Raw genomic sequence first — 60,948 nt, 5'->3', positions numbered from 1 at the left:
ATTCATTGGATGTTAACAAATAGTAATAATCACATCCTGTGTTTGTTAAGAAAGATTGCTAGAAAAGATGCCACACAGTATCAATGGTCCAAGGATCTCAAGCATGCTGATCTTGCAATAGTATATATATTGAAAGATAAAGAGTAAATTAATGTGTGGGACTCATAACCAGCTAGTAAAAAGTTAACTTTATAAGAGAAACCACAAGGTTTTGAATCTTGGATAAAAAGGTTACATTTATTTTATTATTATTCTATTTATACAATGTTTTGATTTGTTTAAGCTAGGGTTAAATACGTAGTATTTTTTACTCAGTAATTGATAAATTTTAATTTTAGTTCTTCTAATAGTTAATTATGTATTTAATATTTAATTAATTGAAACATGCATTTTTTATTCTTTTGCTTGTGAATATTCACATATATACTATAATTATGTTATGTTAAGCTTATATTGTTACTCCATAATTGTCGGTTATATAGTTCTAAAAATAATCTAAATATAATGTACTTCTTACATAAAGGGACCAGAAACACACACTTCAACTAAATCATGAAAGGCGAACGTGCTTAGTTAGAGACTCAGATATCGCAAGGATACCAGCAAAGAATGTGGTGCAGCGGATGAAACTGCTCTTTCCTTAACAAGAGGTCTCGGTTCAGACTCTGGATATAGAAAATTTTTTGGTAGGGAGCGCTTTCCGGAATGGACCTTGCACGGTGCGAATTCGAATTTAGTCAGACTTCTATGGGAATACTAGACACCGGATGAAAAAAAAAATATATCACAAGGATCAAAATCAAAATTTTTATAATTGAGGGCTAGAAATGTTAAAATCCCTTTGTTTAACTATTCATTTATTTTAATCACCATGTAAGAAAAGTAAGGGAAAAAGGGGACAAAAAATGAGAACATCATAGCCACCTATGCCATTAACCATAGGAGCTCATTGATGCTGTTCCTTTGTGGGTCCTCATCCTTTTTTAAAAATAAAAACTATTTTTATTCTTTTTAATTAAAAACAGCTTTTTAACGATTGGTTATATCAAGCCTTTGCACTATGTTAATGATTCCATCTCTGGATATAAGAAATTGGGAGGGCCTACTTAGACACTGTATCTTCAGTAAAGCAGAGTAAAATTAAATTTGAATATATCCCAATTTGGATCATGATTAGATTCTATTATTTTGAGTAATTATTCGATTTTCTCTATATATTTTAAAGATAATAAATATCCAAGAACTGAGCTGTTGTGTCATTAGCAACTTTAACAAGTGGTAAACTTTTGCATGTATACTTTTATTGTTCATTACTTTAGTTGTGAGTCTTGTGACATACAAATTATATGTAACTTTTACCCTTCCACGAAAAATACCCATATTTTATTCATTCTTCTTATGCAAAAAGAACCAAAAAAAAAAAAAAGGGGGGCCAAAGTGCCTTCGATTAGTGAAAAAAGAGAAAGTAGAATAAGATTAAAACCTTTCGCCTAAATGATATAGAATATAATTGTAGAAATCACTGTAATATTCTTTTCCATTTTATTCATATTTAGCTATGAAATCTCTGATTTCTTATACAAATACAAGGAAATTGATTTTTACTCCCTTCCCTTTATTCTTAAATTTAGTATCTAATTAAACATCTTCACATAAATTTGGATAAAGTGCATTTTACCCGGGTTGATGGAGGATAAACAATATCCAAAATTAATTGTGGTACGTACAAATTGATCAAACACTAATATTATAAGGGCCCGTTCAACCATGAAAATTTTCTACTTTTTTCCGGAAAACGTTTTCACTTTATTTGAAAATCAACGTTAGAATTTGAAAAACACCAAAAAATTTATTTTCATTTTTTTCACTTTCAATACATTTAAACAACAAAACATTCTTCGCAAAAACTATAGCCAACCATAACTCCAACTCTAAAATACCAAATAAACTGAAAATATTTGGTTTTCATGGCCAAATGCCTACTACAAAAATATAAACACACTAAGAGAATACTCAAAATGTTGTGCTTAGTATAGTTGTAGCATGTGAGGGAATTCAGATCCTGTAGGAAATGTGATTGAGGGAACATTCTCACGCCCACTGACAACATATGACTTATTCTTGTTGGATCATATGCACTTTCATTTATTTATATTTTTCCTTTTCATTTTAGGGTTTGTTTGGTATGGAGGAAAACATTTTCAGAAAATGTATTTCAACTTTTTCATATTGGTAGATAGAATATTTGGGTAAACATTTTCTCTGCGAAAATAAATTCTTTGAAAATGAAGAAAATGATTTTTTTTAACTGAAGTAGGAAAGTAAGTTTTATAAGTGACATTTGAAGTTCATTATTTCCTCCCCAGCTCCCACCCCCAGAGGTGGATCCAGAATTAAATTCTATGAGTTCAATCTTAAGATTTTTAGGATTGAACTCATTACATTTTAAAAGTTATGGATTCATATATACTATATATTATAATTTTAATAATTTTCTACAGATAAATTTATAGTCCTCATCGAAAGTTAACGTTTCATTTGAACCCTCACCTATAAGGCTAGATAAGCCATTGCTAAGTGCTAACCCCCACCCCTTGACCATTCCACCACCCCCGAGCCCCCATAATATTTTGATATATTACATATAAATACACTTAAGATAATATTTTTTTGCTTACTTACGAGATAACTAAACTCACTTTTTTTCAAGAGGACGTTTTCCTTTCGCAGCAAACACACCTCTAATCTTCCTGTTTCTTATTCCTCTCTTAAAGCAGCACCGATCTTGGATAGACTCTTTGTCTGTGGTCCCTACGTACGCCCTTTTGACTAATAGTCAAATCTTCCCGTCTTTTATGTCTTTATTTTCCCTACTAGTCACATTTGGCCCATGCTTACATCAAACATATTTAATGCGATAAATATTATTGAAATATGATGAAATCAATGAAGTAATTGATAAACAAATATAGAATTTTAAGTTAGATAATTATAAATTCTGGTACTGTAAAATATTTTTTAGCATTTCTTCAAATTAAACAACAAAATTAGTTTTTGGAAAGTTCGCGCAAATAATTTTTTTCTTACTTTATAAACTTTCTTTTTTCCTTCCAAAAGAAAGTTAAACCATTTCCCCCTAAATTATGTAAAACATTGATTGTCCCATTTTGCAAAATATTTCAATATTAAAAAATGTGAAATTTTAACGCTTTTTTTTTTTTTTTTTTTTCAGTTTTTAGTGTTATTTCCATTTGAAGAGTTAAATTGTATTATTTTTATAACTATAATTTTTCAAACATTTTCAAAATATATATGAAAACAATACATTATAGTTGGGTTTCAATGTAGTCAATTATTAGGTAAATTTATGCTAAAAGAGTGTGCAACATAAAATTAGATTAGTTAACTTTCGTACTTTGAAACCCTTCGTTTGATTGAGACGGAAGAACTAAGATTTACATTTTTGATACTTTTTAAAAGTATTTAACAATGTTATAAGTTTTTTTTTTTTGGGTAAATTTTGGAATTTCCAAAGTGAAATCTTTGATTATTACATGTGTTTGTGATCTGCAAATTGTGACATTATTAGTAAACACAAAATTCAATCAATTCTAAAGTATGCCATTAAATTATAATTAAAAAATAAAGTTATCTAATTGAACTTTCTCTGGCATAAAATACGTATCATGTTTCGTTTCTCGAGTCAATTTAAGTTTAACTAATCTTCGAAGCCAAACTGAATTAGATTAGATTAAAATTTTAAAATTAAAACTTACATATTTAAAAACTATACGAAAAATACTACATATTGCAATTCTTCTAATTTAAAAGTGGGTTTCTTTCTTACTAATAGTAGAGTTATCTCATAACTTTTTTACAACTTTACATAAAATCCATTAGAATATTGAGGTAATGGAGAACCAATTCTCTGTTAAAAAAATGAACCAATTCACGGGCACAAGAAAGTTTGAAAAGTGTTACCCAATGAATTACTTTGTACACAGTTAAATAAGAAAATTGTTTACCAAATAAGACAAAGCTAAGAGCAGTGTTTTAAAAGGCGTTTTCGGGGCGAGCCCCGGGGCGAGCCTCGATGCGAGGCGTACCTAAATTGCCCCGAGGCTATGGTGGGGGGCGAAAGTATCGAAAGGCGTACGCCCAGCAATTCGGGGCGTACGCCTGGGCGTTTGGGGCGTACGCCCGGGCGTTTGGGGCGTAAGCCCGGAATTTTTTTTCAAATTAAAACGAAATTTGTTAAATAAGTCCTTAGTATAATGCCCAAATTCTCAAAAGTCAACATGTAATTACTCAAATGTTTTAAAGAGGAACTGAAACATTAAATTTAAAAGTCAAGACTTTTTTTTATTGCTAGAATGCCTAATATATGTTCTTTTCCAACTATTTATCTTGTCTTCTACTATCTCAAAAAAATAACGAGCAGTCACTTGTACTTGTAAGTAGCGTATAATAGATTGTTCTAATTAGTTTTTTTGTGTGGGTAGAGCATATATATATATATATATATATATAGACGTATAATATATTGTTCTAATTAAATTTTTTTTTGTGGTGGAGCATATATATATATATCTCTTGAACTTATATATATATATATATATCTCTTGAACTTATATATATATATATATATATATATATATTTATATATATATATCACTTATTTATAGTTTTCTTCATTTTTTACGCTATTTCACCTATTTAAAAGTATTGATTATAATTATATCATTTTATAAAATATTAAAAATTAAAACCCCATGGGGCTTACGCCTCGTGCCTCAGGGCTTACGCCTCACTGAGGCAGACGTAAAACGCCCCGCCTTACGCCTTCGCCTTTTAAAACACTGGCTAAGAGTACAAAAATGTAAAATACCTAAAATGCCCCCGTGACAAGGCCCAAGTGGAAATGATGCAGGGGAAAGACCAGCCACGTGGAGCAGACTTATAGCTGTTTGGTCAAGCTTCTAAAAACAGTTTATTTTAAAAAGTATTTTTTTTTAAAAGTAATTTTCAAAAAAATACTTTTGGCTAAAAGCAGTGTGTGTTTGGCTAATTAATTTAAAAAGTACTTTTGAGAAGCAATTAGTGTTTGGCCAAACTTTTAAAAAGTGCTTCTATGTGTATTTTTCTCAAAAGTACTTTTCAAAAAAGTGTTTTTGGGTAAAAACTATTTTTTTTAGCTTCTGCAAAACTGTTTCTGCTACTCCCCAAAAGCACTTATTTTTCCCAAAAACTTGGCCAAACACCTCACTTTTTTAAAAATAAGTACTTATTGAAAAAATAAGTATTTTTGGGGAAAAAATAAGCTTGGCCAAACAGGGTATTATAGGATGAAAGAGTGTTGTGAGGACTGAGGACGACAAATTTTTGGATTCTCCCTTATTACATACAGTAATATATATTCTTTCATATATAATCTCATTATTTGTCAAAACACATTTTGCACATAAAATATCTTTTTATTGCCCAATTTGTTTTTTTTGTGTTTAGGTAAGGGGTTAAGATATTTAAATTTTGTTATTAATTAGAATATTTGATTTTACAATCTTTTTAAAATAAAATTTGCTATCTATCAAAAAATTTGGATTGATTTTTGATAATTGTGTTGACCCCTCTCGACATTTTTGCCATTTTGAATTCAAAAAAGATACTACTACTTATAAGATAATGAATTCGTCTATCTATACATTAGAACGAGTCTCTTTCTCAAACGGCCTTAGTTTTTCAGTCTTATATTTCACGAATAATCGTCCTTGCAGCTTGCCAAAGCCATTTCATACTAGGAAATCTTGCAAAGAAGTTAGAAAATAAATCTTATGATGGAAATAGCAATACAAAGTAATCATATTCGAAAAATATTTAATTCTAGATCTTTAAACTATCTAACTATATGGACCTGCAAAAGGAAAAAAAAAAAAAGCATGAAAACGGGAAAAAGAAGAATATTAGTTGTGTATACGGTAAAAACCGGATGTGAGCCAAACCGGTGGAACGGGAACCGGAGGAAGGAACAATGATGCGCCCGAGGCTACTCGCCCTTGACCGAAACAGTGCCTGGGCCGAAGCTGAGCAAGGGCACCGACTGATCTGCCCTCTGCATCGTTGAAACGGCCAAGCCCGAGGACTCGGGCTTTCATGGCCGTTGGTCTGCATGACCGTTAGCCCGAGTGACCATTTGTCCGTGTGGCCGTTGCAGACGGGTCACGCGCCAGTAACGTCCAGTCATGGTCAACTACCTACCATGCGTGTGTCAGACGGCGCCGTCAGTCTAATCCCACCAAATCCGTGCAGAGCAGTCCTTTTTATTATTATTTTATTAACTCATATTGTATGAGAACCATGGGAGTGCCACTATAAATAGGGCATGTCCCCTTCCTTTAAGGGGGTTGGCTTCTTCATTTTTCCAAGAACACTTGTAATAGAAAAACATATATGCAATCTCTCTCTCAATATCTAATCCGGCCAAGGATACTCGTTTCCATTTATATTGTGTTTCTTCCATCAAGTATTCAACATTGTTCATAAACGTTTATATTCATAGTAAATTGTCATCATTAGTCGTTTTATTGAAGAACCCTCACATACATATTTTCTCTATCTAATACACATCAAGATCCAAGCACATATCCTATACCCATCCACAAATTTAATTGATTATTCGAATCCGGGGTAAACAGTTTGGCGCCCACCGTGGGGCTAGGATAATAGTGGTCTTTGATCTTGATCTCTATCTTACCCATCAAAATCAGAAACATCTACTGTCCGTCTCTGAAAAAACGGACCAAATGGCTAACAGTGGGCAATCTGGTCGTGTCAACAACAACGAGATCGTGGCCGAAAATGAAAGCAGCGGGCCACGAGGATCGCCAAACCCCACTGACCCTTCAAATACTAACAATTCAATTACTTTGTCCGGGACACAAGTCCGGAAAGAACCGGATACCCCGAATGATAATATTGACTTGCGTTTAATTTTTGAAATGTTGCAGGAACAGAGAGCGGCGATTGCCGAACAGGGAATCGCAATATCCCAGCTGCAAAACGGAAGAGGTAAAACGACCCCGGAAAAAGCGAAGAGTGTTGCTAAACCCAGAGGAGATGAGGCACGAATGGTTGAAAGCAATGGCTCCGGAGCTGGTCCATCCACCGAGATTCTGAGAATGCTCGAAATGTTGGCGAAACGGGTGGACTCGACCGAAAAAAGGGTGGAGACATACAACTCTCGGGTGGATCAAATCCCGGGGGCTCCGCCTATTTTGAAGGGGCCGGATTCAAAGAGGTACATCCAAAGGCCTTTTCCTCCAACTGCAGCTCCGAGATTGATCCCGAAGAGGTTCAAAATGCCGGATATCCAAAAATATGACGACACAACGGACCCTCACGAACACGTGACCTCATACGTCTGTGCTATAAAAGGCAATGATATGGAAGATGATGAAATCGAATCCGTGTTGCTGAAAAAGTTTGGGGAAACTCTGTCAAAAGGAGCATTGACTTGGTACGATCATCTGCCCGAGCATTCAATCACTTCTTTCGAAATGCTAGCCGATGCCTTTATAAAAGCACACGCCGGAGCCAAAAAGGTGCAGGCTCGAAAGGCGGATGTTTTCCGTATAGCCCAAAGAGACAAGGAGCTATTGCGTGAATTTGTCAACCGGTTCCAAAGGGAACGAATGGAGCTCCCCCCGGTTCCGGAGGAATGGGCCGCACAAGCTTTCACAAAGGGGCTCAATGTTCAGAGCTCGACGGCTTCATTCAAATTAAAGGAAAGCTTGCTGGAATACGAGGCTGTGACCTGGGCGGATGTCCATAACCGATACGAGTCAAAAATTCGGATAGAGGATGACCAACTCGAGCTTCCCCCGGGGCCCGTAAAAATGAAAAAAGCTCGGAGAGATCACGAAAGAATTACGAACCGGAGGCCGGACCATCGAGGGAAATATATCGGCCATACTCTCGAAAACCAAGCTTCAGGTCGGAAAAATCAAGGGATGGCCCGAGTCATTTCTCTGGGCGGGGGTGATAAACGGGCCGAGTCTCCGGTTCAGGTATACCACCGAGGAGTCAAACGAGGAGGCCACGGCTGTGAAACTCGATCTCACGGATGAACTTCGCGAAAACGCGTTGGTCCGCATTGCAACCCAGAAGCAGAGAATGGAAAGGTACTACAATCAGAGAGCCAATTTTTGACATTTCTAAGTTGGGGACTTGGTGCTTCGAAAAGATACCTTGAGCACCAAGAATCCCAACGGAGGAAAACTGGGTCCGAACTGGGAAAGACCGTACAAGATAACCGAGGTAACGGGCAAAGGATCGTGTCAGCTGGAATCCGTGGACGGGCAGCGATTGTGCAACAACCGGAACGTGGCTCATTTGAAGGGATATTACTGCTAAGGTATGGACACCTCATGTTTAACCTTTTTCTTTTTGCAGGAAGTCAAGTACCGGATAAAGTTAGGATCTAGGTCTGAAAACGCGTGTTGCACTCTTTTCCTTAGTACGGTTTTGTCCCAAAATGATTTTTTCGACAAGGTTTTTAATGAGGCAACAAGTACAACGTGTTACTTAACAAAAATAAGGACAAATGGCCGGGAACTCGGGGTCACGGCCTACGAGTGGGGGCTTGATAGCACTCGCCTGATCTTGCAGCTCGGATAAGCACTAGGGGACTTATACCAACATCGAGGTGTACCCCGGTTAATGGAAAACGGAGGAGCTCAACAAATCAAGACCGGACCTTCTGCATTAGGTTTCGGTGTAAGGGCCAAACGATAAAAATGAATCGTGTCCCCCCAATATTTGCTACGCCAAAAGCAAAACCGGACCTTCTGCATTCGGTGTCGATGAAAGGACCAAACGATCAAAATGAATCGTGTCCCCCCAATATTAGCTACGGCAAAACCAAAACCGGACCTTCTGCATTCGGTGTCGATGAAAGGACCAAACGATCATAATGAATCGTGTCCCATTCAACATTTTCTACGGCAAAACTAAGGCCCGACCACCGGCCATAGCCTCCGATGTAAGGACCAAACGATCATAATGAATCGTGTCCCATTCAACATTTTCTACGGCAAAACTAAGGCCCGGCCACCGGCCATAGCCTCCGATGTAAGGACCAAACGATCATAATGAATCGTGTCCCATTTTTCATTTACTACGGCTAAGGAAGGAAGAATTAAAATTCTCATATGTACAAGCATTTTGCAAACGCAAAGTTACCAAAAGCTGGTTTAACAAAATCTTGGGTGTCTTTCTGTTAAAAGGACTTCGCCCCGATGGTAACCGCCGTATTCCGGCACTGCCCCACTCACATACTCTATATCGAGGATTGTGCCCGAGATTCGATAAAGGCGACAAGGTCACAATGACCCAAGCCAAAGCTCAGCAAATTCCCCCAAAACGGGGACTGCTACATCAAAAACTTTTCCAAGGTTGAAAAAATACCGACCCTAAAGAAAATGCCTATCGTAATTCGGAGACATCTGAACTTATGAAGCATCGGATAAGTCCCACGGGCACGGTGAATTAACGACTATGAGTCGACCTGTCCTAAAACGGACCAACGATCATGACAAAAATAATGGCAAACATTCAAAACGAAGAAATAAGAAGGTAACGACGAGCTGCCGGAACCACCGGTTTTCGGGAATTATCCACTTCCCGTTACTCCGATAGATCGCAGATCTGGGAAGTGTGGGGATATCTGTATACGGTAAAAACCGGATGTGAGCCAAACCGGTGGAACGGGAACCAGAGGAAGGAACAATGATGCGCCAGAGGCTACTCGCCCTTGACCGAAACAGTGCCTGGGCCGAAGCTGAGCAAGGGCACCGACTGATCTGCCCTCTGCATCGTTGAAACGGCCAAGCCCGAGGAGTCGGGCTTTCATGGCCGTTGGTCCGCATGACCGTTAGCCTGAGTGACCGTTTGTCCGTGTGGCCGTTGCAAACGTGTCACGCGCCAGTAACGTCCAGTCATGGTCAACTACCTACCATGCGTGTGTCAGACGGCGCCGTCAGTCTAATCCCACCAAATCCGTGCTGAGCAATCCTTTTTATTATTATTTTATTAACTCATATTGTATGAGAACCATGGGAGTCCCACTATAAATAAGGCATGTCCCCTTCCTTTAAGGAGGTTGGCTTCTTCATTTTTCCAAGAACACTTGTAATAGAAAAACATATATGCAATCTCTCTCTCAATATCTAATCCGGCCAAGGATACTCGTTTCCATTTATATTGTGTTTCTTCCATCAAGTATTCAACATTGTTCATAAACGTTTATATTCATAGTAAATTGTCATCATTAGCCGTTTTATTGAAGAACCCTCACATACATATTTTCTCTATCTAATACACATCAAGATCCAAGCACATATCCTATACCCATCCACAAATTTAATTGATTATCCGAATCCGGGGTAAACAAGTTGAAAATACAAAATTGGATTCACTATTAAATTACATCACCTACCAAGATTTCAGTTCAATACTCCAATCCAGAATTTTCACCGGTTATCTTTTTTCGGATAGCTGTTTAGTAAATGACCACACTCCTTTTATTTCTCAAGCAACTTATGAACCTTTTAGATCATACTCTAAAAATTCCTTTTGAACGAAACTCTATGAGAAAACGTTATACCACGGTCTAAAATTTAATAAGTTATTCTGAACTTTAGACGACATCTAATGTGTTTTCTCTAGGGTTAAACCAATATATGAGCAAACATAAGGTCCAAGTAGGGGGTGTTCATGGGTCGGTTTTGAGTTAAAACCAAAATCAAACCAATCTAGTCGATTTTTAAAATTATTAAAACCAAACCAAATATAATACATATCCATCGGTTTGTTGTAGTCGGTTTGGTTTGGTTTGGATCGATTTTTTGGTTTTTAAGAAAATTAAGAGTATTTCTCTTTTTTCTACAATTGAGAGAGAATTTTCTATCCTTTTCCAACTTATAATCCGTTATTACCCTTTTATTGTGGCAGCTATAGTTTCTTGCATTATGGAGAAAATGTCTTAGGGTTTATGATTTTAATTAAGTGAATAAAGTTTGTAAGAAATACAAAAAATAAATCTAGGTAAATCTCATATAGTTGTTTCTTTGAATACATGAGTTTGAATTCATGGATTTCTTTTTTAAAATCGACTAAAGGTATAAAGTTCATTAGCCTATTAGAGATAAATAAAACTTTGCATAAAAAGTATATAAATTATTTAAAAGTAGTTTTTAAAATAATATATATATATATATATAATTATGTATAAAATTTGTTGGTTCGGTTCGGTCTTTTCTTCGGTTTGCTTTTGGTAAAACCAAACCAAATATTATTAGTTTTTAAAAATTCAAATCAAACCAAACCTAACCCAAGTAAATATCGGTTTATTTAGTTGGTTTGATTTTAGTTTTCGATTTGGATCGATTGTTAACCAAACCGTGAACACCCCTAGGCCAAGTCTAACTTATTCAGAAGAATCATTTCCAAGGGTATATATTTGCATAACTTTTAAAAAATGGGACAAAACTTAAAATAGGGCCTACAAAGGAATATTTGTGTTAAATCAGCTTACTCTATTCATTACTTTTCCCTCCTTTTTCAATTTACAAATATCTTCATTAGAAAATTAACGAAAACACACACAAAATAAAAAAACAACTACTTTTTGAAAAGTTAGCTCTTCTGCTTTACACACCATGAGAATTTCTCATCATAGTAAGCACTCTCTTTTCTCCTCCTTTTGACATTCATTTTCCCCTCAAATTAAAACACAATCATCTATCAACACTCACTAAAGCTTACTCTCTAAGCTCTCTCTTCTTTCTTCATTCTATCATGGATACCAATTCAAACCATATTGATCAATTCCTTCACAAAACATTGATTTTCTTGGCTTTTATCTTGATTCTTGCATCCGAAAAAGCCAGTGCTTCCTCCATTAAAACTGATGCTGAGGCACTTTTGCTCTTCAAGAACATGATACAAAAAGACCCTTCTGGTGTTTTATCATCATGGCAGCATAAAAATAATCCATGTTCATGGAATGGTGTAACTTGCAACAGTCTTGGAAGAGTTACAAATCTTGATCTTCAACAATCTGAACTTGTTGGAGTGGTTTCTTTTTCTCCTTTCAATTCTCTAGATATGTTAACTGTCCTCAATTTGTCTTCGAATTCGTTCTATGTAAATGCCTCGGCGTCTTTGAGTCAACTACCTTATAGTTTGAAGCAACTTGAACTTTCCTTCACTGGTCTAGCAGGATTTGTACCTGAGAATTTCCTTGCAAAATGTCCAAATCTTGAATATGTTAGTCTTTCTTTCAATAACATCACAGGTACTTTGCCTCAGAATTTCTTGTTGCATACTGATAAGTTGCAGTATCTTGCAATGGACTATAATAATCTCACAGGTTCAATTTCTGATCTCAAGATTGAGACTTGTAATTCCTTGTTACATCTCGATTTGTCAGGGAATCAGATAACAGATTCAATTCCTTCTGCTTTGTCTAATTGTACAACTCTTCAAGAACTTGTTATGGCTGGAAATTATTTTTCAGGTCCAATTCCAAGCTCTTTTGGTGAGCTTAAAAGCTTACAAAGGTTGGATCTTTCCAAGAATCATCTAACTGGTTGGATCCCATCTGAATTTGGAAACTCATGTAGTTCACTTGTGGAACTCAAGCTTTCTAATAACAACATCACTGGTTCAATTCCGAATTCGTTCTCATCATGTTCTTCTTTGCTGACTCTTGATCTATCGAACAATAATCTAACCGGTCCATTTCCTGATTCGATACTCCAAAATTTAGGCTCTTTAGAGATTTTGCAAATGAGTAGCAACAAAATTTCTGGTCCATTTCCTGCTTCCCTTTCATTTTGCAAAAAACTCCGGGTCGTAGATTTCAGTTCCAACATGATTAATGGGATAATTCCACCAGATTTATGTCCTGGAGCTTCTTCATTGGAAGAACTAAGAGCACCTGATAATTCACTTTATGGTCCAATTCCATCTCAACTTTCCCAATGTTCACAGTTAAAGACAATTGATTTTAGTTTGAACTATTTGAATGGTTCAATTCCATCAGAATTAGGGAAGTTAGAGAATCTTCAGCAACTTATTGCTTGGTACAATAGTTTGGAAGGGAATATACCAGCAGAGTTGGGAAAGTGTAGTAATTTGAAGAATCTTATTCTTAATAACAACTACTTGAGAGGGAAAATTCCAACTGAATTGTTCAATTGTGGTAATCTTGAGTGGATTTCTCTTACAAGCAATGGACTAAGTGGTGAGATTCCTAAAGAATTTGGTTACTTATCAAGGCTGGCTGTTTTGCAACTTGCAAATAACAGTTTAAGTGGTCAGATCCCAAGTGAATTGGTTAACTGCAGTAGCTTGGTTTGGTTAGATTTGAGCAGCAACAGGTTAACCGGCGAGATCCCACCTCGACTTGGTAGGCAACAAGGAGCTAAAGCACTGAGTGGAATTCTCTCAGGTAACACTTTGGTGTTTGTCCGAAATGTGGGAAATTCGTGCAGAGGCGTTGGAGGATTGCTCGAGTTTTATGGTATTCATCCTGAAAGGCTTCAACAGGTTCCATCACTAAAGAGTTGTGATTTCACTCGGTTGTATTCTGGCCCCGTTCTTAGTGCTTTTACTCGGTATCAGACTATCGAGTACCTTGATCTTTCTTACAACGAGCTACGTGGGAAAATCCCTGATGAGTTTGGTGACATGATAGCTTTACAAGTTCTTGTTATATCACACAATCAATTATCTGGTGAAATTCCTTCATCACTTGGAGGGTTAAAGAATTTGGGAGTGTTTGATGCATCACATAACAGATTGCAGGGACAAATTCCTGATTCATTTTCACAACTTTCATTCTTGGTGCAAATTGACCTGTCTAATAATGAATTAACAGGGCAAATTCCATCAAGGGGTCAGTTAAGTACACTTCCTGCAAGCCAATATGCAAACAATCCAGGACTCTGTGGGGTTCCGTTGGACGAATGCAAATATACGGGCCCCGCAAATACGAATGGAGATGGAGAAAGGACAGAAAAAAGAAGTTCAGCTGCATCTTGGGCTAATAGCATTGTCCTTGGAATCCTCATTTCCATTGCCTCAGTTTGCATTTTGATTGTTTGGGCTATTGCTATGCGCGCAAGGCGAAGAGAGGCAGAAGGAGTGAAAATGCTTAGTAGTTTGGGTGGTAATTATGCAGCCTCAACATGGAAGATTGACAAAGAAAAGGAGCCATTGAGCATCAATGTAGCAACTTTCCAAAGACAACTTAGGAAGTTGAAGTTCTCACAACTTATTGAGGCCACAAATGGATTCTCAGCAGCGAGCCTCATTGGCTCAGGAGGTTTTGGAGAAGTTTTCAAAGCCACATTGAAGGATGGCTCAAGTGTTGCAATCAAGAAACTCATCAGGTCAGAGGCAGATTCAGAATTAAGTTTTAAGAGTTCAACCTTTAAGGTTCTTAATATTGAAATCGTTATATTTTTAAAGTTATGGGTTTATATATACTATTCGTTACAATTTTAAAAGATTTTTACACGTAAATTTGTACTTGATAGAAAATACTGAAACATAATGTTACATCCGTCCCTGCATCAGGTTGAGTTGCCAAGGTGACCGAGAGTTTATGGCTGAAATGGAGACATTAGGAAAGATCAAGCACAAGAATCTTGTACCTCTTTTAGGATACTGCAAAGTTGGTGAGGAAAGACTTTTAGTTTATGAGTTCATGGAATATGGAAGCCTTGAAGAAATGCTACACGGGAAGACAAGAACGCACGATAGAAGGATCCTAACATGGGAGGAAAGGAAAAAAATAGCAAGAGGAGCAGCCAAAGGACTCTGTTTCCTTCATCACAATTGCATCCCACACATCATACACCGCGACATGAAGTCAAGTAACGTGCTTTTAGACAACGAAATGGATGCCAGGGTGTCCGATTTTGGCATGGCAAGGCTCATAAGCGCGCTAGACACACACCTTAGTGTGAGTACACTAGCAGGGACACCAGGATATGTGCCACCTGAGTACTATCAGAGTTTTAGGTGCACGGCTAAGGGGGACGTTTACTCGTTTGGGGTCGTGCTACTTGAACTCTTGACGGGTAAAAGGCCAACGGATAAGGAGGATTTCGGTGACACTAACTTGGTAGGATGGGTGAAAATGAAAGTAAGAGAAGGGAAATCAATGGAAGTAATTGATCAAGAATTGTTATCAACTAAAGGGAATGATGAAGCAGAAGTAGTAGAAGTGAAAGAGATGGTAAGGTACTTAGAGATAACAATGCAATGTGTAGAGGATTTTGCATCAAAAAGGCCTAATATGTTGCAAGTTGTGGCTATGTTAAGAGAGCTTATGCCTGGAAGTAGTTCAAGCAACAGTGGTTAAAGAGAAAACCAACAGGAAAAAAAAAAAAAAAAAAAGAGAGATGGTTTTTCTAAGAATTAGTAGTGAAAAAAAAAAAAAAACTAAAGAATGTAAGATTCTTTTCTTCTTTTCTTTATGCAAGTATTCATCTGCATTTGTACTTAGCAACTTGTCTTACTTTTTGCAATATTACCCATATTTCAGAGTCTTGTGTGGATATTGATAACATATAATAATGTACTAATTGATGATAAACTAACTATATATCAACCATCAATTAAGTAAATCCAACTATATAAAAAATGTAGAAAATGAATATAACACTAACTCATGTCGGATCATCATGGTTCTTTCATCGTGCTCATTTTGTGAACAATTGAACAAGATAGGTAGAATACACGACCCTCAAACTGAAGAGACCATTCTTGTTATTTTGTCGTAATAGTTAGTCTGGCAGATTTTGAGAAAGTAATCTCCAACTTTGGTAAGAAAATAATTGACATTCCTCAAACAAAAACTCGTACCTTTTTTAAAGTTCTAAATTTAATTAATAATTCAAGTCAACACATTTCACAATAATTTAAATTCTATGCATTGATAACATAAAGATAATGCAACATGAAGATTTGTTTTATCTTATCAGTTAACTAGTGAATATGTCCGCGCTTCGCGCGGTTATGTTATGAAAAACATAAATGAATTCACAAATTATTGAAGTTAAAGCTTAAAACGTGAGTTCACATACACGATCAAGTGTAACATCAACTTAGAAACCAAAAGACAACCAAGTAGAATTACACAAAATGAGAAAAATGACTTGCTAACCTGTTACAACTTTAAATGATTCTGGAAACTAAGACGATGTACTTTTATGAGTTGTGCCCCATTGGCCAATGTTTTTACAATAAGTTTATGATTCAACTAAGATCGTGTATTCTCATGAGTTGTGCAGCTATGTGTATTGTAATTTGTTACTGTGCACACATAGTTATATTAACATGGCTCCATATAAAGTGGAGTAAGCTTTGCAGCCTTGTTGGCACCTTGATAGGTAACCACTTTGCCGTGATTCAAGTTGCTGGGTTGCATATAATGGCCTTTTTGGTATCTAAATAGGCTCTAGAGTCTACCAAAGATGAGTTTTTGTCCAGCTGAGGTGCGGTCAATATGGACTTTCCTTGCCTTGTGCCTACACCATATGGATGTCTCGTTTATGCAAAATAGCAAACATAAAATTTCTCCAATAAATTTGAAACAACAGAAAACAGTCTACTGTAATAAGAAGTTTAATGGTTGATGAAATAATTATGATAACGGCCATAAAAGATTTGAAGCAAGATTTTTTGAAAGTAACAATTTCATTCAGTTCCTTGCTGGTCACGGATTAGTTGTTATGCAGTTATCTACCCTGGCTTTGAGTACCTTGACAGCGGTCGAGGGACAATCATTTGAGCTTTTTGGCCTAAATTGAAATCAAAATAGTAAAAGGTCTATATAAATTGTGGCATTACTACTAACAGAAACGTAGCGCAACACTCGTACGTACCAAAATGAATTTTCAAGAACATCCAAAAGGTTCACCATGTACTAAGTAATATGTGTAAATTAAATACAACCAAAACAGAGTTAACTTTCCAAAGGTGAGAGTCTTTGCCCTGTAGATGCTATAAGGAAAGAGGAAAATTGCCTGGAAAGAAAAAAGGAGGAGGAGGGCGGGCCTTAATTATTAGAGGACTAAAAGAAGTGACATTTTTTGTTATAGAACTAAAGGTCTTTATTTTGGGAGGAAAGAAGCCTCAATCGCATCTGTTCTAATGGAACACCGTTTTCATCAATTTATAATGGGAAAACGGGCAAAAAATGACAAAACAAATAGTAAATCATAATGTTACCCGGATCTGACTTGAAAAAAAAAAAAAGGCTTTAGGCATTCCAAACAAATATTTTTTTTTTGTTTGCGCGGATTGCCCTTCATTTGGGGTGGTCTTTAATTTTTACCCTTCAAATTGGTGGTGTTTAATTTTGCCCTTCGCCTAATATCCCGAGGTTCTAGGTTCGAACCCCAGCTGCGTGAAAAAAAAAATATTTCACAAGGCAGATGTTTGGATTCGCCTGCCCATGCAAAACTCTGCGTCAAGGCAGAATTTTGGCCTGAAAGTTCTGCCTTGAGGCAGAGTTTTGCCTTCAAAATTCTGCTTGAAAACTCTGCTTTGCGAATCCAAACTCGACCTTACGAATTTTTTTAAATTTTTTGACTGAGCAGGGATTCAAAATCGAACCCAAGGAACGTTTGGCGAAGGGTAAAAATTAAAGATCACCAATTTGAGGGACAAAAATTAAAGACCACTCCAGCGAAGGACAATCCTGCAAATTGTCCGTTAATTTTATATCATTAAAGATGGGAGAGTAAAGATAGCCTTATATTGCTGCTGCTACGTGGGTTGAGTACTGAAACGGCTAGTTTGGGCTGAAAAGAGAAACGGTTAGTTGGGCTTAAATTCAAATGCTACGTGGGCTGAGGCATTTGTTATTAGTTTAATTTGTTAAGTAGTATATTATTGTGGTACATAGGAAAATGGAGGAAAAAATGAGAAAAAAGAAAAATCCAATTGTTGGCCATAGAGAGGTGCCACATTACCTTGTCTATGCCTAGCTTTATATTATATATAGATATAGATATAGATTTTGAATTTATAACAATAAATTTGTTACTATTTTTATCAGATTGTCAACTAATGTTTATCAAGAGATTTACGTTTAATTACTTACTTAATTAGTGATTTCATTCTGCTATAGATATTTATACATCATTAATGCATAGAACTTTAATTTGATATCTCCACCTATAAATAACTAAATAAGTACTCTTTCTCAGTACATTGTAACTAAAGTTGAGCATTTCTAGTTTTATTATAGGATCAAAAGATTTCTCACAAAGGCCGGCCAACAAAAAAAATGCAACAAGTGACATTGAACAATTGTGACAAGGCCATGCCGGTGATTGGCATGGGAACTGCTTCTTCATCTCGGCCGGGGCCCGCGCCGGACTCATCGGAGACGACGGTGAAATCCGCTATATTGGAGGCCATTAAAGCCGGCTACCGCCACTTCGACACGGCCTTTATTTATCCATCGGAAAAGCCTCTAGGAGAAGCCATTGTTGAGGCTCTTCATCTTGGCCTTATCAAGTCTAGGGATGAAATTTTTATTACTACTAAGTTATGGTGCACTTTTGCTCAACGTGACCAAGTTGTCCATGCTTGTAAACTCAGTCTTCAGTAAGTTATATGACACTTTTACCATCTTCCCTCCTAGAAGCGGATCCAAGATTTATACATTATGAGTTTGAGTTTGAAATTTTACCATACACCATTCAGTTTATTAGGTTCAAAATTTAATGATGATTATTTAAACACGTATGTTGTATGGGGCGGAGTGTTGGCCAGTTAAGGTTTCTCACGTTCAAAAGATGAAAGTTGCTGAGATGAGAATGTTGAGATGGATGTGTGGCCACACCAGGAGTGACAGGATTAGGAATGAGGATATTCGGGACAAGGTGGGAGTGGCCTCGGTGGAAGACAAGATGCGAGAAGCGAGATTGAGATGGTTTGGGCATGTGAAGAGGAGAGACACGGATGCCCCAGTGCGGAGGTGTGAGAGGTTGGCCATGGATGGTTTCAGACGAGGTAGGGGTAGGCCAAAGAAGTATTGGGGAGAGGTAATTAGACACGACATGGCGCAGTTATAGCTTACCGAGGACATGACCTTAGATAGGAGGGTTTGGAGGACCCATATTAGGGTAGAAGGCTAGTAGATAGTCTCATTACCCTGCCTTATTAATAGTCGCATTATCGTAGTATAATTTCTTGTGCTCTAATTTATGCTATTATGCTATTATCTGTTATTTCCTGTGCTTTGATTATTCTATGTTATCTGTGTCGCTTGCGTTACTTCATTTCCATATCGCTTTGAATCTCTTAGCCGTATCTGACCTCTTTTTATGTTTTTATTGAGTCGAGGGTCTCTCGGAAACAGCCATCCTACCTTGGTAGGAGTAAGGTCTGCGTACACTCTACCCTCCCCAGACCCCACGTTGTGGGATTTCACTGGGTTGTTGTTGTTGTTGATTATTTAAACACGTAACTGAATTTGAATCAAAGTTATTGAGTTTGAATATACCGTAATTTATACTCTATATCTATCTTTATTGCCTCTCCAGGCCCACCCCCTCTGACCAAAGGCAAATTCAACATTTAAACATTAAGGGGTCGTTTGGTGCATGGTATAAGCGCTAATTTTTTGTACCATGTTTAGTAGGGATAATGTACCAAACAAGGTATAAAATGCATCCCATCCCAAGAGATGGATATCCCTTCTTATACCACTTATACTGGGATTATTTTATACCATCTTTTAGATGGTATAAAATAATCCATACCTACCAAACGACCCCTAAGTATATGCATTCACTAGCATTTTGGACTCAAACTCTATATACGGACATCGAATTTGAAGAGAGTGAAAAAGTATGTTTTAAGTGTGTGCATTCACTAGTTATGTGTTACCTTCTTGAAGTGTCTTGAAAAAACGTAAGACGAAGCAACCATGCAGCTAGGTAGCACTCAATACACTAAGCTAGTCTTTGAGGAAACAAATATTTACCCCAAAAAAGAGAATTGAACCAAAGTTTGCTTGTATTAAAAAGAACGACGATCTCAATAGATTGCTTCATGGTAACTAAGGTTGTCAATTCATCTGTCCAAAATCTTATCGAAATAATTAACATCTTTGTATTTTTTTTGGTGCAGAAAATTGCAATTGGAATATGTGGATATGTATTTAATTCACCAACCTTTGAGAATAAGTGAAAAGATACAACAACTCCCAGTTCCAAAAGAAATAATTCACCCATTGGATATCAAGGGTGTGTGGGAAGGCATGGAAGAATGCAAAAGTCTTGGATTCACAAAGGGAATTGGGGTTAGTAATTTCTCTTGCAAAAAACTTGAGGAATTACTTTCCGTTGCTAAAATTCCTCCTGCTGTCAATCAAGTAAGTCAATTTTTCTAAAGTTTTTAGCTTCTCAAGAGAAAAAAGAAGAAGATAAATTGATTTACTAGAGTCTATTTGGATTTGCTGATTGAAAGTAGTTGATAAACATTAAGTGCTGAAATTGATTTTGTAAATACATAATTATTATATGTTTGGATAAAAATGCTGAAAGTAAAAATAAGTAGTTGATGTTTTGATTAAAGGAATGCTGACGAATAGTTTGTATGTTGAAATGACTACCATCTCCTTAAAGTTATTTAAGAAAATATATATAAAAGGAGAAAAAAGGACGAAGAAAATGGAATGGAGAAGGAGTTAGGAGTTCTACTTTTGGAAAAGTATTTTGAGAATTAGAAAAGATATAAGGGATAAAGTCGTGAATATTTGGTCAAACAAAAATAATTATAAGCTGAAAAATTAATAAGTTAGGAGTGATCAACTTATGGGTTTTGACTGATCTTGAATGATAAGCATTTTCACCCTCCGGGGCAGATGCACATCTTTGGCTACAAATTCGGCCTTACCCATAACCTTCAACTAAAAAATATATACAAACAAAAACTTTTAAATTTGAATGTATTTCTTCTACATCTGCAATAATGAGTATATTGTCACTCTATAGCGACTGACTTAAAATTTTGGATTTGCCTATACTCTCTCTATGATTTTCTTTGCATTTTTAAAAAAAAAAATCACTAATTTTGTTTTTTTGGCAATTGTTAGAAATATGATGCCTTTGTTTTCTTGTGTTTGGAAAGGTGGAGATGAACCCAATTTGGCAACAAAAGGAACTGAGGGAATTTTGCAAGGCAAAGGGAATTCACATCACTGCTTATTCTCCCTTGGGTGCAAATAATACATTTTGGGGTGATAACAGAGTTGTTGAATGTGATGTTCTAACTCAAATAGCCAAATCCAAAGGGAAAACAACTGCTCAGGTTTAATCCTATATCTTGTTTTCTTGTGTTTTTCATTTTCTTGTTGGTTCCTTTCTCTTGTCTAGTTTTCTTTTATTTTAAACGCTTTAATTTTGACATTCCTCCTTTTGTCTGGAATTCTATTCTAATTATATTCCCCTGCTACAACCTATTTGGCAAAGTTTGAAAAGCCATAAAGTTTAAGAAAGAAATGAATATTTTTGAAATTTGTAACCAAAACATGCTGTAACATTTGTGCTTATAAAATTTTGAAACTTGTGGTTTTAAATATTCCATAACATTTGTGTGGCTATACAGAACATTAAGGATAAAATGAAAAATTTAAGTTAAATTATTTCCCAATTTAGAAAGTTATCATCCTTATTGAAACAAATTAAAAGAAAATGTCGTCACATAAACTGAAATAAGGGGTGTAATTTTCTTCCTTTGTAGACAATTGCGTATCATTATCTTTTCTGTAGTCTGATAGTGTAATTTTAATTTTTTTGGTCTTTATATTAAACTATTTTGTGAATTAAAAACACACACCTTTGTGATTAATTTGTTCTTTCCTAAAATTGGCAAACATTGTGCAAGCAAGAGCAGAGGTAGCTAATAAGTACGGGTTCAACAAAATCCAACAACTTTAATATGGAACCATAATTTCAATAAATACTAAATTTTGTATAATTTTAAATGTACAATGAATTAAGCGGTAAAATTATAAAGATTAAATTCATTTATTTTAAATTCTGAATCTGTCTGTGTGTGTGCAGGTAGCATTAAGGTGGGTTTATGAGCAAGAGGTGAGTCTTGTTACAAAGAGTTTCAACAAGGAGAGAATGAAAGAGAACCTTCAAATATTTGATTGGTCACTTTCTGAACAAGACTTGCAAAAAATAAGTGAACTTCCACAGCACAGAGGTTTTAGCATGGCCTCTCTTTATGGACCTCATGATCTTTTGCTGCAATTAGATGCAGAAATCTAATTGCTTATTGCTACATTTACATTTCAAGATTCATAAAGTTACAATGAACACATTACTTGAGCTTAATGAAATGTTGTTTTCAATTATTTTTTAAAGTTAAGTGATCAGTTGCTGCTCATGAGTTTTGATAATTAAGTTTGATTTATTCTCCATTTGAACCCCTAGACTCGAGTATACATAACTTGCACTAAATAAATTTTGGTTAGCAATAAAATGAAAATCAACAATCAACAAATTTTCATAAACCTTCCTTAGGTTTTGCCAAATCAATATATGACAAGTAAAAATGAACGGAGGGAGTACTTGTCATGTATTGACTTGACACGCCTATTAAGGAACCAAAAATTAGAATGACAATTTTACTATATCACCTTTTGAAGATAATAAATGTGATGTTTTGGGAAATGGATTGATAAGTGATTATAGTAAATAGTAAGGGTTAATTAGAAACTAAGTGTGAAATTCTGTCTTGGTTTTATAAACTGGACAAGTAAAAGTGAACATCTATTTTTAGTATAAAGAACAAGTAAAAATGGACGAGGGAGTATTACGCAGACCTCCCCTTTTTCGCAATTAGTGTAACAAAACTAAATTGTAACTTCAAATGAACATTGATGCGCTAGAATTTAACGATCAAAACAAATTAGTGAAACAATATGTGCTCTTCTACTACATATATTTACAGAGTGAATAGCATAGAGCATATACATCTCAGGTGAAAAGAGATAAGTCCATAAGTTCTCTGAGAAATAACCAAGATATTTATTAAGTAGGTATAAGAAATTTATCTTTATCTTGGAGTCCACCCATACATTTTCAACGGCTTGGATTGCATTTCTCTTTCATTTTAGCAAAGTATAATATTTGTTTCCTGTTTCTATAGAGTATTAGACAAACGTCCATCGAGTTTCCCAACAACAACAACCAACAACATACCCAATGTAATCCCACATGTGAGGTCTGGGAAAGGTAGTATGTACGCAGACCTTAGACCTTACCCCTACATAGATTTTTTCAATTGCTTTCTAATCTCGTATATCAACTACAACATGCCTCATTCACACATGAGATTTCCTAATCCCACTAAAATCTACATCTTCTTAACTTTTTAAAAATGAATAAGTTATATGTATTAAAACTTGGTTAGATCAATATTGATCTTACCTGTTATTGTTGTGATCAATCTTGGAACTTTTTCAGTGCCTTGTAGTTAAACCAGTAAGAACAAATTCAGATTCTTAAGCCTCATAGAGCATTCCAACCTCGATACGTTGAGGTAATGGTACACCCAAAGCAGGCAGTGCAGATCTGCAATTGCTGTGCAAAAATTCATAGAAAGCGAGCATAGTTCTATCAAACCAGCCAGAATGCTTACCGATATGAAACCTCGTCTTTCCACGAATATGGACCACTCCAGCAAGCTTTGCCTCTTCCAACTCGGAAGTTTCATCTTCTACTTCCACTGAGTTATGGTTGGAGCAGTGAAGCACATGAGACCGTAGACTCTCGATAACTTGATTAACCAAATCATCCCCTTCAAGACTAAGTTTATCTGAATAACCATACCGAATCACACATCTATAAACTCCTTTGAGACCTAGTTTACTAACGACAATCCTTTCATCCGGTGCTACTTTAGGAACCAGCAAATATCGAAGAGTTGTAAATACAGTAACTTTGTGCAGAGATCTCATGTTCTTTATGTAATGACCTAAAATTGGGGTTAAACCATCTTGGATATTTGTATAGAAGAAGCAGATTCCAGGAACTCTTTGAACACCTGGATCCGTTAGCAGTGTCCTAAATCTCTCTAAGTCTATCTTGTGTGTCAACTCATATTCGAGCTTTCTCTGTCTACCGTAGAACCAGCCAAACATAATGAAAGCAAGGATGAGAGAGATGGCAAAGGGAATCCAACCACCTTCCGGAATTTTCGTGCAGATTGCACTCACGTAGACACTTTCCATCACAAAAAATACGACGAAGTAAAGTGCAACCAGAGCTAGTGGAGTTCTCCAAATAATGATCATAACCAATGTCAGCAATATAGTTGTTATAAGCATAACCATGCTCACAACAACACCTGTTAGAGAGTCAATTTTAAGTAGTTAATAGAAAAGAGTTGAACAGTTCTATTTCAAAAAAAAAAAAAATGAACAGTTGCACGAATAATAAATCATCTGATCTCCTTTGCCACAATGGTTCCATTTTGAAGTTTATTTGTTATTCAGAAGAATGCTCATTCTACTAATAACTGTTGTTACATGCACAACATTGGCCAACGTAGACGCATATCAAAGGTAAGCATATGACATGTAGATAATATCCCTCAAACTAGAGAAACATGCATTTATTCCTTTGTGTAAACATAAAAATCATACATATATGTGCTTTCTATTTGGGCAACGCTAAACACGACAAGACAATTTAGTTGAACTTGACTTGCACCACATATATGTGCTTTATCAGTTATATTCATTCATGTCATTTCTATTTGGACAATGCTAAAAAAGGCGAGACAATTTCTGAAATACTGAACCAAATTTCAAGTTCACAATTTGAAATTTTGTTGGCTTCAGAGACTCTTACCGAAGGCATTTCCGATGTCTTGCCCATCTCCAAAGATGAGTATTACAGCAACGCAGAGAATCATAAGGATGTAGTTAACTTCTGGTGAGTAAACCTCACCTTCATTGCTAGAGGATGTGTGAACTACCTTCACCCGAGGAAAATAATCCAAAACAACTGATTGCTTAATAACAGAAAAGGTGGCTGAAATCAGTGACTGACTTGCAACTATTGCAGCTAATGTGGCTATCACAAACATCGGCCAGTACACAGCAGATGGTATAAACTTGTAAAATCCATCAGCTTGGTCACTGGGATTTCTGATCAGATACGCAGTCTGCCCAGCATATGTCAGCACTAATGATGGATATATAGTACAAAAAAATGCTATCTGACAGAAAACGAGAGTTCGTAAATCATATAGAAAGAAGAAGAAGAGACTATGAGAAATTCTGAGACGTAGTAAGTATTTTACCCGAATTGAACTCCTGTTGAAATGACCAAGATCAGCAAACATTGCCTCAGAACCTGAAAAATATGATATTTTTTATTAGAAGAGGAACATATTCCACTAATCTACTTGCTTATATTCAAACACCTCTATAGCCTTCCCAATGTGCGAAGCAAGAAGACCAGCACCTGTTGAAGATAAATAAAGGGAAAAGTCAATACCAACTCCCCCCGCCCCACCCCACCCCCCCTTCCAAAACCAAAACCCCCCAAACTTGTTCCAAGAAGTCAGTTACACACGTTTTTGGGCAACCGAGTGCCCTGTACTTTTCCTAAGTTTATTCAATACCACCCTGAGAGGACACGGGGCATAGAAGTGCTCTCAATTTCTTGAGGCTCTTGAAAGCTAAAAATAATCAGAGGTAAATAACATGTCGTCACCACTCCCTTTTCCTCATCTGCTTCTACCTATCATGTCGTCACCACTCAAGTAGGCATTAGATACACTTTGGACAAGTAAAGGGGAATGTTATGTCGCTTGCAAAGTCTAAGTGAGTAACTGACATTTCAGAACTAGTTCAGGGAAAATTTATGATTTTTCCAAATATAAACCTAACGAAATGCAATAAAGCAAGACACGTAGTTTAAGAAACACAGATACTTGAAGACCCAAAAAATGACCTCTGGGTCAAAATGGAGTTACCGCATGATAGAATCAAGCTCATCTCTGCTAATGTCACACGTCACAATTAGCACATATCCTGGTTATCAATAAAGCAAATAAGTTTCCCTAGTTTCACTTTACCACTTATCATAAGAAGCTAGTATTTCAAGGTCCATACTAGATGAAGCATGTGAAATTCCAAACAAGCAGAACAGACACGAGGAAATGGATTTATGTATTAATATAAAATCTAAATGAAGAACTATAGCAGACCACACCAATGACGAGGCTTACCTGTAATGCACATGATGGTACCACCAAGACATATCCATCCTTGTTTTCCATTTCTTAAGAAGAAGTGGACTATGTAATGAGGTGATATTGCCTTGAATATGCTAGGATAATACTTTATGATACTGTATATCCCAACGAGAGGAGTTGTAAGAGTCCATGCACCCATGATAGGAGAGAACACGAAACTCACTCGTGAAGTACCAAATTTCTGCAGGAGGAATATAACAATGATAATGATTGCTGAGAGAGCTTCTACCAATGCTGCAAGTAGCAAAGAAAGAAACTATGAATGGAGAGAGAGAGAGAGAGAACTGTTTAAATAAAAGGAGGCCAATTATCAGTCTTTACAAAAAAACTCCCAACTTTAAGCAATTGCTCTGACACTCCTTATTGTTAGTCGTATTTATTGAAGTTAAAGTGTTCTATCATCACTTGATTAACTAATTTCCAGAATGAGGATTCAAGTTATTGCAAAAAGTTTCCAGAATCAGTATTCAAGTAACATATGTAAATCTGTGAAAGGTCGTCGTTTAACAAGAAGCATGATAACTTAAAACACAAGACAATTATAATAATCAAAATTGTTCCTCTACCACTTCTCAATAACCCCCAAAATCTTTAAAGCCCTCCACGTACAATGATTAATGAGTATCATAGTACACATTCTGTCATACTTACATTTACTGACCGAGGGAAAACGTGCTCTTATGCCATCCATTGCAGACAACACTAACAGAAAGAAGGGACAATTAATGAAACTGAACTGGAAAAGGAAAACTAACTGGTTAGCAATCAAAAGGGTGCTGAAAGCACACTAGAAAGCCCAACAGAAGCTAACATACCTGAGATGGCAGGTGTAAGTATGCCATCACCAATTAGCATGCACATACCCAACATTGCAATGAAAAGCAGTACCCTTCGGGAAATCAGACTCCTCTCAAAAAATTTACCCAGCCTACTTGGCTTTCTTGATTGGTTAACATAAGAATTGCTTGGATTTAAATTGGCACTCTTAGAAGAAAGTATCCCGATATTTATATTCCTGCAGAGTAATGAATAAAGAGCAAATGTTCCACCTGCAAAGGACTATGTTTCAGAACAAAACTTGATCATGTCAAAAGCGATATGACGAAACACTGTAGTGTCTTTCAAAAAGAGTTTCAGCCAAAAAATTAAAGAGAATTAGAAAGTGACTCAACATGATAAGCTGTTCTATCTTTAAATTATAGAGCCCAAAGTCAAAAACATTCTGAAAAAGAGAACCAAAAAGCAAAACGAAAAGGAAAAATTTAGGGAGGATCTCATTTATCTTTAGCATATTTCAGATAGCACTATTGTAATAAAACATGTATATACATCCTTCATTAACACCTGTGACATTCTCGAAAAGATTAACTTTTTGTATGAGAATTCATAGGAACAGTTTCTTAATCCTAGAGTTACCCAAGATTTAAGCAGCAAAAGTACAAAGAAAGATAGAGATCAGTAATACCTTCGCCCTGATCATCAGCTTTGAGAGCTATGCTAGCATATTTGACACCACCGATTAGAGTGAGCGTCCAAAACATTATGCTGTAGATCCCCAAATAGTCATCCTTAGTTGGAGACTTTAACGGCATTGATGGATATACATAAAGTGGAGATGTAACAAGACCCCCAAAAACAACTCCTAAGGTCTTGTATGCAAGGACCAAGGTACCCCACCGTCCAGTGTCCTAAACGAATATAGTTGCCGCGAAAGAAAGTGAGTGCAAACAAATATAAAGTAGATCCTAATACAGACAACTTAATTTTGAGTGTAAAATTGTTGATAGAGAAATGACAAATTCCCTAAACTAGTAAGAAATAGAAATCAAATATGAGGAATACTTCGTCACAGAAATATTTGAATAGCCACATTTACTTATTCGTGTAAAAGGTAGCAAATGTCATGAATAATATCCTGGTGGAGAGAACTTGAAACAATTTTCTTCCTTGGACATTAAGATTGATGCAAAATACCCTTAGTGTATAGATGCACACGAATTTGAAATCAATGCATCCAAAAGTAGTGGAGTAAAATTTGCGAGAGATAACTAATGATAGGCATTTGTTAAGGAGAAATAACTCTCAGCAACTCTCACCAGTAAAAATAAAATAAAAAAATCTCCACTCTCTAATATCATATTACCATAGGGTGAGGATCGGTAGGTTAGCTCCGTCATCAGAGATATACAACATTTATTCATTTCTCGATTGACTGGGGTGTCAAAGTTGTTGCTTTGAATGTTTGCAAGTGAACTGAAATATGGAGTTTCTAGCAATATTTTATCACTAAAAAAGCAGTTTACACTTGACCTTAGACAAAAGGCTGACAATTGGACAAAGGTAATTAAGATATTATGAAAGTTATACTGTATCCAATCTCTTGCATAATAATTTTAAGATAATAAAGGAATTGAATTAAGGAAATACCATCATCAACTACTTCACCTCATTCCCATTTTAGTTATGCTTGGTTCATTAACAGTGGTTGCAAAGCAGTTTGGAGTGCAACTATTTCACTGAGTACTTGCATCGTCTCACTAATACTATATACACCAAGTAACTCTATCCACCTAAACTAGATGGGAAAAAACCACTCAATCTCTTTGCCCTTGCTGCTTTTGAAACGTTGGTGTTTTCATTCAAGCTTCATCAAACTACTGGACCACACCATTAAGTTTCTTAATAATTAGATTGTCTTTTAAGGAAAATTATGAGTTATCTAAACCTCACACTATCCTTACACCAACATTACCCCAATACTCCAAATCCCAGCGGAGGCAAAAACACTAGATTATTTCTTTACATCTCTTCAGGTCTTACTGGATAGAGTTATCTGGTAGGTACTTCGTAATTAGTCGAGGTGAGCGCAAGCTGATTCAGGCACCACGATTGTTGGGATGTTGATTTTTGCACCCAAGGGTGTGGCTTAGTGGTCAATGAAGTGGGTTGAGCATCATGAGGTCTCAGGTTTAATTCCCAGCGGACACAAAACTACTAGGTGATTTCCACCTGTTCTAGCTTTCGTGAACAGAGTTACCTGGTACCTGTTGTTGGTGGTAGATGGCAGGTACTCAGTAATTAATCGAGTGCATGCAAGCTGGTCATGACACCACGATTATAAAATAAACCGAATAGAAATGTAGTCATACATTCTCACTTTCAAATATTAATAATTTTCTTCTTCACGTACCGAAGCTTAAAATGTAATTAAACATACAATGGAAGTTAGACATCGAGTACATACACACATAAAAAACAAAAGATCACATGAAATCAAATAAACAAAGACACGAGACTTTCGTGATAGACAAACCAAAAAAAGGCATGCAACGAAACAGAAACATATTGCCCAAACTAATTATTAATGTGGTGAACCTTTTGGCGGTTGTTAATAATGGTGTGATCAGCGTCATGCACCGCCATTACAACGTTTGCATCCGGCGTGTCATGCTTTGCCGGTTGTGGATCCATCTGTCTTTTCTATTCAACAAAATTTTGAGATGAACAAAAAGGAAGGGGCACGTAGAGTTTGTTTGCAGACTGATAGGAGTGTAATTTATAGGAGTAATTTCCCATTTATAAATCAAGATTTGGAAAGAGAGGGGCTTTACGTAAATGAGACCATTGATAAAGGTATAAAGGTTACCTTTTTTGCATGTATAGTAGTATAACATATGACTCCTTTGGGGAAAAGAACAAAAAAATAAAACATAGATGAGAATAGATAATCATTTTTGCATTATGTTAAAATTTTAGGAAAAAACGTATACAAGAAAGATATATATATATATATATATATATATACGCGCGCGATGATATAGATAGAATATATTCTTCATCTTTAATCAGAAGTTTTTAATTTGAATTTTGAGATTGAAAATTTTCTAGCACAGAGCATTTTTCTCCTAAATAGGCCCAAGACGAGTCCGGAGCCTAAAGGGTATAAAAATACACGGTATATACTAAAAGGGGATGACCAAAAATTTATATACCAAAAGGGGTATATCGTGGGCTGATCCACGTTATACCTCAAACGTTTTTTTCACCTGTCAGAACTGATAACCGAAAAATTAAAAAAAAAAAAAAATTAAACGTATAACGTGGACTGATCCACGTTATACAAAATTATTTGTATAACGTGGATCAGTCCACGTTATACCTCTAAAGGTTTTTTTTTTTTTTTTGCATAGCGCAGTATTTTTACTGCGCTATAGCGAGCACTAAAAAAAATTTGGTAAACTTTTTTTTTTTGCAACACTTAGTGTGTTTTTTCATACTTTGACCAATGATTAGTCGTGTGTGAAGACTCCGAAACGTGAATATTTTATATAAAACCTGATATTTTTTCTGCGTACAATAATGTAGGCTCAATACATCAAGGATACGTAGACGTTCGGATCGTCATTTTAGGGGTTGAAAAGGTGCCCGAAGTAAGTTTTGTTTGAAAAAACTTAATGTTTGACTGTAAGGTTATTTTAGTCAACTTTATATGTCGAGAAAATTAGTCAGCTTTATTTTCAAAAATTGAAACCGCAGAAGTGAAATTGACATTCACAGCTACATTACCCCGGGATTTTTATGTTGAAATCTATTGCGTATCATCATCTTATAAGTAAATAAAACTGAAAATTTCAGGTCAATTTGGGGGAAAATTGAAATTGAATGGGATAAAATGTGTTTTTTTTAAAATCGGCTGGGCCAAACCGCCTTGCGGTAGTTTGTCCGCATAGATCTCGGAAAAATACGCAAGTTAAAAAAAAACGCGTAAAACGGACGTCCGAGCGCAAAGTTATGACCATCTAAAGTTTGACGACTTTACAACTAGTTTTTCTCCCTATATTTTTTATAGTTATATTTATATTCAAAACAAAGTTATGTCTTGATAAAAAATAACACGCTTAAATCAAAATCTTAAAAAATAAAACAGCCTAAAGTTTCAAACAAAACTTACTTCGGGTACCTTTTCAACCCCTAAAATGACTATCTGAACGTCTACGTATCCTTGATGTATTGAGCCTACATTATTGTACGCAGAAAAAATATCAAGTTCTATATAAAATATTGACGTTTCAGAGTCTTCACACACGACTAATCATTGGTCAAAGTATGAAAAAACACTATGTTTTTTCAAACAAAACTTACTTCGGGCACCTTTTCAACCCCTAAAATGACGATCCGAACGTCTACGTATCCTTGATGTATTGAGCCTACATTATTGTACGCAGAAAAAAATAGCAGGTTCTATATAAAATAGTGACGTTTCGAAGTCTTCACACACAACTAATCATTGGTTAAAGTATGAAAAAACACACTAAGTGTTGCAAAAAAAAAAAAAGTTTACCAATTTTTTTTTAAGCTCGCTATAGCGCAGTATTTTACTGCGCTATGCAAAAAAAAAAAAAAAAAAAAAAAAAACTTTAGAGGTATAACGTGGACTGATCCATGTTATACAAATTGAAAAAAAAAGTTTGGGGTATAACGTGGATCAGCCCACGATATACCCCTTTTGGTATATAAATTTTTGATCATCCCCTTTTAGTTTATACCGTATATTTTTATACCCTTTAGGCTCCGGACTCGGCCCAAGACTATGCGATATTCGAAGTTTTAATTTGTAGGAGTAATTTGTAAACGAAGATTTGGAAAGAGAGGCCATTTATTTCAATGTGACAATTGGTTAAGGCACAAAGGTTACCGTTTTGCATGCATAGAGGTACGAACCTATGACTCTTTTTGGAAAAGAACAAATGACTCGTAAAAATGGTACATAAGATTGTTTAAATTGTTATTTAAGCAAAGCCAAATTTGAATATGTTAACATTTTGACTCTTTTCTTACAAAAAAACATACTATAAGATATACATGTGTTGGTAACATATGATATTTATCCTTAGAAGTTTTTAATTCGAGTTTTGAGAATAGAAAATTTCTAGCAGAGAGCGTTTTCCTTTTTATGGGATGTACGACCTACACAAAGGATTTCACGTGATTGAATAATGGTTATAGATTAAAAAAACAAAAATGAAGGAAAACTTAAGTATATATATATATATTGTGTATATTTAGTATAAACTATGCACTACCTATACATTATGTCCATATTTTTTAAACTAGATAGCCGCATTAAATTGTAATTTCCCAACCCCCAACCCCCACCCCCCACCCCCCACCCCCAAAAAAATCCATATTATAGATAACTTTTTTTTTTTTGTTACATAGGTAACCTTCTTAATAAGTTACTGTGTGAAAAAAAGATTGAAAAGGAAGAGATAAAGATATACATTTATGGCTAAGTTACTACGGTTTTCACGTGATTGAATAATGGTACCTGTTCAAATGTTACTCAAAAGACAAAAAGTCAAAAATGCAGGAAAATGTGGACACCTCCTAGCTGGGTGGAAAGAATATACTCCTGAGAAGAACAACGTTTTTTTATTTTTCTTTTCCCATAGTTTTTAAAACATTTTATTTATAAAAATTTGTAATTTAAAGCACTTTTTATTTAATTTCTAATTAAGAACTTTTTTTCTAAGAACATTAAGAATATATTCAAATTAAGAAGGAAAGCCCGAGAGCGAATTCACCGTCATATAACTGATTAGCTTCAAAATCCATCTCGTATAGCCCGATAAAAGTAAATAGTCATACAGTCGGGAGCATATTTTGTTGAGTGTACGAACAAAGTAGCACATTGGTAGTTGAAAAGAAAAAGAAGCTACTTGTAAGGTGTTGGATACTCTTAATGGTACGAGGCCTTTTGTAGAAAACTGTGCGGCTTGGCCCAAAGCGGTCAAAATCACACCATGTGAACAGTATCTTTGGAACGTTTAGCCCAACAACTGGTATCAAAGCCAATGATTTGGCGGGACGAGTATGAAGATGGCGAAGTGTGGCGTGGGGCCCGGCTTGGCACCTTTGGCCGTCTATGGAGCGGTTTATTATGACCTTTACTCGTAGCTTTGAAGACGCATACACATCCTTTGGGCTTCGGTGACCGTAAATACTCTGACGATGTGAGTGGCACACATACATGTTAAATCTCTGACCCGTGAATGACAGTAATGAGTCGTGTATGGAACTTAGTAGTCAAGGGGAGATTGTTGGGTGTGCAAACAAAATACCACATTGATAGCTAAAAAGGATAAGGAGTTACTTATAAGGTGTTGAATACTCTTAATGGTATAAGGCCTTTTGGGGAAAACTGTGCGGGCTTAGCCCAAATCGGACAATATCACACCATGTTAAGAGTATCTTTGGACGGTTTAGCCCTACATATATACCTTGCCCCAAGCGAGACACCGCTTCGTCGATTTATTTTATTAGATGTGTATATCTAACTAATAAGCAAAATCAAAATATGGAGTGTAAATATAATGTCTTGTCATTGTAATGGATTATTTATTTATGCATTTCTTCAGATATTAACATTTTTAACGAAAAATCCTGTGTGCTTCATTGCATATGATCGTTCACAACGATTAGGGCTTGAAACGAAATATATGGTGAAAATCTGCTAACACTTTGCGAAGACCAATGCAAAAAGCCCATGCTTCTTGAAGGTAAGAAGTTCACATGATTTTTTTTTTTTTTTTTAAGTTTATATGAATAGATGCAATTATATGGACTAATATTGACAGACATATTTAACATTCAAAAGATTGAATCTGAGCTGTTGGTTCCTTAACTAGCAAATGGACAACAATTTAAAGTGAATGATAACTCACTGCTAAAACAACTAACATAAACAATGGGGCGAGTAAACCCTAGTAGACCGCTCTCTCCTTTCTCCTCTCCCAGACGATGGAGAAACCTTAGAGCAGCCATGGCTGCAACGCCCTCTCCCCAGCCTTTGGCTGTGGGAGAGACAAATCCAACCCCTAATACATCCACTTCTTATGCAACTCTCCTAAATCCTAAACAATTTGCTCAAGTTACCACAAAAACCATACTAAAACCCATCGAAATAGTTCATGGAGAAACTACTATCACGTTTTCAATGGAGGAAAGACAAGACTTTGTGATCGAAGAAGGATTGCATCAAGCAGTGGCGGTTAAATTATCCCATGGAGCGCCAGATTTAAAGTACTTAAGGTCACTTCTGCCAAAACATCTTGGTATCAAGGCCAATTGCTTAATTGGTTTACTTGATCCAAGGCAAATCTTGTTGAGGTTTGACCAATATGAAGATTTTGTACTAGCTTTATCTCGCTCAGTTAACTAACTTCTCTACAATGGACAAGAGCATAAATATAGGGTATTTCCATGGTCCATTGGATTTAATCCTAAGGAGGAAACAACTAAGGCTGTGGTATGTATTTCTTTACCTGATTTATCTCCTGATTTGTTTGCAAAGAAGTCTCTATTGTCTATAGCATCCGCAGTTGGGAAACCAATAGCTATAGATAAATCAACTCAAATCAAGTCAAGACCTAGCACGGCTAGGGTAAAGGTCATACTCGATCTAATGGATAAGCTTCCAAATCGTGTAAGGCTGCAGTTCGTGGATGGAAAATCCGGTAAAGTTGTCGAGATTTTCCAGGAGATTGTCTATGATAATTTGCCTCTGTATTGCACCTATTGTAAGCACCAAGGTCATGATGAAGGTAGTTGTCGTCTGATATTGAAAAGATATAAAAATAACAATCAAACTGATGGGGAAGATGATGGAAGTGTTGAAAAATTTCAAGGTGATTTGCGTACAATTTTAGATGGGAATTTTTTTTAAAAAGGGACTAATCAGGCAGTAAAAGGAGTAGATCTGTCCAGTCCCACTGTTAGTAATGCATTATTTGAAATTCAAAATAATGCTGCGAATTTGAATGGTGTGTCGATTAGCAAATCAGTGCAGTAACAACTTGGAAACGGAGGAACTATTGCACTAGTTGCTCCCACTTATGAGCAAAATTGTGCATAAGTGAAAATTATGGAAATAGAGGTGTTTTCACAAAATTCTGGGCAGCAGTTGACGACAGTTAGAGAAGCTGCGAAAGCGCAATCTGAAGTCGCAAACGTTGATCGAACTGGGTAGTGGGTGCTGCCAATTCTGAGCAAAATCGTGCAGCCACAATGGAGGTTGATACAAGTAATATTGTTCATGAAATAGCTTCTGGAAAAGGAGGTGTATCAGAGATTCCATTGCAAAATCGTGCAGCCACAATGGAGGCGGACTTGGATACTGGTTTAGTGTCAAACCAGTTGGTGCTACAGTAGATAAATCGCCATTAATGGCTCTTAATATTGGTGCTACTGATATGGAAGAATCTGGGCAGCAATTAAATAGCAATGCAATCGAAAAAGCAGGAGCAACACCAAGAGTTGGGGTCGATGCGTCACGAGTTGATTCGGGGCAAAAACTAATTGATACAGTTGATGTTAAAACTGCTGAAAATTATGGGCAGCATGTTTTGCAAGTTGAAAACGAGAATGGAACTAGAAATTGGACATTGGTTGCACACAAAAATTCAGGCGGAAGTCGTATTGGTTCCTCGGCTAGTCAAAGTAATTCTCCAAGTCGGGGAAAGGGTGCGACGGGGAATGTTCAGTTATGCGTCGATCCTAATTTACTTCTACCAACTCAAAATGTTTTTGAACCATTGTCCAGTACTGAAAAATTTCAGCTGGAGCAGTGTGTGGAGAAAAATAATACTTTTGTGCAAGCTACAAACAATTTGATTGTTTCGGAGAAAAACCAGGGGAAACGGGGGCAGATTCAGTTGAGGAAGAGGAGCATATTACTTCTCCTCCTAGGAGTAAGTTAAGTCCTCAAGCACCCGTATTTGTGCCTTCAAGTAAGGCAAATCCATCTATGACAATGAGAGATACATTGAATGCAATTGATAACTTTAAAAAGAGCTTGTCCATTACCACCAAGGATATGTGAATATTGGCAAAGAGCCCTGAGCTAAGAGCTGTAGTTTCAGGAGTTAATTCAACTACAACTTATGATATTGACTTGGGCTATGACATGTTCGATGGGGATGATGAGGATAATATGCTGAATATATGCTTTGATAAGGTGGCTAAGGATGGGGATCTCTCACCTAGGCAACAAAGAAATGAAAGCAACAAAAGCAAAAAAAAAAAAAAAAACCACATGGAAGACAGCATAGTTGGGATGGTAAGGTGAACGAGGGATTTGTTCCAAGGCACCTACCGATGCGACTGGCAAAGCAGAATCATATGACAGTGTCAACAACTTTAACAAGATCGAATAAATCTCAAAAGAAGTGATGAACTATCAAGTGTTGTTGGATAGATTTGAAGAAGAAGACAAAAAGAAAATACTTCAAGTTACTTTAGACGGGCGAGCTATCTTTTTTAGGTCATACATATATAAAATAAAGTTTGAGGTTGGTAACTCAACTTTAGTCTTAGTTTTTTTATTTTTGCATTTCTTAAGCATCCTCATTCGCAATATCATCATAGAGTGCATTATAAACTCTGTGATGATCAAAGAATATCTAGTTTTCTCTAGCTCTTATTTTCTTCATGTTTGTTAATTAGTAGAGGTTCATTACCTCATTAGGATTAGTAAGGTAAGACCTAGCCCTCCTTGCTTGTATTCTTCTCTTTGAGGTTTGCTTTTATTGATTAATAAAAATTAGCCCTAAAAAAAAAAAAAAAAAACATAAACAATGGGGTCATCATTTTGGTAGTACTGTTAGTACTTCGGAGTAACAATAGTTTTTGAAATCACCGAATTGTAAAATATTATTTTAACATATTTAGTGAAATTAACAAAAATAACCCCAACAAACCATAAGAGTAACACAGGGTACATATTAGGAGTTAGTGACACATGGCATTACGAAAGTTGAATTCACAGCAACATATGCTAATTAAGTGAAAACAGTCTAAACATGTTTTTTCATCGTCAGGGCTACATTTTTTGTATTATAACTCTCAATTAGGCAAAGTTATTCCGGTGCAAAGATTATGACTATGACTTTCTTCTCATATATACAGTGGTGATATTTGGAGAATTGGGAGAAATTGATAAATAGTTACTTTTTAGATCACTAATCAAGCTTTAGTCACCATTGTAAATTTATTTAATGTTTAGACAAAAAAAAAAAAAAAAAAGACAAAAATTGCCCCTGCCTAAAACACGGAAAAACTTCGGTATGGTGTATTGGACTTTGAAGCTTTTACAAGTGAACTTCACCACATTATGCTGAAGTTCGGAACTTTTAAAGCTGAAACTCCAGCATACTATACCTGAGTTCCGACTCAATTCTTAAAATAAAATTCCTTGGCACAATTTTTACGGTAAGGCTTGTTTGAAGTCCACGACACAATCATGGAGTATCAACTTCTACATATTGAAACTCCAAAATATTTTATTGAGTTCAAAAGAGGTACCATGAGTGACATAATATTTTGCACATTTTTGCACGTACTTATTTCATTCATGACACTTATTTTAATGAAAAAATTTATGAATCGTTCCTGGACAAGAACTTTTTGAACTCCAGCTAGCAGGCTGTCAAAGTTTCGCATTATTTAAGCTTGGGTTAGTTTTTTAAGATATTTGTTTTCATTAGGTAAAAAGTAATTAATTTCTAGTTATCTTTGAAATGATGATTAAACATTGATTGCTGGCTCAAAAATTTATCATCCCACCTAATTATTTACCTTTGGTATTAGCCAATGTTGCCTTTGACTAGTTTTTTGGTTTTTGAGCGTTTGTTTTATTTTTCTATTTCGGTGCAAAGATGTATCATGTACACAATAATTGTTTAATTTTTTGGTTTCCACATGTATGATATTCTTTAGATATGAGTCCTATTATGACTATGACTCTTTCCAAATATATACGTTGGTGATAACTGGAGGATTTTGGTATTAGGCAATGATGTCTATTTATATGCGTTGATAGTGTAAACATTCGATAAATCTCTACGATACTAAAGAAACTATCAACATTAACCTATGAAACCTCTATGATACTAAAGAGTAAGTAAGAATAAAGTGAAGGGCTTAACCCGACTAAACAAAAAAAAAAAAAATTGGAATCCCAATAAATGTCTGAGTGATATACTCAATATACACCATATCCAAGCGACTCATGGTTGAGCAAGAGGTATATTCACAATAAATATCAAGTGTAGGAACAAGAAAGAATTCAAGTAAACATTTCAATTCATCAAAGCATTTAATATAAACACAAAATCTTTCAGCTGCATTGGTATAATCTTTAAAGTGACAAGCATCATTTTAGTTCATAATAATGATGTAATGCATCGGGAAACAAATAAACTGCAAAAGCAACTAAGCTGTGGATCTACTGGCCCGGAAGCTTAAATCTATTCCACCGCAAACAACCGAATATGCTACTACAGGATCTTCCGCTGCTTTTATTATTATTGCTCTCACCTCTCACTTCACCACCGCCACCTCATCTATCTATCTTTAGAAGTAGGGCGAGTGAGTCCGTTCCTTTCCCGTGAAGGTTTTGGGATATGTGACCAGATGCTTCCTCCAGATCTAACGTCTCTATCAACGAAATTCTCTTTTCTTCACCGGATCGATACTAACTTACCTACTCCTGCTCCTACCGGATCCAAGAGGGCCGATGCCCGATTCCCCGACACATTACTCATTCCTTCCTGACTTAAGATGACCGACATACTTTCAATTAGGCTATATAATGCATTAAGGATTCAAGAAGACCGATCTACTGAAATGAAAAGAGGAAGAGATACAACAATAAAGGCTTTGGACCAAGTAAGAAGACCGTCTTCAATATGTTTTAAATGAGAAGCCCAACTCCAAAGCCCAAATTTTCAAGAATTCTGATCCAACACAGTAATTGGGAGGCCAGAATTTCTACACGAAATACATTCAATGTGGCCTCTAATCTACTTGTTATACATTTTTGTATGACATTTTTTATCTTTAGTTTGTTAAAATGTAAACAATCACAAATTCACAATAGGACATTTGTAGGTAATTATAGAATAATTATTACATTTTTATCCTTTACACTTTTATAAAAACATTCTGTATGGCACATTAAATTGAATGAAGAAAGCAGAAACGTCCTAAAATCTATCAAGCGGATCTACAACACATGTTACGAAATTGGTAGAATTCATGATTTTAGCTTAAATTCTTTATTTGTATTAAGACATTCACTTGATATATATATATATATATATAAAAATAATTTATTGCAAATCCAACAATTAAAAAAAAGCTAAAATCTGTAAAGAAAAAATCCACTCGCGCCTCTGATATGAGTAACTTTTTCTAAAGAGCAAACTACTACATGAAGTTCCTAGCAACAATCCTCTTAAAAGTAGGAGCTAGCTTTCGGCCATATAAATTTATTCACTTTTTTCCGCAATAACTTTTTTACTTTATTTGAAAGTTAATGTTCGATTATAAAAATTTTAAATTCAACTTGTAGTTGTATTTTAAATTGGAAAACAGTAATAACTTATTTTTCAATTCACTTTTCACTTTATTTACTTACATTTATACATGAACATCATTTCAAATATTCTTTAAAAAAAGTATTACCAAACACAACTTTATCTTCAACTCTAACTCCATAAATTCTAAGTAAAGTGAAAAATATTTGAAATCTATTACCCAACACTTACTTAATTATTTCACACTTTGTAAAGCTAGCATGTTGTAAAGCTAGCATGCCGATCCGATCACACACCTTTACAAGAAAAAGGTAGGCCTCTAAAGTGAATATTCACGCGTTTATGTTTTACTTTTTTAGCTCCTTATGTATATCTTTTAGTTATTTTATTATTTTTGGTGGGGACAAAGGAAGATTTTGATAGAATGGGAAAATATATTCAAGCCCCAATAATCATTTTTTTGCTCGGATTGCCCTTCTTTTGGGGTGGTCTTTAAATTTTGCCCCTCATATTTATCATCTTTAAATTATGCCCCTCATATTGCTGGTCTTTAATTTTTGCCCTTCGCGTTGCAATCCTGAGCGCTCACGCAAAAATCATGAGGTTCTGAGTTTGAACCCCCGCTCAAGTATGAATTTAAAAAAAAATTGCAAGCCAAGGTTTGGGTCGCGTGTATGCCGGACCCGGCATACACTTGTTAAGGAATTATCAAAGTTATGTCGGACGAGGCATACTCATGCCTTATGGGCAGACTTGGCATAAGTATGCCGGGTCCGGCATAACTTTGGTAATTCCTTAACAAATTTATGTCGGGTCCGGCATACTTATGGGCAAACTTTTAGTTAAGCCTTAACTAAAAGTTTTTTCCTAGTTATGCCGGGGCAAACTTTTATTTAAGGCATAACTAAAAGTATGCCCCATAAAGCGAAATTTTTCTTAAGGCATAACTAAAAATTTGTCTTATAAGACAAAGTCTATGTATTAAAGAAAAATTATGTCTTAACTAAAAGTCTGTCCATTAAACCAGTAGAGTTCTGTCCAGTTATGTCCGGTGTAGGCTTAGATAAGGGACATCTGTCCACTTTGAGATGTCTTGATTCAACATAATGTATAGGTGCACGTGTTTCTTGTTTTACCTTTAGGATTTAAGGTAAATATGTTTGACAGTGTAATTTTTTTTTTTTATATATTATCAGTTAATTTAACTTGTGATAGTATATTACATATTCTTTTTATTAGATTACAAATGAATATAAATTAAATTACACGCTATAACAGATAAAGATGACCTGAAAGTGTAAAAAAAATACTTACATCAAGGGTGATATAACTTAAACTCATTAGTCATTACTAGGAGTAATAATTATCAAAGATTTACTTATACACGAGGGTGTCACCTAATGATCAATGAAGTGAGTTATGAACCATGAGTTTCAGATTCAATTTTTAAGTGGAGGCAAAAAGATACTGGGTGATTTCTTTTCATATATCCAAACATTGGGGGACATATTTATCTAATACTTGTGCTGGTGGGAGGTAGCAGATACTCCCGTAAAATTAATGGAGATACATACAAGTCATTGTAGACACCGTAATTATCACACGAGAGATTTATTTGTAATTTATTTAATTAATACTCTCTCTGTTTCAATATGTTTGTCTGGTTTTGACTTGGCACGAAGTTTAAAAAAGTAAATAAGACTTTTGAATATTGTGGTCTTAAATTAAAGATATGTAGAATGTATAAAAATATCCTTTAGGCCTCCTTTGTTTGCACTTAATAGAGGTCAAAATCTGAATAGTTCAAACCTTAGGTCATTAAGTGCATTTGTTTACGTTAAGATCTAAACACTAAATATCTTAATCATTAAGATCTTAAATAAAGTCTTAATATCATTAAGAGGTATTTTTTATGGATAACTTTTACTATTGCCTCCACCCCACCCCCACCCCTACTTCCTTACTCCCACCACCTATCCCCATACCAACCAACCACCCCCACAACCTACGCACCTACCTTACCCCCAATCACCCCCCTTACACCACCCACACCCCATCGTACCCCTAGATTCACAGCACCACCACCACCACCACCAACCCCACCCCCACAACCCTCTCACCACCTCCTTTCACCCAACCCCTACCCCTCACTCCCACCCTACCATTCCAACTACGCCACTATCTATACCAACCAACCACCCCCCCAACCCTACCCCCCACTCACCATAACCACCAACACCACCCCAAACACCCCCCTCCCCCACCCACACCCCTACCTCCAGATCCACCGCACCGCCACAACCCACTGCCCACCACCTCCCACAACCCAGCCACCACCACGCACCTGCCCACCACCACTACAAAGCATATCAAATAACATTTTAATTTTATTGAAGTTGTATTTATCTTCTAATATTTAGTTACTTTTTATTTAAATTGTATATATATTATGTTTAAATAAACACATTATGCACATTAAGATGTTGAAAAATAATCAGTCTTAATCATTCAGTGTTCAGACCTAAAAACAAATCTTAATCATTCAAATTCAGACATCTTATTCTTAATGAAAATAAATGAAGCCTTAATTTTGTGATCTTAAATATGTCATGTGGAAAATTGGAACTAAAGAATTGACAAAAAATATAAGAGACTATTTTTTAAACAGATTAAAAAAAAAAGTAAGACAAACATTTTGAAACGGATAGAGTAATATATCCGTAATATATATGCATGTTTGTGTAAATATTTTTTTCCACAAGCTTAAATTCTTACCTTTATTCTAGATCATGCAGAGTAAGCCACCCACCAACCGCAGTTTATTAGTAATTCTCTTTAGCCCACTGTCCATACCTAACACTACCATACTGTGCATACCTAACACTACTATATATAGACCTATCTCTACTAATGGTCTCTTCACTCTTAATTTCCAGTAGTGATCTTTATTTTCTTCCTAATTTTCTCTCTTTCACCCACAAAAGAAAAGAGTATGGCTGGCTTTAAGAAAGTGTTGGCAACTATTTTCCTTATGCTGATGCTGGTTTTTGCCACTGGTATTTTCTTTTAATTATTACTATTTGGTTTTTCTAATGTTAGAACTAGCTGGGTTATTATCATTGCAGTGGAATTCTTTTTCAGTCTTTTATATTTCCTTTGTCCTCAGAGACTTTCGTCCACTATTAAATTTATACTATAAAATATGATTTTTCCATCTCATTTCCACCGAATCGGTTCACTGAAAAAACGCATAGTGAAAAAGCGGTCCACTGAGATGCTGGAAAACTTCATATTTCTTTCTTGTGACACTATTATTTAAGTTTTTTCCATCGACATTTAGTGAGAAATAGCCACTGAATAATTTAAAGTGAAAAATCAGTGGGAAAATTAAAAAAAAAATTAGTAGTGGTGGTAATGATGTTTAGATAGGCAGATATCATAGGCCTTGTTTGAGGAATAAGAACTTTATAAAAATATGATGTTTTAATTCAAAGGAAAGAAAGAATTTTGGAGGAGAATATGACTTAAATAAGACATTCTAGAGTAAACCTTTCCGTTTTCAAGGGTCTTAGACTAGTGTTTGTCATAACAAATTTATAGCTATAAGATCGTAGCAATAAGGATAAAATAAGAATAAAAAAATAGACCAGTTTTTTTTTTGTCATACTTCTATCATTTTCTTCAACAATCTGCCTGTTCCCTAGGCACGATAAACGCACAAATTAAATCACTAAAGATGCTATGGGATAAATGAGATCCTCCAATCTTAATCAAATGTTTTAGGTCAAGTGTTAGCAATGGATAAACTCATGCTGGAGAGCGCTTTCCCATTCCTTAATAGGCCCAAAAAGAAGTGAATCTCCACTAGTAGTGCTAGTAGATTTCAGCTACCAAATGAGATTTAAAAAAAAAAAATTGTCTATCGTATTTTTAGTATAAACAATATACAATGCATTGATAATATTTAACTTGTTGTAACAAGTCGTCTATCGTATTTTTCAACTAACTACCTAAATTTCACTTAGTATGGACATTATTATATATAACTATCTCTTAGATAACGTGATAATGTACTGATTTCATGAACAATTTTGTACAGAGATGGCAGAGGCAAGGACTTGTGAGTCTCAAAGCCACAGGTTCAAGGGAACATGCGTAAGGAAGAGCAATTGTGCTGCTGTTTGTCAAACTGAGGGCTTTTCCGGTGGCGATTGCCGTGGTGCTCGTCGCCGTTGCTTCTGCACCAGACCCTGCTAATCAATCAATAATATTTCTTGCACGAGTTAATTAATCGGTTTCTTATTTGAGTGTTTTTATTAAGAATAATCAATGTTGTCTTTTTTTGTTTTTTTTTGTATGATCTTTCAGTTGACGTGAAAATAAGTAAGAATCAAAATGTACTCAGAAACTGATCTTTCTGTTTCTGAAATTTGATGGTTTTGATTATGAGTGTGTTGTTATTAGAACATTTTGTTGGAAATGTTTATCCGTTTATTTACTCAACCTAGCTTACTTTACTATTTTCATCTTGAATCTCATGTTTGTGTCACGTCTTGAAAATTGGGGTGGGATATGATTGATACACGACCCTAACTCCCTGCCAGCCGAATTACTATAGCTAACTGTCTGATCGTAACACTAGCTTATTTATACTATATATATAAGCATGAGTTTGTGGATGCCCGTATTTTAAAAAATCAAGCAATATAAAATATAAAAATAAAAAAACGTGGATTTCATATTAAAAAATCAAGCAATATTCATGTAATTCTCAAAGTATCCCCCATTAAATCAATAATGATGATTAATTTTTCAAAAGTAGTTCTGAATATATTATTATCAAGTTTCATTTTTTAAAAGTTACTATTACAACTGATTACATTTGGTAGTTCCATGGGTGATATCTTACCTCACCAACTGTAATTCTATAATCAAATTAATTGAATATTGTTACAACTGATAAAATAAATTACTTGGATGTTTATTGTATTACTGTTTAATATCCTAAAAAGAAACTAAGATGGGTATTACATTCTCAAAAGGCATTTTCCAATGGCTTAAGTTTCTAATTATATACAGAGCACCACAAAAGCTAAAATAATTTATTAGTACATACTTATGATAGGTTAAGTGAAAAAAAGGATGGAAATCTTGTACCGCATTTATGCCCATGTTATATGACACAATATACATAATCACCATATGTATAAAAAGTTTCACGTTTTAGCCTAGGGGAGTGGTAGTTCAAATGACGTTTCCATATTTAGAAGTAGTTAAAAATTCAATAAATTTTGAAATTCTGGTTCAAATTTAATTAACGCGTAATTTAAAAAGTGTCTATTAACCTTTTTCTTAAATAAAATCATATAAACTGAAACAAAGAAATAACATCATGGCACAAATTATTGAACCCGTGCTCCCAAAATTTCTATCTTTACATACGTAATTTTCAAAAAATGTTGTAGAATATATCAATTTTTTTATAATTGCATAAAAATAAAATTATAAATATATGTTGGGCCCGTGCCAGCACAGGCTCTGGTATCTAGTTGAACTAACAAGAAAATAACTAACCAACACAATATTAAGTATTAACCGGGCATCACTAAATTTGAATTAAGTATTGAAGAATAAAACGTGGGGTTTTCAATAAACATAATTTTAAATAAAATTTCTTGGGTTAATTAATTGATGTCTTATTTAGGTGTGAATAATGAATGATGTCTTTTTATTTTTATTTTTTTAATCTTCCAGTTGATATGCAAATAAGAAAGAACCACAATGTACTCAGAAACTGAACTTTATATTTTTGAAAATTTGATGGTTTTGGTTAATTGTGTGTGTTCATATTAGATCCAATTTTGTTGCAAATGTTTGTACATTTATTTACCCTAGCCTAGCTCATTTAACCCCCCCCCCCCCTCCCCAAACCCCCACCCTGCTTAAATCTTCATTTTGTGTCCCGTTCCAAAATTGAGGATGGGGGAGGGGACATGATTGACACTCAGCCCTAACTTCATATCAGCGAATCTTGTCTGGTAGTAACACTTATTGAGCTAACATTGAAATAACTAATTAATTAACTACCCAAGACAGTATTAATTGAGCATCACCGAATCTGAATTAAATACTGAAGAACAAATTTGGAAATTTCAATAAACATAGTTTTGAATAACATTTCCTGAACTAATTTATTGGTTTCTTATGTGAGTGTTTTTTGAAGAATAATGAATGTTGTCTTCTTCTTTTTTATCGTTTGATCTTCCAGTTATAGTAAAAATAAATAAGAATCAAAATGGACTCAGAAACTGATATTTCTGTTTCTGAAATTTTGTGGTTTTGAGTATGTGTGTGTGCGTTGTTATTAAAGCCAATTTTGTTGGAGATGTTTGTCCATTTATTTACACAAGCCTAGCTCGATTTCCCTTTTTTTTTTTTTTCTTTTTTTTTTTTTTTTAATATCCCTACGTTTGATTAGACGTGTTATCGGCTTGGACCTTGTTTGGTTCAACTAGTGGAGAGCTTGTTTCATTTGATTCTTTCCCATCCGTACAACGATTTGCACTAAATAAAGTAAAGTGTAAGTGGTCGTTTGGTTTGAGGTATAAAATGGGTTATGTCAGTACTAATTTTTATACCACGTTTGGTATAAGGTATAGATTTATCCCGAGATTATTTTATACCTTGTACCAAACGTGGTATAAAAATTAGTGCTGGAATAACTCAACTTATACCTTCTTAACCCACTTATACTGGAATTATTTTATACCATCTTTCAGATGGTATAAAATAATACCAACTGATGGGATAAATTAGTCCCGGAATTGTAATCCCGGGACTATTTTGACTAGCAACCAAACGACCACTAAGAGTACTAAATGCGGAGTACGAAGTAATTTATGATTAATTAACGACATGGTTTAGTAATAAACTAGCCATATATGCTCGTGCGATGCACGCGGCGAACAAGTTTATTCACTTTAATTAACCAGTCTTTAAGGTTTGTATTTTGTAAATAATTTTTAAAAAAATTTCATTGTCATGACAATGAAAGTTGTTCGTCGATGTGAAAAATAAAATTAGTATGAAGGTGAGCGAAAATTAATATTTTGATTCTAGATTTTTTCTTTTAAATTTTTTAATATATTATATGTATACCGACAAGTTAATATTTATCTCAATTAATTAATTGTTCAGATCTAAACATAAGAGCCATTGTGTTGTATATATTGAATTTCTTAAAAGCAAAACTAATAAAATATTTCTATTAAATTAATCAAAAATATTAGTTACATTATAATTTTTTATATTAACAATTATATATAAAATGAATTATTACAGAGAAATCAAAATTAGAAAGATATATATCGTAAATCATCAAATTTTAATTCTGAAATGAAAATATGAAATAATACATTTTTATAAATGTAAAGAAACAATAATCAGAGAATACAAAGAATAGTAAGATAAGTAAAGTATTGACAAAGAAGGTAAATGGGGATAAAAGTAATTGTCCATGTTAACATATCAAGACAAAGAAATTTTTCTTCTTCTTATTTTTCCCTTCACATTAATTACTGATTTTACTTCATTTATTAATTCTTAAAAAACGTAATAAGAGGGAGAAGAGAGGCAGTACATTGATTTAGTTTAAACACTTAGCGTGTGATATGTGTTTACCTATTGCTCTTATCATCCTAACTAATCCTAATTAGGGGACCCTTGGATTTTCTGGAAAAGTACATCCTCTAAGGGGCCACATGAGTAAATATTTATCTGCATATTTACACTAAATTAACTCAATATATTAATTAAATAATTTAATACGCTGAAAATATGTACTATATTAATTAATACTTTCTTTATTCGATTTATGTGATACAGTTTGAATTTTGAGTCAAGCAAGAATTTTTTTGACCGCTATCTATTTGTTTTTTTTAATTCTCAATTATTATAATTTATATTATATTATTTTTATGTTTTTTTTATATATATAAATTACTTTTCATAAAATTTAGAAATTGCGTATCCGAATTCATAGTCCATTCAAGAATTATGCGTATTTGTTTAATTGATGTTAAGTGTACAATTTATTGTCCACATGGAATTAAAAGTAGTTGATTGAAGTGTAGAATTTATATAGCTCTTGATACAAGCATTCATTGCATGTACAATTTGTAAAGATTGTGGTACAAGCATTTTATGCTATTTTCGTCATAGAATAGAAAAATGGACATATATTTTTAGTAATGTAGCCAAGTAATATGGGACGAAGGGAATACTTCATTTATTAATTCTTAAAGAATGTGAAAAGTTGAGTATAGTAATGTGGCCAAGTAATATGGGACGAAGGGAGTACTTCATTTATTAATTCTTAAAGAACGTGAAAAGTCAAGTAAACTGGCCAAGTAATATGGGACGGAGGGAGTACTTCATTTATTAATTCTTAAAGACCGTGAAAAGTTTAAATTAAACAAGTAAAAGTGTATGGAGAAAATAAATATGTGTCGGAAAATTAAAATTGAAGTGCATACATGTATATATGTGAAGAAAATAAATATTCAGTAAGAACGTGAAAAGTCAAAAGTGAACAAGTAAAAGTGCACGGAGGAAATAAATGTGTGTCGAAGAATTAAAATTGAAGTGCATACGTCTATACATGAGAAGGGAATAACTATTCAGTACTATAATATATGTCTATATGGGATTTATTAATTCCTAAAGAACGTGAAAAGTCAAAAGTGAACAAGTAAATGTGCAGGAGGAAATAAATAAGTACATACGTGTATACATAAAAAGAAAATAAATATTAAGTATTATGACATATGTCTATGTAGGATAAAAAAGTAGTTGGTTAAAGAGTACAAGTTATATAGCTTTTAGTATAAGAATTCATTAAGTGTACAATTTTTGAAGCGATTGGCCGTGAAAAGTCAAAAGCGAATAAGTAAATGTGCACGAGGAAATAAATAAGTGCATACGTGTATACATAAAAAGAAAATAAATATTAAGTACTATGACATATGTCTATGTGGGATAAAAAAGTAGTTAGTTAAAGAGTACAAGTTATATATCTTTTAGTATAAGAATTCATTAAGTGTATCTTTTCTAACTAAAAAGATCTCTTTCCTTTTTTTCTCTTATTTTTTCAATTACTCAAATAAAAAAACGCCTAATTCCAATACAATAGGGGTCTATCAGTGCAAGTCAGCTGAACACCGTGATTGATGAGTGGGTTAGGTGCACCTCTCGCTCGGCACTGAGCTGCCGGAGATTGATTGAAAAGGCAGAAATACTATCTGTCATCACTTTATTCCATTTTTGGTTACCCAAAATAAAAAATAAAAAAAAACATATACTATATATGTTTAAAAAATGTGTTTGCATGTGTATAATTTTTTGTCTGTGCTACAGACATTTTCCTTTGCATGTATATTTTATGTATAATTATATATAATTCGTGTATAAATATTACAAATGTATATTATTTTATGTTATATATACGTAATTTCCTAGATTTTCTTATAAATTATTTTATTTTCTATATTAGTAATTTATACTTACAAATTAATAATAATTCTGTAATTTTGATTGGATATACAACAGTAGCATTTATACATGAGTTATATACATTTATACACACACTAAAAATTTATACAAGAATTATATACATTTATAAACACATTATACATGAAAACGAAAATGTATACATGAGTTATATATATCTATACACACATTATACATGAAGCCAAAAATATTAGTTTCATGAATTATACACATGTTACATACTTGATATATACAATAATTATACATGTTTTTGTGAAAATAAGAACTAGATAAAGTAATTAAAATATCAACGTATATAATATTCATCATCATATCCACATGAAACATAACATTATTTATATTATTATTATGCTAAATTATACACTTGTATTACAAAAGCTATACATAGTGAAACCAACTTAAAAGTCTCCACAGTTTTATTCAATGGAGGTTCAATCAAAAAAAGCATAAAAATGCAGGCTCATTACAGAAACTGAGAAAAAAAAAATCACTACAGTAAAAAATGGTACTTAATGCAATTCCCTCAAAATAGGGATTAAGGATTTAGTATAGAATATTAAATAAGAGACAGAAGGAAAGAAATTTCCTTAATTTGGTTAACTGAATAGAAAATTCCAAAATTGTAGCCTCATTCAATGATTAGCCAGCTAAAAAAAGAAAATGTGAATTCTAATTGTTTAAAATGGGTTAGAGAAAATAAAGTACATTTATTTTGAGTTTAGAGCTAATATGGGCTGATAATCCAGTTAATATTTCTTATTTCTTTTGTCCTTTCCCTTCAATCCAGGCAAATACTACTTTGTGTTTTGGGCCTGGAATAAACCCAATAATGATGTGCTTGGTCCTTATGGGCTGGCCCAATTATCGTAGCGCCACATTTTTTTGTGCGGATTGTCCTTCAAAGGCACTGGTCTTTAATTTTTGCCTCAAAGTGCTGGTCTTTAATTTTTGTCCTTAGCCTAATACCATGAGGTTTGGGGTTCAATCCTGGCTTAGTAAAAAAAAAAAAAATCGCAAAGCAGAATTCTGTAGCAAAATTAGGCCTATTCGGACAAAAGTTAAGCCTTAAGGCAGAGTCATGCAAAATTCCAACTGAGTAAAAAAAAAAAAATTGTCTTAATGCAAACCTCTATCTTAATGCCTGAAGGCAAAATTCTTCCTTAAAGTAGAATTTGCCTTATGCCTGAAGGCAAAACTCTGCCTTGCGAATTCAAACTCTACCTTGCGAATTTTTTTAAAATTTTTGATTGAGCAGGGGGTTCAAACCCTGAACCAAGGGGTTTAGTGAAGGATAAAAATTAAAGACCACCAATTTGAGGGCCAAAATTTAAAGACCATTCCGAAAAAGCCAATCGTGCAAATTGCCCTACTGCCACATATCCAACTCATATAAAAGTGGGCTGCTTAGGCGGACCATCCAATAAGAGCTAAAATGAATCAATTGAAAATCGAAAGTTTGCAACTTGCAAATGGCATAAAGATTTGATATCCTTAGGAGATCTATTTTTTATTAAGAAGTTTAATATAGAATTACAACAATCAGAACTAACCCAAATTGAACTTCCATAGAGTCAATCGATGGTCAATTTGACTAATTTTAGGGTATAATTGAAGGATTATTAATTTCTTAAAAAGTAAATCTAAAGGCTATGTAATATACTTCAATATGCAATTTCTCACACTTTCTAAAATGAAAAACTAAAAAGATGCGAGTCTCATACCTTTGTAGGGTGTTTCAATATAATGCTGCAATGAAAGTACATATAATTCACTTTTTATATTCGTATAAAATTAAATTTGCAAAAAAAATTATATAATCTATCAACATTTGACTACTTAAACTTTTACCAACTTCTACTTAAATATCATAACATCTCACTTTAAAGGTGAAAACACAAGATTGGCATTCCATAAATTCGAAGAAAGGAATTCAAGATTTACCAATTGATTAGCTAATTATTAATTTTTGTCCCTACATGAAATTAACCAGATCAAATGAGAACAACTGTGTCAAAGAGTTTAATTCTGCAAAATCAAAATTTTGGTCTTTAGTCAAAATGGAACTTTCAAAACTATTTGCAAGATAAAGTAACAGAGACCACAGATACATCTCACAGCAAATGGTGTAGAATTAGTGATGTCATAGTGCAAATCACTGTTGATACTTATTAATTATATGAACTGAAATCATTTGAACGCCGACACGTTTGCACAACAAATCACTAATATTAGTAAAGACTATATTACATGGATTAGAAGCCTGAAGCATTTTTTATTAGTATGCATTGCTATATCATGTTAAATTATACTAATTAATAGCATAAATTTCTTATATATCCTCAAAGGTGCGTCAATGTACATAACTTAAATCATAGCCTTATAGATTTCTAGCTAGTTGGCTTTCTTATCTTACTGTTGCTAAACGACAGTCGAACGTGATGATCTGATTTAAGTAAATCAAGATTAGGAGAATTAAGGATATTTCTTTGTTGAAGTCAAACTTTTTCAACCACCACTTGGGTCATCGATCAATCAAAACCCTCACATAGAGGATATGGATTCTTTTGGTCTCCACAGCCAATATAATGCACCCTCTTCAAAAGGATGCATAGAGTATATATTTTTAGCCCTAATCTTTTCTTGCTCAATGAAACTAATCAATATAATTCCTATACTCATAGTGGTTGTCGCGCCCCATACAAAAATTTGACTTCAATATAATATTGTGATAAAAATAAGTAAAATGATGTGATTAATATATTTATAAAATAGAAGCTTAAAGTGTTAAATTGGAATGAAGGAGGACAAAATTGGGTTTCAACCAGTGTATTTAACTATTTAGAGACACATAATTTAGAGTTTAGGTAGAATTAAGATAAGCTGATGAGCTAATTTGCGCCACTTAATTATGAGTGAATATATCCAACCACATATCAATATTCCAACAGAATGGTTAATATTCTTAGATCAAAGTCAATGCCAACCTGTTATGGAATAGCCTTCCATTGTGTGAATTACATGGAATGCTATATTTGAATTTTTCTCACAACTTGAAAAGAATAGACCATAGGATTCCAAAGAACCAACGGTAATTCCATTATGTGGGGCGTTGAGAAATGATTTGCAAATAATTAATGACCATGCATGTGATAATATAGCTGTGATCTTTGACCTACTTGAATTATTTTCTTGAACAATGTCTACCTAAAAGGTTTAAATTAGAGCTTTTTCATTCTCTAGGTAACATTCTCTCCCACTTGTTTCACATTCAAACATGGCTACTGCTTTTGGTCAATCCGTATTGACTAAAAGAGAACAAATATATACCCTCTTCCCTTTTGTCAAATCAGCTAATAGTAGCAGGTTGTTTGTCAGCATATTTCATGCACATATTATAAATTTATACTAATTAAAGAAACGGATTTAACTTAGAAACAAAATACGATATTAATGTCCAGAATTTTTATATTATCAGTATATTTCGACATGTTATAACAAATAACGTATCTTATTTTCAAGTTAATTATAATATGGGATCCCTAATAATCTTAATTGAAATGGTTGGTCACTTTGTAATAATCTTTTAATTGACCTGATATGTTATGTAAAAAAATTATTTACACTATCAGTATAAAGAAGTTGAACTATTTTCCGCTTTCCCCGGAACCTAAGAAGGAAAGTGCAAAGGTTTTCAAAGCAAGGTAATCGAAATATTTTCATTTTTGCTTCATTCCTAACCTTCCCACGTTTAATGAAGAGCCAATTTTGGATTATTTCTTCAAAGCAGAATATAAGACATGTTACATCAAACATCCATAATTGACCTATTTTGTGCACGAGTGTATTATCATTATGCTGTCTATCTAGATTTGTCAAAGAGTTAGCTCCTTGATTATTGGCTCATTTTGTGCACATACTAAATAGCCTTAGAGGCGGAGCTAAGAGCGCAAGGGATTATCCGAATTGCAATAGATATTGTATCCCTTTGACTTCTTCGTGTGTTTATATATATGGCTGACAATTTGTATCTCGAAAAACCTCATGTAACTTAAATAAATACATTATAAAGATATCAACTTTTACTACTAGGAAGAATTTATACAAATTTTGAAAACATATTACCTTCATGAATTGTTCATTCCAGGACTAAATCCCATTGAATCTAGTTTTCAAAAATTAATCTTTCGTATTAAATGACGGAATTTGAATAATGAAAGTTCTAATTGCCGAAAGATTATATATAATTGGAGAAAGAACATGTATATGGAATTTAGAGTTTTTGATGGTTATAACTCCACGAAACATTACTCATGTTCACAGTTTTTAAAAATTTTACCAAAAGTCTTCACTTTTTAATCATCACATCTCCAACTATATATATCACAAAAAAAAATTGGAGAACAAAAGAAAGGGCAAGTGAGATGAATCCCAAGATCGTTTTCATGTCTATTAACTACATATCTTAATCAGCTCTAAGTTTTTTTTTTCTTCTTATATATGTGTGTGTGTGTACAATAGGAATACAAGCAACATTAAACATATTGAAATTATCCAACATCCCGACTTTTATGTATCTGGTATAGGCAACTAAGGTGGGAACTTCTGGATCGTCAGATTTAAACTAGTACAACATTTTTCTTCTTTTCTTCTTTTTTATAACCACCTAGTGCGAAGTTTACTGATCCAACTAATTTAGATTCACACTATACATAGGCTCATTAACAAAATCACTCCCTATCGAAGTGTTCCCCCCATTATCTCAATGAACTAAATTGATAGAATAGCGCACACCGGCTACTTTTCGTCCATGCCTTTGAAAAGTAGTCAATATCCTATCATGAAATTTCACGGCTAAATTGGTAGAAGTAGCACCCACCAGCTACTTTTCGTCCTTGCCTTTGAAAAGTAGCCAATATCCACATTTTAAGAAAAAGGATAATGATTATTTTTCAGTTACAAGGGTTGGAGAATGGCTATTTGTGGATTTTACCCGCTAAATTTCGTCTGTCGGATTAACATGTGAAAGAATCTAAATAGTTACCACAAAAAAGAAAGGGATTCTTGCAAATGCCTCAAAAGATTATTGGTTATAGGGCTTCAAGTTCAAGATCTCCAATTAAATTAAGAAGAAATCTCAATCATCCCACCATATATTATTATGATTCTGAATTAATATATATGCCACAACTATTCATAGCATAGCATATAATAGGGTTTACGTAATGCTTAGCTTATTTCTGAGGTCGTAAGGAAATATTGCATGTCAAGGTTTGACAAAATATTGTGGAGGCTAACTTTTCCAAATGTACACGAACACCAAAGAGCTGTCGAATAAATTGATTAAATTCATGTATGTTGCTAAATTCAATCACATCTTACCTAATTTGGTGTCTCTTGGATCAAGAATCAAGAAACATGGGCCCTATTACATTTTGTACGACTTTATTAGTTTATTACTCTCAAATATATTTTAAGAGAATATACATATTCAGCTTCCGTAAGAATGGTATCAATAATTTAATATTGTTGGGAAATTCTACATGTTTTTTATATGAAATATGCTAATCTATAAGTTGTTATAGATACTAATTTTATATCTCTGTCTCAGCCACTTCATTATTGCATTATATATTTTGTATGATCGCATAGAGAAAACATATGATAAACTAATTCTAACAGAAGCAAAACATAAATGACTAAGTTACTCGGTTGAAATAGGTGGCATTATAATTTACTATTTTTTAACAATTTCCAAATTTCTAAGTTGTAGACCTCATATATTTTCTCTTTTTCTACTGTAAATGCTTTGTCTTTTTCATATACTCCATATTTTGTGTTTTGTTCATTAATTATTTCCTTCGAACAAAGCATTCAATGGTATTTCTGTGCTAGACGTTTTTCGTTAATTGCTTATTCGAATCCAATTTTTGTAGAACAACCTGGTCAAATTACTTGTATATATGTCGTGTTCTCTTAAATGCTATTTTGCAATGTAATATAGTTTTAACAAACATGCATAAAGCAACTTTTCGTGTCGACGAAATGGTGTTTTATAGTAGACGATAAGAGCACATCATGTCTATTTAGTGTAACAATGTTTAAAGATAGATTTATATGAATTAAGTACCGAAGAGCTTATTCGTATGCTGTGTTTAGATCAAATTACATTGTCTTATTATGATTAGATGTAAAAATTAATTAGGTGATGATGTATGTTAATTAACTATGATTAAGAGGGAGAAATCTATGTGAAAATACATGTCATGCACCTGTGGATAAACTTCTACCATTGTGGATATACAAATAATTAATGTGACTGATACAATTTGAATATAATGTAAAAGAAAAACCAATTTATAACAAGAAGTGAAGTATTGGAATCTTTACAATCTCAAACTCACATATAAGTCGAGTTATGATAATAGACAGACACCGTTTATCCAAAATCTTATGCATGCCATTGGACGATATAAAAATGCATTTTGAACCTCAAGTTATTTCGATGGAGTTAATGTAAATCTCAATTTATTGCCACTAATATGGTATCCTTTTGGTAATAGAAGTCAAACATATATATAAGGTTTCTTTTACTAAACGCTACAAGACGAAACCGGATTGTATTTATTCTAATTGTATTATTCTAATGTATGGTTCAGCACCAGCGTCAATTTAGTTGCCCCAAATCGCCATGGGCTAAATATAGAGAGGAAATGATCTTATGTGAATAAAAGATGACCCTATTATGATTTCTCGTGTTATTTTTAGTGATTTCATGTGAACAAAGTTATATAATAAAGCTAAAGTAACATTTGTTATAAATCATAAATCAAATCTCCCTAAAATAGATGTTGTTTGTCCGCGGATTTATTATCCACAGATCACGTCCAACCATCCAAAATACAGCTTGATATATAATTAATCAACATGAATTTATTCAATCGAAAAATCCTTCTCAATTTTGATCACAACAACAATTATGAGTATATTTTAACCCTCCAAAAAAAAAAAATGTCAGATATATTTCGTAAATCAAAGTCGTTCCATTGCACTTCTTCCTGTTTCTTGAACTTAAAAAATGTCGAAGTTAAGGGAAATTGAAACTAAAAAAAATATTAAAGGTGAAAGGTAGCTAGAAGGACTTGTTCTTTTCTTTTTTTCTTACTCTTATACTAATTCAACAAAATGATAAGACTCTTTCCATTCTGTGTATAATTCCAGTACGTAATTGACAAAATTGACCATAGAAATCACCATTATATATGGTCATAAAAAAAGACAAAAGTGCAACACCACACCGTCTCTAAGAATAATAAAAACAAGACAAAAGGATAGTCAGACAAATGTGAAATCGTAGATAACTCAAACGACAAACTACATAAAAGCTACAATGGACTACAACAATACTCGAGTACTTTAAGTTACTGAAGCATTTCTCTGATATCAACATGAACTAGGGTAACAAATAGTAATACAGGAAAAAAAGAGAGAAACACTACAGTAAAAAAAGTAAAAACTTCACCACTCCAAATCGGACTAAATATTAAAATTCACTAAAGGGGAATTTAATATGCATGGAAGTCTCACAAGGCAATAGATAAATCAAGATTAACACTAAGCTTCTCAGAAGAAGAAAGCCAATGATACTGATGATTATTCAAATTGGAGCCTGCTGAGTATGAAGAAATTGCTTCACTAATTTCACTTATTGTGGACGAAGCGTTGCTCCTTTGTGTTGAAGGATGGTACAACGAGAGAGACAAGGATAATCCACATTCGTCGTGTTCTTCTTCTTCTTCTTCTCTAACATTTTCTATCTTCTTCAAGCCCTCGAATTTGCATCTCTTTGATGATTCCCGATATGAATCTTGAGTCATCACCTCCTGAGCAACAAAACAATAGGTCAAAAGTTTGAACTATCTGTATATTTTAACTTGTTGAAACAAGTAGCCTACTTAATTTACTTTCCGCGGTACTAATTCCATTTTTATGAACGGTCGATCATTTGAAGTTATTTTTAGCTAACCTAAACACTACTCGTGTATAAGGCTAAACTCAATTGCATACTAGCATTTTGTAATAATAAGAAATTCACATTATATAGAGCAACTTAACTTATAATCATGTTGTACAAACTCGACAAAAATGTTACTACACTCATGCCAAGTTCTCCAAAAGTACTTTTTTTTTGAAGGATCAGATTCATACCCGATAAATTTTTTGTTGAAGTCCTAGCAACATAGCTTATACTTGGTAATGCCACACCATATCTTGTTGAATGTGAAGTATGTTCCAATAAGGCCACATCCAAAAGGTCTCTTCTTTAATTAGGTTATGTGAAAATGGGCTATGAACTTCAAACTTGTGGATTACTAAGTATGACGAAGCAAAAGAAATCGTACCAAAAAGACTACTCATTACTTATTAAATAATGTGGTCCACCATGATAAATACACTGCTGCTTTCATATTTGTACTATACCAAATGTATTAAATGCCATTTGAATTTTGTTATAATATAAGATCCCAAAGAAAGGACCATTCAAGTATTCTTCCAATTCCCTTCCACATTTGCATGGCTTCCTAATGTGCCAGAATTTTTGTCAAATGCTGAGGTTGAAGTATGAAGAAAAATACAAAAGCTTAGGTAGAAAGACTCATTAATGTTGGAATATAATTGCAGCATGGAATTCCATTTCCTCCTCAACGTGTATCCTCATGTCAAAACACGACCAATGCATAATAAATACACTCTCAACAACCCATCCAACAAATATGATATTATATAAATATAGAGATATATAGAGAGCTTAATTAATGGGTTTTAATTTCTTGATATACTGACGTGTATACTTGCACTGTTAGGTCACTTAAAATATAACTGTAAGTAAATATCCATAATATACGAGATTATTGGACCTGTAGAATGAAGCATGTGGTAACATTTGAATCAATTGATGGTGTAAAATTTGTTTTTACGGTGTCATTGTCTATGAGTTAAATCCTTAAAGAACCTTTCTCTTAGTTATTTTAATGCTTCTTATAATTCTCAAGTCAAAAATGGGAAGTTTCCAAAATGGCCACCATTTTCAGGCCATTGATCTACATTTATTGCCCCATATGTCATGGTAACAACTCATGAATTAGTGTACCAAAAGAGCAACCCAGTCCACACCAATGACTAAACATGTTTTTCCTTTTCGTTTTTGAGCAATGTACCAGACCATACTTGGTTTAGTTTCTTCTAAGCGCAAAATCATAATTTAAAAAAATACTCCCTCCGTTTTAATTTATGTTAACCCATTTGACTAGACACGACATTTAAGAAAAAGTGAAGACTTTTGAAACTTGTGATTCAAAATAAGTTTTGAATATTTGTGTAGCTGTAAATCATTTCATAAAGTAAATTTGTTTCCAAATTAGGAAAGAGGTCATTCATTTTGGCACGGACTAAAAAGGAAATAGGTTCACATAAATTGAAAAAGAGGGAGTAATAAGAAAGAAGAAGCACTAAACAACAGAAGAGAAAGCAACATTACATTAACTTTATCTGTCAACTACTTACTAGTGTACCTAATACCCTATAGAACGAAGACTTACAGGCTTTGCCAGTTGTAGACACCATGTAGAAGATTCAAGCAGAGAATTTACTGGCAAAGTTAGACAAAAGGAAGAAAGAAAAAGTACTATGTTGTATAACTAGAGTTGGAACTCGAAAGTAGACCTTAAAGATCATAGGCCGCATGCAGTGTCACAATTATGAGTTTATGGATTCTGAATTTTTAAAAATATAACTTATTGAATTTTTAATAAATTTTTTATATATATTAAGTGAATTTTCTAACAAAAATACATGGTTTTGACTGACCTGGAGCTTTCTCTCTAGCTACGCCCCTGGAAAAAAAAAATACTCTCTCCATCCCATAAGAATGTCGCTGAAGCTAAATTACATTAGATTAACTTAATATTTTAAAATTTTGCTATTCAATAATTATACGAAAAGTACGACTACACATAAGTTGAATTCTTTTTACGTCATAATGGTGCAAAAATATATCTTAAAATATTGATCAAATTTCAAGCAATTTAAATCTCAAAAGTGAAAAGTAAAGTAGTACATAAATATTTTGTAACCGAGGGAGAACAAACAGAACACTCAACCTCTTTTTATAAATAAAGCTGCAGAAAAGAAAAAACCCCTACTACTACCAAGACTTATAACTAGCAGTTTAATTTGAATAAAAAGAACAGTAAATAGGGTTATTGGGATATGTACCTTGAAAAATTCAGATTCTTGAACTTCATTGTTGCTTCTAAAGACATGAGTAGTACTATTGCACAATGGATGTGTTGTTTCTCTTTCTGTTTCACTATTTTGTTTCCATATGAAACCATTCTTATCCCCTTCTTTTGCTAAACTTTTATCAGCCATGCTATGGTTATAATTATTTCTACTGTTGTACGGATTGGCAACTGCTTCACGTATTCTCTGGCTGTTGCAGTTCTCAATTCGAGCTCTGAAGAAAAATTCACAGCAGCATTGTGTGAGACAAAAAAGTTGGCATATAAAAGATTTAATTAAAGATTTTTTTACTTATTTTTTACCGTCAATGTAATTTAATGTTCAAACATGTATTATCTTTCGCGTTACTAATCTCACTTATTACAAGTTGTTACCCGTAACTCTATATTCCTCGGACTCTTTGAAAATAGCACAATGTGTGTGTCCGATCTGAGATACATAACTAACAATGTATTTAATTAAAGAAGTTTCACACTGTCTGTGTAACTGAACGTGTAACATGTCTTATTCTTCAGGCTAACCTCACTTATTACAAGATGCTATAAGTAATTTTATGTTGCTCAGAATCTTCAAAAATACCGCAAGATATGTGTCGGATCCTTCAAAATCTACTTATTTTTTGAGAATCCAACATGATAACTACGAGATTTTTGAGGGTTCGAGCAACATAACTGTAATTACACTTTAAGTGATAGTGTCATACTGATATGTAGAATTTATTTTGGTCAGTGTAATATAGAATAGTTAAACTCTAGAAATAAAACTCCGTAAAAGTTAAAATAAAGGTAATAATGTCAATGTCCAAGGCATAAATGCAAATCCTTTTTGTTCCTTAGCACAACCCTTTTTGAAACTGAGGACACAAAAGAGTACAAAATCACCTTTTTGTTGGTTGGACACTACAGTTAAAGTATGGAGTAGAATATGATCTCTCCATGTCCATGGGGCTGCTGCTAAAAGATGGATATTGGTAAACCAAAAGCTTTTGTTGCTCAACACATCCTTCTTCTTGTTGATAATGACAATCATGATCTTCTAAGGACTGTTGTTTTCTTGGTTGAGTGCTGATTCTGTCTGCTAGTTGTGAACACACATACAAAAAAAGTAAAAGAAAAAATATAAAAGTAAGTTGAGAATGTTGGAAAACAGTACACAAGGAAAAATGGGTTTGATTAAATTTTCATAATGAAAATTGGAAATTCAACTTTTAGTAAAGAAGATTATTCATAATGAGAAGAATATTGGTAATAAATGAGTACAAACAATTATTTTTATAAAATATGCCAATATTAGAAGATGTATAAAGGGATAGGTTGCCTCTAATGGATTTTAATCA

The 60,948-nt window shown here is 34.1% G+C and overlaps 5 protein-coding genes across 7 annotated transcripts in view; 3 read left to right on the top strand and 2 right to left on the bottom strand.

Moving 5' to 3' along the window:
* Positions 1-11,700: 11,700 nt before the first annotated feature.
* On the top strand, positions 11,701-15,569 carry LOC132614975 (serine/threonine-protein kinase BRI1-like 2). The gene is made up of 2 exons (XM_060329532.1): positions 11,701-14,453; positions 14,641-15,569. The coding sequence occupies exons 1-2, from the start codon at positions 11,854-11,856 to the stop codon at positions 15,428-15,430; spliced, it is 3,390 nt and encodes a 1,129-aa protein (XP_060185515.1). The 5' UTR covers positions 11,701-11,853; the 3' UTR covers positions 15,431-15,569.
* A 2,780-nt stretch (positions 15,570-18,349) lies between these two features.
* LOC132614896 (D-galacturonate reductase-like) lies at positions 18,350-22,809 on the top strand. The gene is made up of 4 exons (XM_060329451.1): positions 18,350-18,687; positions 20,218-20,461; positions 21,220-21,399; positions 22,155-22,809. The coding sequence occupies exons 1-4, from the start codon at positions 18,365-18,367 to the stop codon at positions 22,365-22,367; spliced, it is 960 nt and encodes a 319-aa protein (XP_060185434.1). The 5' UTR covers positions 18,350-18,364; the 3' UTR covers positions 22,368-22,809.
* A 296-nt stretch (positions 22,810-23,105) lies between these two features.
* On the bottom strand, positions 23,106-29,952 carry LOC132615973 (probable potassium transporter 17). 3 transcript variants are annotated; one of them, XM_060330572.1, is made up of 8 exons: positions 29,746-29,952; positions 27,836-28,058; positions 27,186-27,419; positions 27,022-27,072; positions 26,344-26,604; positions 25,411-25,463; positions 24,957-25,326; positions 23,106-24,450 (listed from the first exon to the last, which is right to left on the bottom strand). In XM_060330572.1, the coding sequence occupies exons 1-8, from the start codon at positions 29,839-29,841 to the stop codon at positions 23,606-23,608; spliced, it is 2,133 nt and encodes a 710-aa protein (XP_060186555.1). In that variant the 5' UTR covers positions 29,842-29,952; the 3' UTR covers positions 23,106-23,605. The 3 variants fall into 3 exon arrangements, with proteins under 3 accessions (XP_060186555.1, XP_060186556.1, XP_060186557.1); XM_060330573.1 differs by lacking the exon at positions 29,746-29,952 and adding an exon at positions 28,798-29,565; XM_060330574.1 differs by lacking the exon at positions 29,746-29,952 and adding an exon at positions 28,514-28,694.
* Positions 29,953-42,642: 12,690 nt separating this feature from the next.
* Positions 42,643-44,249, top strand: LOC132615274 (defensin J1-2-like). The gene is made up of 2 exons (XM_060329841.1): positions 42,643-42,802; positions 43,846-44,249. The coding sequence occupies exons 1-2, from the start codon at positions 42,739-42,741 to the stop codon at positions 44,001-44,003; spliced, it is 222 nt and encodes a 73-aa protein (XP_060185824.1). The 5' UTR covers positions 42,643-42,738; the 3' UTR covers positions 44,004-44,249.
* A 12,452-nt stretch (positions 44,250-56,701) lies between these two features.
* LOC132616004 (putative Myb family transcription factor At1g14600) overlaps positions 56,702-60,948 on the bottom strand; it is a 6,070-nt gene continuing 1,823 nt past the window's right edge. The window contains exons 4-6 of the mRNA XM_060330614.1: positions 60,494-60,686; positions 59,586-59,826; positions 56,702-57,193 (exon numbers count right to left, since the gene is read on the bottom strand). Coding sequence (XP_060186597.1) covers positions 56,894-57,193; positions 59,586-59,826; positions 60,494-60,686 — 734 coding nt within the window. The 3' untranslated portion in view covers positions 56,702-56,893. The remainder of the gene's footprint in view (positions 57,194-59,585; positions 59,827-60,493; positions 60,687-60,948) is intronic.

Source organism: Lycium barbarum, chromosome 10 (assembly GCF_019175385.1).
Source record: "Lycium barbarum isolate Lr01 chromosome 10, ASM1917538v2, whole genome shotgun sequence".
NCBI lineage: Eukaryota > Viridiplantae > Streptophyta > Magnoliopsida > Solanales > Solanaceae > Lycium > Lycium barbarum.
Note: the sequence above shows the minus strand (reverse complement) of the source record. Positions and strands in the feature narration are given on the sequence as shown.

Bases quoted from the DNA above. Each gene is read 5' to 3' on its own strand.
- LOC132614975 (XM_060329532.1), top strand. From the start codon at position 11,854: ATGGATACCAATTCAAACCATATTGATCAATTCCTTCACAAAACATTG. The intron at 14,454-14,640 runs GTCAGAGGCAGA...TCCCTGCATCAG, and splicing joins GCAATCAAGAAACTCATCAG to GTTGAGTTGCCAAGGTGACC.
- LOC132614896 (XM_060329451.1), top strand. From the start codon at position 18,365: ATGCAACAAGTGACATTGAACAATTGTGACAAGGCCATGCCGGTGATT. The intron at 18,688-20,217 runs GTAAGTTATATG...TTTTTGGTGCAG, and splicing joins GCTTGTAAACTCAGTCTTCA to AAAATTGCAATTGGAATATG. The intron at 21,400-22,154 runs GTTTAATCCTAT...GTGTGTGTGCAG, and splicing joins AAGGGAAAACAACTGCTCAG to GTAGCATTAAGGTGGGTTTA.
- LOC132615973 (XM_060330572.1), bottom strand. From the start codon at position 29,841: ATGGATCCACAACCGGCAAAGCATGACACGCCGGATGCAAACGTTGTA. The intron at 27,420-27,835 runs GTATTACTGATC...AGTCCTTTGCAG, and splicing joins AGCTGATGATCAGGGCGAAG to GTGGAACATTTGCTCTTTAT. The intron at 24,451-24,956 runs GTAAGAGTCTCT...ACTCTCTAACAG, and splicing joins AGACATCGGAAATGCCTTCG to GTGTTGTTGTGAGCATGGTT.
- LOC132615274 (XM_060329841.1), top strand. From the start codon at position 42,739: ATGGCTGGCTTTAAGAAAGTGTTGGCAACTATTTTCCTTATGCTGATG. The intron at 42,803-43,845 runs GTATTTTCTTTT...AATTTTGTACAG, and splicing joins GATGCTGGTTTTTGCCACTG to AGATGGCAGAGGCAAGGACT.